Source organism: Rhodamnia argentea, chromosome 7, assembly GCF_020921035.1.
Source record: "Rhodamnia argentea isolate NSW1041297 chromosome 7, ASM2092103v1, whole genome shotgun sequence".
Classification (NCBI taxonomy): Eukaryota; Viridiplantae; Streptophyta; class Magnoliopsida; order Myrtales; family Myrtaceae; genus Rhodamnia; species Rhodamnia argentea.
This window is the reverse complement of record NC_063156.1, coordinates 12887949-12959490: the sequence shown is the minus strand read 5'-3', so window position 1 is coordinate 12959490 and position 71542 is coordinate 12887949. Positions and strand designations below refer to the sequence as shown.

Genomic DNA, 71542 nt, shown 5'->3' with positions numbered 1-71542 from the left:
TCATTAGGATTGGATTTGTGCTTGCATGGCTTTCGCTTCCATTTTTCTTGTTTTACTTTTAGGGCAATGACTTTGATGAGGAGTGTTATAATAATTTTTTCAGTTCCCATTCCCAACATAGGCACATGCACGTGCACACTTGACGGAACTCTTGGATTGGGGTAGATCATAGATGAATGTATGATCCTCCTCTTTCTTTCTTCTTTCTTTCTTGTTTTTTTTTTTGGACAAATTGATATTTTCTACCATGATTAGCTTCCTGTGACTTCTTGGTGTATTGTGCTAACTTCCTTTTAATTCGTTTTGCCTCTATGGTGAAGTCTTGTGTCTGTAATTGCATCTCTTCGCGCAAACATGTTTGTGACTTGCCAGTTTGTATAGATTTTGTCCAAGACAATGAGAATGCCAGTTCAGTTTGTGCGCAAGCTTGCTATTTAGAACACATCAAAGTTGAGTGTACCTGAGGGGGTGGTATTTATAGTTCATTGCCTTAATGTGGGGGGTAAATGGGCTGTTCAATTTGGTTCTGTACTTTGAATGAAGCTGAAGTTTTTCAGGTAGGGATTCAGCACTCGAAACCCTGAGCTAAACTATGTCGAGGACATACATGATGTTAGAAAGTCCTATTCGAAATTTTAATCTGCTAGGTGGAGAGAGATTACATGAATACGAGGCCCATTGAAACTCTGAAATCAACAGATGTGTGGTAACACTTTAGCACATGCAAGGTGGATTTATTACAGTTTGGAAGAATTGTGGAACTGGAGAATGGGAATCACAGACGCAAAATAGACCTGGGACATGAAGGATAATGTCGTGTTAGAAAGCTCCACCAAAAGCTTAGGTGAAGGAAGAGTACCCAGTGAAACACTGTTTTCAAGTGTTGTGATATAACGCTTTAACTAACAGAACTGATCGAACCAGTTCTGTCCTTTGGTTTGTGAGTTCTGACCAGTTCCCCCCTCTCTTTGCCTCTCCTTCCCATTTTCCTTTCCACTACTTTGTTCGATGAGAAATTTACTGTCTACTAGTAGGAGATAAACTCATATCTTTCCAACTTAACTAATGCTTTTCAACTAGTTTTGGGGACTGCCAGCAGGAACTCTTCTTTGTTTTTGGAAGCTGTCTTTTGTAGTTAGCCAGTCAACATAATGTCGTAGAGTGGAGATTAAGGATGAATAGCAGCTGCTAATGTGAAGAGGATGAAAAAGAAGACAAAGCCTGAATCGGCAAAGCAAAGAAAGGCAAGCGCTACAGAACCCTATTATGAGGATGAATGGAGAGAACTGAGCTGAAGTAGAAAAGAGAAGAAGAATGATAGGGTCTAGAAGATGGTGGCAATTATGGAAGAGGTGTGATGTGCCGTTGTGAGTTTTGAGTGTTTTTAGATTTGCTGATTAGTGTTTACATATGGTAGAACTGTGAAACTAAGGATCTTAAAGGGTCAATCTGTTCAGTTCTGGCAAAAGGGTTTATCAAACTGGCATTCTACAGTTTATAGGCCCAGAAACTAATCAGGTTGGGGGAAACTGACTTTTTGGGTTTCTGGGTTCAGTGCAAACTGTTCAGTTCGGGCTTTTGTGTTTTTTCAGGCATTTTGACATCCCTGCCTTTTTTATTGTGACTCCAGGTAGCATCTTTTGATATTCTCTTCAGAAAACTTGGTAGTGTGCTTGCTATCCATTCTCTTCTCTTCCATTCATGTTTTGGATAACAAGAGCTGGATGTCATTAGTTTTCTCTTTTAAGTGAAAGAAAGGTTTGATTAGTTGAACTGTCATGGAATGGTTAATGTTATAGAGAGAGTACAGGTTTCTTATTAAACTTTGTGCCCAGAGTAACATAGTTTATTTTGAGAACCATGGCAGAAGTTAAATAGTGCTCTTGCCTTGTTATATGAAGAAATGACGATGCGTAACGCGACCTTGTAGCTTCACTTGAATTACTAGTATTAGAAGCACTTGTTACTGGGATAGCATCATATATGATGATTAAATGGACGACATTATTTGCTCCCCTGGTCTTTTCATGCAATATAGCTTTGGTGCTATAGATTGCGTGATTTATTAGAGAAAATGCTGACGCGATCATTGAATCCCTTTATGTTGTAATTTCATGTTGATTTGTTCTTATGTTTTTAGTATCAATCAACAATTCCATTTGGCATCGCCTTCTTTTTGGTTGACTTGTAGAGTGATTAAAGCATCCTCTTGCAACTGTTGACACTTAGCTGTGAAGATGGGTTATTATTAATTTAATGTTTGACCGTGATTTTGAACTTTGTGACAGGTTATCCTCTCTCAAGAGAAAAACATTCAGAAACTCAATGAGATTGTCCAAACTCTCCGCCAACAGCTGCACCAGTGCAGGGGCGAAAATGATAGCAGTGGATCTTCTGGTCCTTTAACTGAAATACTGACAGAGCTTGATAGGCATCCGATCTTGGAGGACTAGTCATGTAACATTACTGAGCTTCATGATTGTAAGTAATTGAATTGTGTATTTCTATAGGAGCATTTTGCATGAGTGTGATTTACCATGCAAATCATCGGAGTTGACTGATGCATGCCTTTTTCGCTTCCACAAAATCTAACGAATGTTTACCACATTTCATTAATTTTCCGGTCCTCATCTTGCTAAGCAATCTTGAGGGTGAACTGTGGTTTGATACAGGTTAGTTTAGTTTGAGAGATCTATTTCTATTTTCAGTGAACAAGTTTGAGTCTATGTAGCACCGACACGACACGTGACTTATGAAAACGACACGACATGATACGCCGACACGTGATTTCTAAAAAAATAAAGAATTCCGACACGTTGGAACACGTATATTAAATATATAATTTTATGTATACATGATAATATCAAATATGTTATCATGTATATATAAAAATATCATCAATTATGTTTTTTTTTTTTTGGATTGGGTGGGTATATTAATTATGAAGTAGCTAGGTATATGATTTAAGTACATATGTTTTTGACAGATTTATATTTTGACCTCTAATTTATTGAAATGCTCAAAATTGACTCTTGTGTGTCGAAATGGTGTGTTGGGATGTTGGACTAGCGTATCGCTAGCGTATTTGGAGCGCAGATCACATGTCAATTACATGTCGAAAAGTGTCCGAGAGTGTTAGACACGATATGGAGGCCTCCCTAGAGTGTCCGTGCTACATGGGTTTGAGTGTCGCTTGTTTATAAACGATGTAAGATACTAGAGCTGCTCCATAAATTTCCATTTTGGCACTTACGGTGTCATCAACCGGTAGACATGTAACATCTCCTGTGGCAAAGTGTCATGCTAATTGAACTCATGAATTAGACACCATTTGACCCCCCCTCCCCCCCCACAAATAAAATAAAATAAAATAAAAAAAACTAGATACCATGCTCGAAATATTTGGTATGGGCCAAATCCGATTGAGGCATGGGCTTTATATTCGTTTGACAAAAGTATTCCCACATTTCAAATGATCCAAAGTTTGACCCCAAAAAAAAAAAAATGATCCAAAGACAATGTAGGGGGGGATTAATGGCGTTGACGGGTACGATAGACGCGTTAGCAAGGTGAAAATATGTTTTTCGTGAATAGAAAATGACATCATTCCGGAGTCTTTAAAATCAACAGTTTTTAGCGAAAAAGAGAGAGCGAAAAACGAGCAACAATAATTACCTTAAAAAAGAAGTCTTGAACTTATTGTACGTATGTTGGTTCATTTATAACTTTTTAATTTGGCGAATTTAGTCATAATTTTTTATAATTTGTCAATGTAGTACTTCCGATCAATTTTTTCTAGAAAGTGAACAATTTTTTGCAATATTTTAAAACTTGTCTCGCTACCAGTGAGGGATTGGTAACCCTCGCCAGCCAAGCTATTTGCTATTTCCTCTATGAATTATATGCACATTTTGCAAACTTTGTCAAGCGATTATTATTATTTTTTTTTTGGGTAAGGTTGTCAAGCGATTATTTAAGTATCATAATTTCTATAATAAAAAAAAAAAGCAAATCACTTAAGTTATATCGGTGATTAACTTGTTAGAAGATCCTACGTGGCATTAATTTTCGGTGAGCAACATCAGCAAGTTTAATATTAAATTAATGATTCCAAATACAGACAATCACCAATGTAAGTTAGAGTTATAGGTTTCTAAAAGTTACAACGCCCGAATGATTGCTTGAAAAGCTATGATATCAAAATGAACGTTATACGAAAATTATCATACTATTAACGTTTTAGTCTCCATTCACCTGTTATCTCACGTGAATAGTGTTATATATGGACGTCGGGGTCCTTAATGGGGAAAAAAAAAATGAGAGAATGGAATTTGAATGGAAAATTTTCCAAAGTTTCTATGAGAAGAGAAGGTAGAGTAAATGTAAAAGTTTTCTTTTCATTTTCTTCTCATCAAGAGTAAGAACAAATCCTCCAGTTTAGGAACAACATAAGACATGCTTTTGTCTAAGTTGACGGCACTAGACATTCATAACATGTTTGAATAGGAGCATAGAGCCTTATTATGTGTCACTCTATTAAGGACTCGGTTGTTATAAACGAATTAATTAGATTATCGTAATAAGATTAAATAAAGTGGAAGTGGATTATGAGAAATCAAAAAACTACTGTGTTTGATAACATAATTGGAATTGAAATGTATCTCTCTATAGCCTGAATTTATGGTTTCAAGTTGCTACATTTATGAGAAAACTAGCCGAGTGTCTCTACCATGTTAAATTCAGTTCCCTACAGTAGCTAATGATCCTTAATCCACGTATCTACTTGACCTTTCTTAATAACTTATCCTCGCTCCTCTTCATTCATTCCCACCTCCCCCATGTTAATGAAAAGCCAAACGATCGATTTCACGAAAGGGGACTAGACCTTTCCCGTTCCGCCGGATTCATTCCCGCTAACCAAACGAACATCAAGAATTTGCACTCCTTCCAACCCGTCGCCGATGGTGAACGACACAGTGATGGCTCCGGCATTCGATGTTTTCTCTCTCGAGAAAGTTCCCACTTTGGCGAAATTTTGCCAATTCGCGAATCTCGCAAGTGCAGCTCCTCTTCATTTGAAAGGTTGTATCGTAAATCGATTCAGAATGATCACACGGATAATAGAAGAAAATTAGACGACGCACGGTTTACCCGGATTCACCCCAGAAGAAGGCTACGTCCCGCAAAGAGATTTCACTATGATTTAGGTTTATAACCGCACAACTCGTTACAATAATCAACCAAAAAACGAGTAAATATATATGCCTTAAATGGGCAAAAAAACTAAACTTATCCGAAACCTCTTTAATCCCTCAATAAATGAGCCAACTTAAACAAAAACCCAAAAATGTTATTGTTTTGAGGGCGCTGCCCACGAACCCCTACTCGCTTAGCAACGAGCAAGGCAATCATCCTCTCATCGGGGAGCGGAACTACCGTCCGCTGATCGGGCAACGGCACACTTGTGTCGGGAGCGCTGCCCCCGAACTTTCGCATTCCGTGTGCATGGGTTACATGTCGTCGGATCTTATTTCAATTTTTCTAAGCTCACGTGAATGTGTCCGATATGAAAAATAATAATTCCCGAAATATTCGCCAACTTCATCATCAGTTAGTAACAATATGGGGATTCCCTGTCCTTACCTGCAAAAAAGAGACAACCAGAAACATCGATGCGTCGAGGGTCGGGTCATCTACCTCGTCAACTAGTGTCTTAAATGAAGTGGAGTCAGACAGGATCGGTTGGAGTAGTTTGGGACAGTGATGGGTGTGATTGAAACGAACTTGTTCAATCCCGTGCATGTTCAACCTCGATTTGTTCCGCTCATTTATTACTTCCTTTGAAAACATAACTAACCGAGGAAGACAAGTTGCAGTGTAGCCCTCTTTTTTGGGCATATTGCCCAAAGAACCCCAAGAGAGTCTACGTGAGACATTAATTCCTATAGCTACAAAAACTCTATTGAATCGAAAATGGTTTTGTTATGGAAAAGTACTAAAGAAGTCCTAAACATATTGCATTGATGCCAATTCACTCACAAACCTTTCAATGGTGCTAATTTAGTCCTAAATCTTTTACATTTGTGTCAATTAAGTCCATTCGGTCAATTTCGGCTAGAAATCATTGATGTGGACGCTGCTCATCTTACATGACGTGATTAGCACCGATATTGACATTTTTTATAATTCCTTTTTTAAAATGAAATTTTTGATTATTTTTTCTATCTTTTTCATTAGTTTTGGCCTGCGAGGGTCATGGCCCTTGCCGGATCCGGGCAAGGGCCGCCTCGTCTACGGAGGCCATTGTGGCCTCGTTGACCACGGGCAAGGCCACGAAGGCCCTTGCGGCCTCGTCGACCTCGTCTACCCGTTGGTTGCACAGAATATGAGAGCTTGCGAGCACTCGCTGGTCAAAATGAAAGAAAAAATGAAAAAAAAATTAAAATTCAATTTTGAAATATTTATAAAAAATGTCTAGAGGCGGGTTATGCCGCATAGGACAGCCAGTGTCCAAGTCGGTTATTTCAGATTAAAATTGTCCGGATGGACTCAAATGACACAAATACAAAGAGTTTAGGATTAAATTTGCAGAATTGAAAGGTTTATAATTGAGTTTGCACCAATATAATAAATTTATAACTTCTTTTTTTTTGTACTTTTCCCGGTTTCCTTACAAGCATTATCTACTTCTACTTCAAAACATCACACGATAGCCACAAGCTAGAGGTGCCTAGGACTCGTTGACTTTCTAATATTCTATTCAACGGATACGTTGATTGCACATGGCAAAAAGTCGATCTTGGTAGCTAATTACCGTCGAGAGAGATCCACAAATAAAGGGGTCAAACTATTTTGCAATGAAATGAGAGAAAGGTCAAAGATTTGATGAGAGAGATTTGCTATGACTAACCACACCGAGTTGAGCTCTAGGAGGTGAACGATACAGCTACTGATTTCGTTAACACATGGGAAGCTTGAAATTTAGTGAGATGGTTTTTTTTTTTTTTTATTGCCTACCATAGAGATCAAACTCGATATCTTTTATGCAACTCTATATAGTTTTTCTTTGGGTACTTCTCTTTTGTATTTTGATAAATTCTAAGGACATTGAATGCGGTCAGGTTGTTCGCGACGTAAACAAAAATAGTTAGGTGTCCCTATTTAATGTCCGTCGTCGTGAGTAAAGTCGATCATATCTTAGGAGAATTCATATCTTGAACGACCGCACCATTTTCTTCGTGTTAATGCTAGGGCTTAAGAAGAACCATCGGTCCTTATATTGTTCCTTATCTCTAGCATTATTTGAATATAATCATGTTAGAGAACGATTGTACATGCCATAACATATGGAAAAGAATTGTAGCTTGTTCTGTAAATGACCTTTGGAGATTTCAAAAGGATCCAACTTACTTTGCCACCAACGACCGCATTGTATTATTTTTAATATCCCAAGACCTACTAAAATAATGCTGAAGAAACTGTAATAATTAAGCAGCTTCGGTCTTTGGTGGCTGAACAAATCTACCGACGTAATTTCCTTAAACCGAAAGCAGTTGAAAATCTATACCTTGACAACACAGTCAACTACTTCATTAACTCGGAATTACTCAGTTCCGATGCGTATAACATGGGCAGTTTATCACGAGCCTTGAAGTCTCTCCAACGCAATTCTTCCCACGCCATCAACTCGCTCTTGCTTGATCGTGGTTGTAGTTCAAGGGAAGACATCGTCATTTTCCGCGACATATGTCCTCTTGACTTGAGAATTTCCGCGGAGAATACACCATTTTAGGAGTTAGGAGTTAGGGTTTTGTCTCAGAGGGTACTTGTAAGAAACCGAAGTGTCGAAGCACTTGCTTGCGAACTCTTAAATCGATAGAACTACATTTGTGTCATGCATGGCATCAAATGTTATCCAACTTTTTGTTAAGCGAATATGTGGTCTTTGTTCACAGGTTCGACGGGGCTGAATCTAAGATTGACAAACAAAGAAAAGCAAAGAAAAAAAAAGAGAAACTCCTCGATATCACTACGAAAGTCCAAATGGTGAGAAAACAATGTATACACTTAGTATGTGAATGAGGTGGTGAACAGAACCAATCACAGTACAAGTAATATATATTTATACTATTTTTGTGTGAGATCTAGCATGGGCTTTGCAAAAACTCGAAAAGCCATTAGCATAGGCTATCAAATACTTGCCGGGGAACTTCCGGTAACATCAAGATGAGACATAACACTAGAAATGTCGTTGTAGCCCTATATATAGATAGAGACAAATTTATTACAAGACCATATGCTATATGCACTCCATAGTAAATTCTCACAGAAAGATTCCAAGCATATACGTAATTCTGCTGGTGATGAACACATGATATTTCATCCAACATTGGGAAAGCTACCAAAAAATTCTGAATCTATTACAATTATGTCAATTCAGTCTTAAACTCTTTTTTTTTTTTTGTCAATTCACTCAAAAGTCTTTTATATTTGTGTCAATTTAGTCCATCCGGCTAATTTTGTCCGGTCGATGCTGACATAACTTTGTTGGCACTAAAGTCGCCATTTTTAATTATATTTAATATTTTTAAAAATTTTCTTGGCAAGGGCGTCCTGGCTGTAATAGTTGGGAGAAAAAACTAAAGAAAAGAAGAAAAAAGAGGAAAAAAATTATGAAAAAAATTAAAATATTATTAAAAAAAAAGTCTACGTCGGTGCTGGCGGTGCCACAGAAGCACCGGCCAGCTAAAATTGGTAGGATGGACTGAATGGACACAAATGTAAAAGATTTAGGACTGAATTGACAAAAAAAAAAATTTAGAATTGAATTGTCGCAATTACGATAGATTTAGGACTTTTTTTTACAATTCTTCCCCCGAACATTAGAATATAAATTGATCTGCTGATGACAAGGGAAAAAGAAAACCAACAAGGCAAAAGATAAGAGTCGGGCAGACTTAATTCGGAGATATGTATATTCGTTAAGGCTGTTACACTATTAAAAGTCTTTTGGTGTCTTGCATCGGAGTTTTAGGTGGTGTTTGGACTTTCACTATTAATGCTCAGTTGTGGAAGCCGTTGGCTTTGGTTCTCTTCTTTCTCTAGACCAACTCTCTCCCTCATCACTTCTCTTGTATAAAATGACCTTGAATATGTCCAGTTCTGCCACCAAAAGCACAGAGTCCCTGGTGTAATTTCGAGTGCAGGCAGTTTGTGTGGCGGCCTCGGCTTAACCGGCACCGTATAAGACCCTCACGTATCGCCCGCCATACCCTGCATGTTGAACTAGAAGAGCCATCTCCTCTCCCTCTAGGCTGGCAAAAGTTACTTGATCTAAAGGTACAGCACAACCCCCTTAGCCCATCACAAGCTGTTTCTTTGCTACTTCCTGTTCCGGGTTTCCCGTTAGGTCTAGTTTTATTGGAGAAAAATCTGTTACACCATCACCATTTGATCATGATATGTGTATTCATGGAGATTCAATTATCATATCTAGTCGATCCTCACATGCATGTGTTAAGAATTTCTCTCTTGACGGACGTAGACAGTACGTAAATCGTTACTTGATGAGCATCTTTGATACGCGGTGTCGATGGAGATTTCAGTTTTTCATGCATGTATTAGTAATCTCTGTACAAGATTGTGTTGGATATGCATTAGCCAATCGCTTTCTTGGGCTATGTACATGCAAGACAGGTGAGATTTGTCATACGAAGGCTGGAGAGAATATGAGCTGCTGTGCCCGCGGCGGCGGTGGATCCGAGCTCGACTTGAAGCTCAACCTTTCCCCTCCAACGGTAAACCAGGCCACAGAGTCTGCAACTGAATCCTTAACCTTGTCGCCGGCTTCGAGCTCATGCCTGTCGCTGGAGGCGAACTCGGACGAGTCGTCGTCATCGCTCACCTGCTCCAGCAGTGATGGCCCGGCGGTCACGCCGATGGTGCTAGTCGGGTGTCCGCAGTGCCTCATGTACGTGATGATCTCGCAGGAAGTGCACCCCAAATGCCCCAAGTGCAAGAGCACTGTTTTGCTCGATATCTTGCATGGTAAACCCAAGGTTGTGGATGACCCCAAGTTGGATGAAAAGGCTTCTTGAACGATCACTTGACTCTCAGGAGAGAACGGAAGAAGCAAATCATACAAAAGATGGTCTTCAAATTCTGTTCCGTAGTTACTTCTTAGCAGGAGTATGAACGGTCTTCATATTATTTTCCTATGGTGTTTTCTCTTCCCTTGGGACAAACAAACTGTAAACCCTGCGTCGATTGATCAAGAACAGCAGAGCAAATGGGAGCGTGTTTCCTCTAGAACAAACCATCTTGTGCGTGCGTGTGTATATATGTTGTTATTGTTAATGGTTCCGAGACAACTCCCGTCACGATTGATGTCGGTTTCGTCGGAATGATAAATCTATGATGCCCGGCTTGATTATTAGAGAACGAGCTTACGTGCGTCGATCACGCACATGTCAGTTGCAAGTTTGTCCCTGCCTCGTCAAGTGCCCGCAGCACATTCCTATGCATTGCACGACACGATGTACTTGAATCCTATGTCGCAAGAGATCCAAATCAAGCTGAGGAAAGAAACGATTGAAGAGAGAGAGAGAGAGAGAGAGAAGGTGATCATTTTGGGGGCGTGATCAAGAAGAGGTGGCTTGTGGGATGAAGCGTGAAAGTGGAATTGTAGGGGTGAGGGCCGTTTTCTCAATCATCACGGTCACGAGCAAATGATGTGAGCGGCCCACGGGAAGCCTGCCTCGTGCATTGGAGAGAATCATTGAGGCCTCTTTCTCTAACTGATGGGCCCATCTCTCTACTCATTCAATTGAAGAGAGAGAGAGAGAGAGAGAGAGGGAGGGATTGGCAGCCCGGGCATCCCTCGCCCACGGCCGGCGAGGGCGGCCCTCACCTGGGGCCAGCGGGGGAAAGGAAAAAAGAACATAGAAGAGGAAAAAAAAGAAAAGGAAAACATATGAAAATAAATAAAATAAAAAATAAAATAAAGGTTCGCAAAAATGTTAAAAGAATTATTAAAAATTCTTCACGTCATTGATCGTGTCTCGTAAGACCGCCAGCATGCACGTCGGCGATGTCCGGCTACAATTGATTAGATGGACTCAATTGATAAAAAGTGAAAAGGTTTATGACTCAATTGAAAAAATCAAAAAGTTTATAACTGAATTGGCTAAAGTGCAATAGGTTTAAAGCTTTTTGAATATTTTTCCCATTTTCACTCACTAAGTTAACTATGCCTATATCTCAACTCCACTAATTATGGAACATCCCACATGTGCTAATTTATGTCGGGAATCACCATCTCCCTCTAAATTGTTGCGGATAATTATCAAAAAAGTCCTAAACCTATTGTAATTATACAAATTCAATTATAAAACTTTTTTTTTTGTCAATTGAGTTCTAAACTTTTTATAATTGTGCCAATTTAGTCCATTTGGCCAACTGGTCCGATGTGGTAATTTTTTAATAATATTTTAATAATTTCTGAAGTTTTTAATTACAAGGCAAGGGTAGCGCATGCCCTCGGCCGGCCCTGTCAGCCCAAACCCTAAAAAAAAAGTAAAAGAAAGACAGAAAAAAAAGTCATTAAAAAAAATAAAAAATCGAAAATTATTAAAGTATTATTAAAAAAACTTTCATGTCGGCCCCGATCGATCAAATGGACTGAATTGGCACAATTGCAAAAGGTTTATAACTCAATTAACCAAAAAAATTGCTTATGACTAAATTGGCATAATTGCAACATATTTATAATTTTTTTGGTAATTTCCCCAAATTGTTGCTTCCCAACATCAGGGCTCGCTCATTGTCGCCTCCAGCTTTGTACTAACCTTTTGACCTAACTTTGTGCCCACGCACTCGATCTTGGGGGCGTTTGTGCTGTATGTGGTACCTCCGCGCTCTTTTTTCTCCTGACTAGTTACTGCGCTCGTAAAATATGCAAGCGCCGTCGCCACGAACAACCCCTAATGGATGTCGTCGCCGCCTCGATCGACCCGACGGTGGACGAAGGTGTCCGCTTTGACTTCAACATTATGGAATTGCTGCTGCAACATTGACGGAGGATGTGGAGGGAGCCTTAGCTCCGACGATGGTGCGGTGGCATGGGCGCTTCTTCGAAGAAATTATCTCAAGAGTTTCAAGCGTTCAATTGTGGAAGTCAAAGCGGACGAAAAACAAGAGAGGCAGACTAGAAACAGAGAATGAATAGTTCACAATAAGGTTTCTTAGCGTTACGTTAACACGTGGGGTAACATAAATATATATATCTTTTCTTTTGGTTGTTAAGTGATTTTTGGAATCCTTTGAATTTTCTAAATTATTCTAATTTCTGCTGAATTTCTTACTTATTAAGAGATTAATGAATGATGTAGATGACACATATGAAATGCTTTCTTAATTGCTTTAAAAAAATGATTCTTCTTCCGTCCTATGCTCTTGGATTGTACAAAAAGATCTCGCGAAGACGTTAGGACTAACCAAATAAACACAATGAAATAGAGAGTAAAAGCGACAAAGAAAAATCAAAACACAAGATTTATCCTAGTTCAAGGGTGAACTACGGCTACATCAAGCAGAAGATTCCACTATCATTAGTATCTCCTACCTTTTAATTACAACTCTCAATTATGAGAGAAAGAGAATATATATCAATGATTATTCAAGGATCCAAGTATAAATAATAAATAAACTATAGGCTCAAACTATGAAAGCTCTCTGGCATCTCGAGACCGTTGCCCTTGTGACTCTCCCCGAGATAGCCTCCCTGTTCATTCACGGGGGATTGAGATTCCGTGCTTTTCTATCGATATGGAGTACAAACTATATCCCAACAGAATATTTCAAATACGAATGTTTCTATGAAATAAGGCGGTGCTACCGAATCAACCAAATCATAAAAAAAAGAAAAATCTTCTAAGCTTGATTCTTTGATTTGGTCCCAGTCACGTTGTTAATTTCCTCGCCTCGTACACGTTAGAGAAAAGGTGAAAAATCAAGACGATGGCCGCGTGACCTAACGAAATAAACAGAAGGACGACTACAAGAAAAATTGACATATCCACGTCACATCGATCTATTTTTCGGAATCAAGTGGTTGAACGTGAAACCCAACTACCTAACTTTTTAATTTCGCTGTCTTGACTTATTCGGTGACGTCATTAATCTTGATTTTTGAATTGGTCTTCCTCAAATTCATCTTTTTGCCGTCTTATGGTTGACCGATGGCCATGGAGTACGGCAAACTTTGGAAGACCGAGGCAGGATGCCCAGTCTGACCTGTTTCAACTGGCAAACAATTTCTTTGAGTCGGGCACTTTTGATCCTCTAATAAACAACACGGATTGGATAGCTAAAACTCATAGGAAAAATGCATTTACGTCGCGATCGGATTTCTTTCCCTCCTTTTGCTCTTTGGGATTTACTCTGTATTGAAGCCCATACTTTTGGGCTCTTCCACTTCGAACTAGTTTGATGAAAAGTTCGTTATGACAAAAAAAAACACACACACACAGGTATTTCTCTCTTCCAAAAAGTGCAAAATCTAGAAAGTATAAGCCAGATTAGACCCATTAGACTTTGTAATTTTAGCTATAAAACTATTTTAAAGGTGATGACTAACATGCTGAAAAGATGGCTCCCTAAGAGTATTGATGAAATGGCTAGACCTAATACCTAGATGGGGTAAATAGGTGTTTGTAATCGAACTTAGATAAATAACGAGGAATTAAAACAATCGAGTTCGATAGGAGCAAAAACAATTAACAAAATCACGCAATGTTTTTACTAATAGCAAATAGAGGCGAGTAGAGAGTAAAAGACAATGCACAAGATATTATAGTGATTCGGCTTTTGATAAACCTACGTTCACTCTCCCACACTAACAACTTATTGGCTAGATTCCATTAAGTAATTAAATGAGAGATTACAGAAAGATGTGATTGCTTGAACACAAGCACTTCCAACAAAAGTGAACTCTGCCTCTACCAAGGCTATCTCACTCTATATACTTGACTCTGTATAACACCCTTCACAAGATTTCAAGTAAACGCTCAAGTAGACAAATCTATGAAATGAAGCTCTCTTTGAATAAGGATGGTGAATTCTTGATCTATCTCACTAGTCTTCAAACTTGGTGCTCTTTATAGTCCTCGTCTTCCAAGCTTATCGCTGGACGGAACCACTCAAAGGATCAATCTCCAAAAACTAGCTATTAGGTGAATAATAAAGATCACAAGTCATTGAAATGAGATCAATCAGAATCAAGACTCCTTGAATAGAAAGTATCAATAATATCTTTGTGATTGATTAGACCATTAATTTAACTTAGGAACGAAATCCTAACCAGATAATTGGCCGTTAGTGGGGAAATTAAATCTGCCAAATAATCAAGAATAAGATTGAATGAACAGTGACGAGTAATATGAAGATCGAAATATATCTCCCCTAGAATCTCATATGAGTCTGCCTCTGTCACAAATTATGCCTACTTCTATCAAGATAAAAGCATTAAACACATTAAGTATAAAAGACATAGAGATATATTTTTAGTAAATCCTCAAAGTATAAATCAAAGTCTTTTCAAGATAGTATGTCAGTTTTGTTTCCTTCAAAATCAAATATAATTTCCTAACAATTATTGTCATGGAACAAAGTGCATTTGTGAGTGGCAAGCAAATCCAAGACGATATTTTGATTGTTCAGGAGGTTTCACACCATCCGAGGATAAGAAAGAGGAAAAAGAAGTTTCAAGCCGTTTTGAAACTGGATATGCAGAAAGCTTATGATAGAGCTAAATGGAATTTTTTGATAGCGTGTTTGTTAAAAAAGGTGCTTTTGTGAGCAATGGGAATTTTTGATCTTGCATTTCGTCTCTACGGTCTCCTCTAGTGTGAAAGTAAATAGGAAACCTACGCAGTATTTTCAGCCTTCTCGAGGACTTAGACAAGGAGACCCACTCTCTCCCTATCTTTTCATAATGTTGGCATATGTGCTCTCTTGGCTGACATATAAAGCTTCCGAGGATGGGAGTATCAAAGCAATCAAACTTAATAGGTTTTGCCCTAATCCATCTCATTTAATGTTTGCTAATGACGCCATGTTTTTTTCTGGATGGGACATTTAGGGAATGCCAAATTTTGGCGGCCACATTGAATCAGTATTGTTTTGCGACGGGTCAGGCTATAATCTCAAACAAACCAGGCATTTATTTCTATAGTGGCTGCTCCTTAAATTTGAAGAGGAATATGACACAAGAGTTGCGGGTTCTAACTATTGAGAAAACAAGGAAATACGTGGGAATTCCCTTTGATTAGTGTCAATCCAAGAAAGCGATGTTCGCATGGATATTGGCAAGAGTAAACATGAAGTCAGAGGGCTAGAAGGAAAAGTTGTTATCCAAATCTGGTAAAGAAATTTTGATTAAAACTATAGTGCAGGCTTTATTCCAGTATGCAATGTCTATTTTCAAGATTCCCATATCATTTTGTAAAGCTATTGAACAAAGGATTGCTTCGCTCTGGTGGAAACAAAAAGAAACCAAAAGGGGAATGCATCGGAAGAAATGGGAGGTGTTGAAAACCAGAAAGGATGATGGGGGGCTTGGGTTCAAGGACTTGATTAACTTCAATAAAGCTATGCTAGGTAAGCAAGCCTGAAAACTCTCACAATCCCCTGCAGCCTCATGGGGTAGGGTCCTTAAAGAAATATACTTCGAAGGCTGGAAAAGGACACCGTCAGTCGTGGGGATGGCAAACTATTTTAATGGGCAGGGATGCTGTAGAATATGAGGTTAGATGGATGGCGGGAAAAGGTGCCCGCCTCAACGGACAACCCCTAATGGATGTCGTCGCCCCCTCGATCGGCCTGATGGCGGACAAAGGTATCCGCTTTGAATTCGAGATTATGGAGTAGCTTCTAATGACAGAGGATGTGGAGGGAGCCTTAGCTCCGACGATGGTGTGGTGGCAGGGGCGCTTCTTCGAAGAAATTATCTTAATAGTTTCGAGCCTTCAATTGTGGAACTCAATAGAAGAAGAAGAAGAAGAAGAAGAAGAAGCCGAGAATAAATGGTTCACACTAGGGTTTCTTTGGCTGCATGAATATACATGATTTAGTTTAGCTGGCTTTTGTTTTGGTTGATAAGTGACTTTTGGAATCCTTTGAATTTTCTAAATCATTCTAATTTCTGTCGAATTACTTAATTATTAAGGGAGTAATAACTGATGCGGACGATGCACATGAAATGTTCTCTTAATTGCTTTTTTAAAAGAGAAATTCTTCTTGTGTCCTATATTCTTGGATTACACAACCAGACCTCACGAAAATTACGAACACGAACATTCCTATGGAACTAGGCGGTGCTACCAAATTGCTCAAATCATGAGATTACCTTCTTCGGAGCTTGATCCTTTGATTTGGCCCAAGTCACGTTCCTAATGTCCTCGTCTCTTCTTCATTAGAAGGAAAAGGTGGAAAATCAAGAAAATGACTACATGACCTAACGAAATAGAAAAAAAAAAAATGGTACTGGCCCAAAAAAAAAAAAAATGACGACTACATGAATAATTGGCATCTCCACGTCACATCGACAAGGCGATCCCATGTCACCATATTTGTTCATCCTCATGGCAAACACCCTTTCGATGTTGATGAAGAAGGCAGTCGAGGAAGGAACAATCAGGGGAATTAGACTCAACAGATTCTGTCCTCCCCTATCACACCTTTTCTTCGCAGATGACTCAATTTTCTTCTTGGATGGTAAACTAGTCGAATGCCAAAATCTGGCCATGATTCTCAATCAATACTGTTATGCCTCGGGTCAAGAAATTAATCTGAATAAGTCAGGAATCTTTATGGGGCCATCTTGTCCACAACAGCTCCAACATAGCCTTGCCAGTGCTCTCAGAGTTCCAGTGATGACGAAGACAGGGAAGTATCTGGGCCTACCTTCGGATTGGGGGGAGACCAAAAAGCAGATGTTTTCCTGGATCAATGAACGAGTTGACACGAAGCTAGAGGGATGGAAGGAAAATTTGTTCTCAAAGGCGGGTAAGGAAACTCTTATAAAAGCAGTTGTTCAGGCTATCCCCCAATATGCCATGTCAATTTTTAAAATTCCAATCTCAATCTGTAAATCGATTGAAAGAAGGATTGCCAATTTTTGGTGGAAAAACAGCGAATCAAAAACTGGTTTGCATTGGAGAAAGTGGGAGCTACTAAAAACAAGAAAAGATAAAGGTGGGCTGGGATTCAGGGACATGGCAACTTTTAATAAGGCTTTACTCGGCAAGCAAGCCTGGAGGCTATTACAAAATCAAGATTCACTATGGCGCAGAATTATGAAAGGCTTATATTTCCCAAATAGGAGTTTTTTAAATGCCGAGAAAGGGTCGAGACCTTCCTGGGGTTGGCTTAGCATTCTACACGGCAGAGAAACTTTCGCACAGTCAGTGCGGTGGTCCATCGGAAAGGGAGATTCAGTAAATATCTGGGAAGATCGCTGGCTTAAGCGGGGGATCATCGGAGGTCCGGCAAATAAAGCGGATCCTATAAGAGTTTCAGAGTTAATCCTACAGGAGAGAGCTGAATGGGACGTCCAGAAAGTAGAACTCTTGTTCGACCAAGATATCGCAATGGAAGTCCTTGCCATACCTCTAAACATACCACCTCACGAGGACAAACTTAACTGGACTGGGAATGCAACTGGAGAGTACTCCGTGAAGAGCGCCTATAATTCTATAAGAGAAAGTGTTTCGAAACAGAATACGGATTTAGCCTCCTCGTCTTTCCAACCAACGAGCAAACTCTGGAATGTAATCTGGAAAGCCAATATTCCTCCCAAAGTTCGGATTTTTCTATGGAATTCTGCCCAGAATGCCCTGCCTACAAGAGATAACCTATTCAGGAGAAATATAATCCCCCACCCGCTATGCCCAATATGCAACCAAGACGCAGAAACCACGGAACACATGTTCCTATCTTGCCCATGGACTGAGCAGATCTGGGCGAAGCTAGGCGCAAAGAGGAGCTTCCCACTGTACCACCGTATGGACGCATGGCTCCAAGCCAAAACTGAAGACCGCAACGGCTCAGCCCCTTTTGACTTAACGGCAGTCATCCTCTGGTGTATCTGGAAATCAAGGAATGGTGTAGTGTTTCGGGGAGAGAAGCCCTGCGCAGATAATTTAATTGAGGAAGCGGAGACGATACTCGCAAGCTATAGCAAATGGAATCCCAAAGATCGTAGCTTTTCACAGGAATGCCCCCGATTACCTCTCTACTGGGTGGCTCCGGTAAATCAAGATCTGAAATTGAATGTTGATGCGTCAATGGGAGGTGCAGATCCGAGAGGTGCGATTGCAGGTCTCTTGCGCGACTCAAGCGGAGCGGTTCTTGACGGCTTTAAGGGGACGATCCACTCTTGTTCAGCTCTGGAAGCCGAAGCTCTTGCCTTGCTTGCGGGGTTGAAGATGCTTGCTGCGAGGAGAGAGATAAAAGACCAGAAGCTTCGTGCGGCTGTAGAATCTGACTCGCTAAATCTGGTTCGTGCGGTCAACGAGAAGGACAAAGTCTACTGGGAAGTTGCAGCAATTATAAGCCAAGCCCAACAGATACTAGCCCACTACCCAAATATTTCAGTGGGCCACTGCAAGAGAGAGGCTAATAGGGCCGCCGACTGGATCGCCAAGATGAGCCGCTCAAATCTTCTTCCGACAAACTGGGTTACTTCCCCACCTCAAATCCTTTGGGACTTAATTTGTGCTGATGCCCCTCTTTTGGGCCTTATTGTACGAAACTCAAATTATCAGTAATGCAATATCATCTTTCCGACCAAAAAAAAAACGTCACATCGATCCATTATATGGAATCGAGTGGTTGAACCTGAAACCCAACAACCTAAATTTATCAATTTCGGTGTCGTGACTTGTTCGGTGACGTCATTAATGTCGATCTTTGAATTGGTCTTTCTTAAATTCATCTTTTTGTTCGTCTCATGGTTGACCGATGACCACAGGGTCAGCTTTTCTCAATCGCCTCGTATTTTGTTCGAACGAACTCTGGAGGAACTTTCCGATGCGAATTAGTTTACGGGAAAATAAAAACCCCGTACGAAATATATATTTCTATCGGTTAGGTAACAATCAATTGGCGATTTGTTGATCAAATTGTTGGCCTAACTTAACCACTCCATCATGTTCGGTTTATAGCCAGAGATGTTGACCCGCGACGCTGCTATCATTGGGGGAATTGTCGAGCTTTAGTTTCATTTAGCCCTCGAAATCTTTTAATGTGAGCAAATTAGTAGTTATCGTCAATTTAGTCATGGTAAAAATAACTCGATTGAGCCCCATCAGCTAAATTTTAGAAATGGAAAAAAAAAATGGGGAGAGAGAGGGGGAGGCGGGAAAGGAAGGGAGCCGTGGTGGTAGCAAACGTTGGCCCAAGAACCCCATTGGGAACGGGTGGCGGGAGCCCGATACTTTCATCCGGGGAAATCGTCAAGAGAGAACCCAAATCCAAGTCGATCAATATATCTAGTTAGATCTACATTCACTAAAAAACTTGAGCTGGTACGTTATGAGCCAATTGAGATATATGTGATTTACATCACATCAATTCTCCGATGTGGGACATTTTAAGACAACTCACATGTGCATCTTAATAAAACCAAATTGAGTAGAATGACTAAATTGATTCAACCCAAGGGTATGGGAACCAAAACTTATATTAAAAATCAAACTTCAAAACCAAATTGAATATTGAGCAAGAGTGTGTGTGTGTATATATATATATTGGTATTACCCTGCTAAATTGCAATAAGTTAATGACTATGCGGCATGTAATCCGCTGTGATTAGTTTCTAACTTTCCCATCTTTCTTCTCCCTCTCGTTTTCCTTTTGTCAAATGTTCTTTTTATTGTTCCCCCTATTGAACGCATGTGTCAAAGATGTGATTTATTATTGGTCAATTCGAGACAGGAGGAAGCTTCTATAGATCTGACCAATTCCCATGGTCGTAGATGCAATGCTGCAAACAAATTGTACCAAGGCAATAAAAAAAGAACCGTGAAAAGTAAGAGGATGACCTCGTTGACCACTTAACAATCATCCAACCTATTCGAGCGACCCTAATGTTCTAATTCCTGTCATACCGTTAATTAAATACGCCGACCGGAGTTTGGGTAAATCTGATAAACTAATTTGCAAGATCGTGAAAACATATAACGAGAGGAATGAGATGAGTCAAATTGTCTCGCGGCAGTCAAACAACTCCTCTCTAAATCATGTTATCCTTGTGTAAAACTCATGGAAGATTCTTTCTTTTGGACTAAGAAAAGATGGGTGTCGCTCGAACCTTCATTCTCGTCTTAAATTCTCACACACCCAACCCCGATTGATGTATGACCGAAGCCCCGACCTAGGCAGGGTGGGCCCCTTGCGCGCCTGGACAAGAGGATCATACAACTAGATAAGCTCATAGTAACGATCTTTTGAAAGAGAAAATTCAATGATGACGTAATATTAATTTATCGAAATTTAGGCAATTTGAAGCCTCCTAGCTATTACTTAGACAATTAATTTTCTCTCGAGGACATACGAGAAAAAGTAAAAGACAAATACATAGAACCAAAAAGAAAGAGGGAAAAAAAAAAAAAACAACTCCAACCAAACCAAACCCATGAAGTTTCCCAGCCGCCGCCCAAATGCTCGCACGAAAATTAAAAGTCGGTGTCCCCAAAATGACGTATCGAGTCACGGCATACGCATGTCTTTCTTGTCCGTGAAGGCACGTTAAGGTAACAGCTTGTTAAATTGACTATAATGCCCTCATTGTACTTTAATAATTAAATTGTCACTTTCGCGGGTCCCACTCCAACCCAAAGCTAAAAGTCTCCAAAAAGAAAGTGAAAAAAAAAAGGCAATTAAAATAAAGATTAAAAAGAAAAAAAAAAAAAAACCACAAGGCAAAGCAATTGCCGCATTGCCTGCGCAGGACCCGGGCAATTTCTCTCAATTTCTTTTTTTGGACGAATTTTTTTCTCTCAATTAACTATGCCAATCATGTGATTAACTTAATGCCAATGATTATCACGTAGTTTTCAAAGTCGAATTGGACATCTTTACATTGTCCATTGATATCAACTGCCAATTATAAACTATATTACCTGGTTGAAAAGTAGAATTGGACATGTATGTTTACATTGTCCATTGATATCAACTGCCAATTATAAACTATATTGCCCCTGATAGGATCAATTGATCAAGAGCCGAGACTTAAATTTAGTTCCTAACCTCAATTCCTAGACTGCGACTTCAAGCGAAAAGGTTGTACTCTACCTTGTGCGCGATGCATGATAAAATGAACATTAACACGTGATAAGATTGTTTTTTTCCCAACTGTGGGCCGACAAAGTCGAAAGCCGGCTATTGCCGGCCTCAAGTGATGCTAGCAACCCTCACCTAGTTTGGATGAGGGCGTTGCGGTCCTCATCGGCTATAAGCTATGGCATCGAGCCCTTGCCCGGATCCGGGCGAGGGCTCCGACGCCCTTACCTTGATCCCTCACTTAAATTTGGATGAGGGCCCGACACCCTTGCCTGTGGTAGGCGATTAGATAGAATGGCCGGTAACCTCGCTTTTCCCAAAGTTGTAACAAAAAACAAAGAAAGAAAAGCAAAGCAAAGAGAAAAGAAAAATACTAAAAAGTTCATGAAGATATTAAAAAATTATAGAATTTCTTCATGTCAATGCTCGTCGTGCCACATAGGATGGATGACGTCTATGTCGACGATTTACGGCTAAAGTTGGCCGGATGAATTATATTGGCAAATCGTCAAAAAAAAAAATTCACCGAATTGACACAATTGAAAAATGTCGATAATATTTTAATATTCTTTCGAATTACCAAAAAAGTCTTAAATCTATTGTAATTATGCCAATTTGAACCTTTTTTTCCAATTTAGTGATAAACTTTTTCAAGTTTTGTTAATTGAGTCATCCCGGATAATTTTTGGCAGAAATCACTAACGTGAACGTCGGTCATTCTACGTGGTACAAACGTGCTCACCAACCCTAAGTCATAGGAAAAAAGAGAAGTAAAAAAAGAAAAAGAAAAAAGAAAAAGAATTATAAGAAAATTTAAAATGTTATTAAAATTCATCAATGTAGCGCCAACTATGTCACGTAGGAAAAACGGCATTCCCATTAGAGATTTTAGGCCAAAATTGGCCTCAAGAACTCAATTGACAAAAATTAAAAATGTATAGGACTGAATCAACATAATTGTAATAGGTTGAAGACCTTTTTTTTTTTTATTTATAATTTCTCTAATCTTTTTTTACATTTCCCTTAATTTAGGAGTCAGCAAGCAAGTTTACTACCTCTGCATGTTCTAGTCATACGTTTTGAATTGAGGCTTGAGAGTGTGCCCGACCGGCGTAGTAAAGGGAGGAGGGGTATTATATCCATGGGTCCATCGAATCTCGTGAATTCATTTTGAGATCGTTGAATTTGTGTCACGTGACGGCCCGGTACGAATCGAGTGAAGAATTCTCCCTCTTTCTCTCTCCACCAACCTATATGTATGCATGAGAAATTAGAAGACGCGTATGCATAATGGCAAAATGATACACGACCTACACAACAAAGGTGGTGATAATACGGCATAGTCTGTAATTAATGTCGTTTGCTTTTCATAAGGAGCCTAAGCATAGTTCGTCATTATGGTCAGACACAGACTTTTTTTTGTTCCTTTGTTCCTAAGACACAGGTTGAAGCACGCAGGCAAATGGCATCATGGCGAAGTGACGAGAATGCCCCTGCTTGGACCGAAACCGCCCAACTGCTCTCGGCTCTGTCTTCTTCTTCTTCCTCTTCCCCTGTTGGAAAAGCAAGTATCCCAAGAAATGCCTTTTCTCTCTCTCTCTACTCGTTGAATTGCGTGTTGAACTATAACCGAAGCGTCCTTGCCAAGAAAGCTCGACCCCTCCTTCCATTTTTTTGGCCCTTTATTCAGTGTCTTGACTCTCTCTCCCTCTCTCTGTTTATATATATAGAGATATAGATGTCAATGAAGTTGAGCAAAAGACTAGTCTTCCTGCAGAATAAACAAACCATCCCCCCCCGGTTGACGAGCTCCTCCTCAGTTTCCGTGACTCGGTCCACATTCTCCTCCTCTGCATTTCCAATCTCTTCCGTATAGAAGAGAGGTTCTTCCTTCAAAGCCTCAAACTCTGTTTGCGTCCGGAGGCACCCCAATCCGACTCTTCATCATCATCGTCGTCGTCAAGTCGGCTTCTTTTTTTGCAAGCAAAGCGAAAACAAGTTCTTGAACACAACCCCCCCGCTTGAATCTGCCGTGCGACTTCTTCCTTCTCCTCTTTTGTAGAAGCGGAAGAAATTGGAGTATCTGGTAATTGTTTCTTCCTTGTTCGCGTACTCTGCTCTCTAGGCAAGTTTAGCGTAGTTCTTGACGGAGGCGGAGATCGGTGTTTCTCGGGAATTCCATTCGCTCTGTACAAAGCAATGGTGACACGAAAATGAGAATCTTTCTTGACTTCCTTTTGACAGTAGCGATAAAGAAAAAGATTTCGACGGAAGGGTCTCTGTTCTGACCGAAGAAGATGGTGGAAGATTTCATCACGAGATCCCTCCTGTAAGTCGTGAATTCTTCTTTTCGAATGCCCAGTTATCTTTTTCTCTTATGTGGAGAGATCACAGCCTTTGATGCGAAGATTGCAAATTCAATCACTCTCTCTGAATCCGTTCTGTTGGGGTCGGCAGGATGATTCTCGGGTACGCTTACCCAGCATTTCAGTGCTTCAAGACGATGGAGAAAAGCAGAGCCCACAACGACGAACTCCGCTTCTGGTGTCAATACTGGTAAATCCCACAAAACTCCTCTTTGTGCTCCACGTGATGTGGCTATGGCGGATTGGATCGGATTGGATCATCTTGATCCTATTAAGGAAGTCAGTTTCTTTTCTTTCGAATTCGGTCGACGACGGCCTAATTTTTGGCAATCCTACTTCCGTGTTTCCCCTTTCCCTTTGTTTGGCCATCTATAGTCAATTAGCTCAACCTACCTATTACTTTTGTTGCTAATACAGGCTTTAGATCTGTTGGAGTTATTTCTCTGTATGATAATCGTACACGGCCTGTCTAAACAATTTTCTGCTATTGGGGTTAGGGGGTGTAGCTAACTAGACTTTCAAACGTCAATTCGGTTTTAGTCGACTGTTGATCGTGTTTTGCGGCGTACGCAGGATAATTATGGCGATTCTGACGATATTGGAGAGAATCGCCGATGCGGTAGTCTCCTGGTAAGCAAATTCTGCGATTGCTTTGAATTCTCTCTGTTCTAGGATGCAACGATTCTGTTCCTTAATTGTCTATGTGATTAATCCCTTAGGGTGCCGATGTACGGCGAGCTCAAGCTGGCATTTATCATCTACTTGTGGTATCCGAAGACTAAGGTAATCAAACTGAACGGAAATTGACGAGGTCTTGTTTGCAATCCGGCATGGGGTTTGTAATTTACATGGCAAACTATTTTTCCAGGGAAGCGGCTACATCTACGACAGGCTGCTGCGCCCATTCGTGACGGACCATGAGACGGACTTTGAGACGAAGTTGACGGAGTGGCGAGCAAGAGCCTGGGATTTGGCCATCTTCTATTGGCAGAACTGTACAGATTTGGGTCAGAAGTCACTCTTCCAAGTCCTTGAGTACATGTCTAGCCAGTCCAGCAAAAAAACACAATCCATCACCAAGGTAAAGATTTTTCCTTACTCTTCCTCCTTTTCCTGTTGTCTGCTCTTAAAGCTTTAACTGTCCATGAATCATGCCAGTATTAGATTTGGTGCAATGGCATCAACAAATTAATCATAAACAAAACAACAAGAATGCATTCATATTCCTCTTAAATGTGCCACAGTTTCGAATCTCCTCTGGATAAGTTATGCAGCTACAAGAGCAAGATTAAGATCACAGCGATGACCGCTAACTGCATTCTTGATGGCCTGTTGTGTGCTACACTTGATCCAGATTGCCTAACATGTCTTAAACTCAAAACCTTTTTGCAGAAGAATAACAGGAACCCGCCGCCGCCGCCGCCAAATGACACCCCCACTTTCTACAGGCCAGGGAAGACCAAGAAGAACGCATACGAGGCACCCAGATCAAATACTGTTCAAGTGCAGCTCGACGACAGAACAGAGTACATGCACGTTATCGACGACAACATGCCAGAAGAACCGGGATCTCATCGCGGCAGCAAGCTCCACTTGCCTCACCTTCATCTTAGGCGCTCAGAGCCACACCATTGAAGAATACAAATCACTGTAAAAAAACCACAATCTGAAACACCTTTTTCTTGTGTTCCATAGTGTAAAACTCTTGGATGTTGTTCCTTCATTAGTGTGAGATAAAAGAATATTTCAATGCTTGTATCAAGTGAAAATACTACAGTTTGAAGTTTTAGTCGCCAAGATAGCTTTTACAGACTTGGGATTAGATCAATGAGACATTCTGGGCTACTTGAAGCAACCTAGTTTGCTCAACTTATATTTTCAACCGTAAACTTCAAGCTTGAAGTTGAGCCCATACCCTTTATTATACATAAAATGGTGACTCAATACACAAACTGGGACATGAATTCAAGATTGCCATACTGCAAAAAAGATCTACACTAACGTGAGGCATCATCACATCCTTTTTAATCGTATCCACCAGAGAAATCATACATTTCTCCTCCAAAACGAGATCAGATAGTCTAAGCACTTCAGCATATAAATAATTTCAAGAGCAAATACTATAGAGCAATAAAGTTCCTATTGTGTAAACCAGGAGAATTAAAGCCGTAGCTATTTGCTAAACCAATTTCAGGTTCTTTCAGAAAAATGACACCTGAACTAAAAATTTCTGTAATGACCATAAGCAAGAATAAAAAGACAAACGACTGGGAACAATGCGGAATAATCACATACTTCTCAACAGAAATGATCTGACAAAGCTGTACCTTTAAAGAACAACTACTGTACGAGTAATGCTGGAAGGCCAATTAATAAATGTGCACAAAATCAAATGGCACTACGGTGAAAGATTGACTCTAAGTTGTCTGTACTGTACTTACTACTTCCTCCAGCCCACAAATAGGCTCAACGGGAAGAGGGAGAGAGACTTTGGCATGAAATAATTCAGATTTATCCTAAATAACGAGTTCCAATAGACTGACGATCAGTTCAATTACAAGAATTGCTAAGATGTTTCTGACTTGAATAAGATGCCAATCAATCAAGCATAGAACTTCAGCAGCTACTTGGATGTGAATTAAGATCAGAGAACAAACTCCAAGAACCCTGCCAAAGATGGGGGAGTACTAGCTGATCATTACATGGCGAATAAAGACGCCACCAAAACATGTAAACTTTGACTTTTGTCACTCTCTCGTGAAAAATCTCTCATGGCTAATGGCTATAGCTAGTCACTGAGACAATTTCCATCCATAATCAACAGTTCAAAACAGGCTTTAAAGTCGAATGACACATGTTCTGAGCTCAGTGACTAAGCACCATTTACCATTCACATGTTGGGCCGCAGGAAAGCCTCTGCCACTTTCATTCAGTTTCTCTCAGTCACCAGAGTCAGAACCAATCAACTCCTAACTTAGAAATCACTATGAAAATGAAGATACGCAAACATAACAAAACAGCAAGCACCTTTATACACCCAGCTCAAATGCATGCGCTACTCACATTTCAAGAATGCCGTCATTATTAGCACACCCTAAAGCAAATCAATTCAGCTCTTCGATTTTTCTCAGCATGTTGAACCAAAACAGAATCACGGCAACATGATTTGAAGGAAATTTCGGCTGCAAGATTCGCAATGTCCTCTGTATATTCAATCAAATTTCACAATCTGTACACCACAAGGGAGATGAGGACAGGGGCATCGATGAGTTACAACAAATGTCCAGCCTTTTTTGAAACTGTTCTTCGCTGGTCTTTAACAATGTCGGGAGAGGGAAACAAACCCCCTTCTCGACACAGCATCGGTGCCGAGGCTTGATCCTATTCTCTAAGCTAAACGAGAAATAATGCGGGAACTCCTTCAACTCCTTCAAGTTCCTGCCCATCTCCATCACGAAGTAATTGAACTTAGGCTCCAAATTCTCCTTTATACTGTAACAGAACAACTGCGGGAACCGCCTAAACATCACGATCGCGTCCCGATGCGAGAACCCGACATTTTTCAAGTACTCAATCCTCGGGACAAACTTATCCTCGACGCTGCAGGATAGCAGAGAAGTGTACTTGTTTACCTCGGCGATGCCAATGCTCTGGAGGAAATAGAGGGTGGGGCGGAGCCGGTGCTTGACGCTGCAGACAAGCAGCCGCGGCCGCCGGTTGACGATCCTCCGGAGGTCGGAGCAGTCCACTTTCGCCTCGCGGAGGAGGAAGGTGAGGACGGGGAGGACGTCGGAGACCCGGGAGGTGAGGACCTCGGGGCACATGCCCACGATGCGGCGGAGCTCGGCGGCGGTGAAGCCCATGGAGGAGAGGAAGTGGACGGTGGACTTGAGGTCGGGGAGAGGGGCGGCGGCGACCGCGGGGTGGCGGCCGATGAGGGAGAAGAAGTCGATGCCGAGGGAGTCGAGGAAGAGCATCTTCTCCTCGAATTCGGCGTGGGAGGGGAGTGGGGGAGGAGGAGGAGGAGGAGGAGGAGGGGACGGGATTACGTTGGTCTTGGGGGGTTTGGGAGGGAGGGAGATGGTGGCGGCGGCGGCGGCGGCTGACGAGGAGGAGGACTTGGAGGAGACGGCGGCGGGGAGGCGGAGGATTGTTGATGGGTGGAGAGACGGCGAGGGGAAATCATGGGGAGGGAAAGGGAAGTGATGGGGTGGATTGAAATGGAGAGGGAGTGCGTCTTGCATGATGCTACATGGCTTGGGAGGAGGAATGAGGAGCGACAGAGCGAGCTTCGACACTTCTGGCTTTTGTTTCTGGTTGGCTGTGAGGATAAGAAGAGGATGAACAAATTTCCAGATTGTGCAGATTGCCTCCTGGGACACCTTGAAATGATGGGATAATCCAATGAGGAGGAGGAGGAGGAGGAGGAGGAGGTGGTGGTGGTATTGGGCCGGCCCAATTTCCATGGGCCTTCCAAAAGGAATGTGTCAAAAGCGGTACCCTTCACAAGTGGAAAAGTTAAGGAAAATGAAGCATATACCCTTCGTGTAGAAGGGTCGAAACGTTAGCATTATGCCATAACTGCTCAGCACCGTCCACGACCCGAACGGCCCGAGGTTGGCGGACTCGTTGCCGTGGCCTCACTAAGGTACTGGTAGTCGGTAAATTTCTCCGCGTGAATATGCAGTGGACAAGCAAAGCAGCACAAGCTGGTGAAGATTCCCCTGCAATGGGTATATTTGGTTCGACTTTTGATTTGACTTTCGAGGAAAGTCCTTGGAAAAATATAAAGGACTTTAGGTTAAGCGGGCTTTTCAAAATGCAGGTAGTGCAACTTATAATTAAAATGTGCATTGAGAAGCAATTTTGGCTTAAATTGTATTTTAAAAAAAATCACACTTTGTAAAGGACTTTTGCTATTTCAACCAAAAAAAAAAGAAGAAGAACTTTTGCTATCTTTCTTGATTTAAAAAAACCATCATACAAGGAAAAAAAAAAGAACCCCTCAAAATCGGTGAAGGGCTTGGCTGCCGACGGGCCACCGGAATAAGTAGAGACAAACGAGCTAGAGTTGGGCTGACCAGAAGCCCAATAAGACCAAGCCCCTAAAACCATGGGAGTGGATTTCTGCACTAAAAGCATTTTTAGAGCAAAAATTCGTTTGGTAATTTAACTTATGAAGCAGAAATTTATTTGGTAAAAATGTTTACTTTTGAAAGAAATTTCTACTTCCGAAGTGAATTTTCACTTATGAAGTTATTTTTTCCCCAATTTGAGAAGTTAAAAAAAAGTTACTTCTCAACTCAAAAAGTACTTCTAGCCTTATCTTCTTTTCATTACGCCCTCATCCTTTTCTCAACCCCGCCCGCCTCTGCCGCCACCCGCCATTAACCACCGCCCATCACCACTTGCGACCACCGTCGACCATTGCTCGTCGCCGCCCCCGGACAACCCCTATTGCTAACTACCATTGACTATCGTCGACCGTTAACCGCCGCCTGTGACCACCGCTGCCAACCGACGACTACCGCCCGCTATTGACTACCGCCCGCTATCAACCACCGCCGGCCACCACCGCCGCCGCTCATCGCCTACCACAGCCCACCGTCGCCCCCCCCCAAATCGATTCACGATCTCGACCACCAAAGTAAAAAATAAGTAATGTTTTTTTTTATTTTTAAAAAGTAAATAATATTTTTAAAAAATAAAATTTATCTTTTAAAAAATTTAAAAAGTTTGAAAATGAAGTTTTAGGAATTTTTTTGACCATCGATAATAATTTTTTATAAATAACTTCAAAAGTAAAATTTTTTAATCAAATAAATTTTTCTAGTCAGAAATTAATTGCCTGGCTCAAGGACGCGAAAAAGGAGAAGACTTTACCTAGATTTCTGCCCCGAGAGCGTGGAGCCGCAACGCTCGGTCTCGCAAGATCACTCCACCCTCACCAACCCAGAAAGCCCAGGCCAGAGAACCCTTCTTCACTTTATCTTCTCCCCCTCTCTGTCCCCCACCATTTCTCCACCTTAGATTTCACACCCACTACTCGACTCAGAGCCAGAGGGAGACACGCACACTCGCTCCCTCAGCAAGAACGATGGCCTGCTTAGCTGCTTCGACCGCCCTTATCTCCTCCAACCCCTCCTCCTCCTTGCCCAACAAGTCCATGTCCCCTGTGATGCTCTCCTCGTCCCGGACCGTCGCTTTCCCCAACTCCATCCCCGCTCTCACCAACCCCTTCCTCTCTTCTCGCATCCCCAGATCGATCGCTCCCTCCCGCGCCTCCAATTCCAGGCGCCGCAGCTTCTCCGTTAGGGCCTCCGTACGTATTTTCCGAGGACTTAAATTCATTTTTTTTTTTTGGCTCCTGGTGGTGGATGGTTGTGTGAACTAACTGGTAGAGTTACGACTGTACTGTTGTGGGTGATCGAGTCCACTTGGGTTGTCAAAATGGAAGTTTCTGGGAATTGTTTTTATGGGATTGCTGTAAATTGCTGGTTGTCGTTCTAAAATCAGAGCATTTGGAAGACAGAGAGAGAAAAAAAATGGTTTGACGTTTTCTTTGTTGTTAGTGGTTTATGGTGTGATCAGCCTTGTGCGCTGTGTGTGTGTGTTCTTTTCGGGTTGTAATTTTATCACCATTTCGGACTTATTTGGGATGAGGTTAATGCCATTTGCGCACTACTCGGGTCTCTGTCTGCTGAACTGGTCTGCTGTGATGTAGAGTCCTAGTGTGAGCCTGTACAGCGTAGTTGAGTAATCATGTTAAGCTTCAAATGCGGACATTGTTGGCTAATTGGGCCCGGCCAATTCCTACCAGAGTTCCTAATTTGTGCCGACATTACCATGGCGCCAAAGGTTATCTTTTACAGAAATGATGAGGTCCATGGTTCTGTATTCTTGATCATTTGAAGCACATTTCTGTCTGCCTGCCTGTAAATCTCAGTTGGAGCTCACAGGCTGAGTGTAGAACTCGTTGAGTTTGCCAGAATCTCCTAAATTTATTCGCATGTGATTGCTTTTCCATGAACCTTGTTATTGACTGAATCAGATTTCCAAAACTCGAAATGAACTTCCAATCTTCACAGTTGATTGTGCTCCTGTTTACTTTTTGATACTTACTGACCATATCATTGGTTTTCACTATTTACTTTCAATTTGCAATCAAACTGAATATATGATCTCACATCTTTGTTCAGAGCGAGCTTCCCCTTGTTGGAAATTCAGCACCAAATTTTGAGGCAGAGGCTGTCTTTGATCAGGAGTTCATCAATGTAGGTTACTCAAATCAAGACTTTGTGGAGTCCTCAAGCATTCTTATTGGTTTTTTACGGTCACAACTGTGACATTTAACAGATTGATTCCTGGAGAATCAATTATGCAGCATCTCATGAAAGCTCTTCTTCTTATTTTGCATATGTATTCTGCATTTCAGGTTAAGCTGTCAGATTACATTGGGAAGAAGTATGTGATTCTTTTCTTCTACCCATTGGACTTCACTTTTGTCTGCCCAACAGGTTAGATGCTGAAGCACAGAAGTGCTTCTTAATCTCTGCAATATATTTAGTTTAGTTTACTTTGGTTTGTTTGGCCGTAACATGATGTTTACCAATTAATTTGGTTTTTCTCTTCTTCTTGTAGAGATCACTGCATTTAGTGACCGACATGGGGAGTTTGAAAAGTTGAACACAGAAGTACTGGGTGTTTCTGTTGACAGTGTGGTAAGTTCTTTCTCCGAACTACGTTGAATCTTTAAATGGCTGGCATGCACATGAAGGTACAAGGTGAAGTTCCCGTATTGCTCAAATTGCTGAGCGCTGGTAGAAGTTTTCACTTGTAGCACAAGTAGGTGTGGTCATATGCAATCTTTTGAACCGTTGAAAATACCCTTGTAATTACCTGAAAACCATTATAATATTTTGTGTCTCCTTCTACCCTGAGACTGAGATGTCAATATGATTATAATTTATGAAATGCTGTCACTCTGCAAAAGTGATGCCGATCAGCAAAATTTCCGTCTTGATGCATCTGGATGCTTTGTTACTATTTTGATGGTTTCTACTGGATACCATTTATATCGTGTCGTGAGTTGTGTTAATGGCTGAAACTTCTTGCTATGGCAGCTTCTGAAGTGATTAAAATCCAGGTGATGTCAGGGCAAAGGTACTGTTTTGTGCTAATGATCGAATCTTGTACTCCCTGCAGTTTTCCCACCTTGCATGGATTCAAACAGATAGAAAGTCAGGGGGTCTTGGTGATCTCAAGTATCCACTTATCTCTGATGTCACCAAATCCATTTCAAAGTCATATGGTGTACTTATACCCGATCAGGTATTGTGATATCAATTTGGATACTCAAGTGGCATCTGTTTTCATGCTTTGCTTTGCATCGTTAATCGGTCTCAACTCTGGACTAAATAAATGTTTCTTTCTGCAGTGTGTGTTCTAGTCTTGCCATTTCTATATTTAGACAAGAAATATCCTTGCATTGAGTGCTTGATTAATTCATAACTTCCAAACATGCACCCTATCTTTTTTCCCCACACTGCTGTCATTTTCTTGATGCTGCTCCGGAATAGATGATAAATCTCATCTGAATAGATTCTTAATTATTGTTCTACTTGTGGAATTATATATGTCCGACAAGGTTCTTCTCACTGTATAGGGAATTGCATTGAGAGGACTGTTTATCATCGACAAGGAAGGAATTATTCAGCATTCCACCATCAATAATCTTGCCATCGGCCGAAGCGTCGATGAAACATTGAGGACATTGCAGGTAACTTAATTATGGTGGCCCTGCATCCTGCCAAGTTCAGCTCTATTACGATATGCTAGTTAGTGTCACTCTTACATAATAGGCTGAAAATATATCATCCTCACCATTGTGGATTTTCGTTGCTGCAGGCCTTGCAGTACGTGCAGGATAACCCCGACGAGGTTTGCCCAGCCGGGTGGAAGCCTGGGGAGAAGTCCATGAAGCCAGACCCTAAGCTCAGCAAGGAGTACTTTGCGGCCATATAGGCGCAGAACCTCGATTTGCCTAGTTCGGAGATGTGAAAAAGTTTGTATCATCTTTGCCGTTCCGTCTTTTTGTTGTGTCTTTTTTCGGTCGAAATGTGTTTCAAGCTGCATTTGCCAGGGAATGAATGCAATCGGAGTAGACGTTTTCCATCTTGTCTGTACTAAAATTTATTAGAGTCAAACCCCTGAATCGGCCAAATTTATTAGAGTCAAACCCCTGATCAATGTAGCCAAGCTTTTTGGCTCTTGCCCTATATGCCTTGAAATGGTTCTGTTTCCTGTGCAAAGTCACGTGGTTGTCTTTTGCACAGAATAACACTGGTTAGCTCATGGTTTTGTCTCTAAAGTATGAATGTTCATTTGCATGTGGTGTAAATTTGAGGATAGCTCGTGTGAATGCTATGAACACATAGGGACCAAATGTCAGGAAGATGTCGCAATTTCACTTGCCGAATGGCGTGGCAATTTACTGTGCGTGTTTGAAGATAGAGAATAAATTTAATTCGCGGGTCTCACTTGTTTCGATACTCTATTGAAATCTGTCGCGTCGCTTGACTAAACGAGTGTAGTTATATTTCTTAATCCATCCAGCATTGTCCATGTCGGCACCGACTGGATAGGAAAAGGAATGAATGCCTTGAAGGGAGGGGGATGCGACTACAGACATGGTGAACTAGCTTTGTGTTTCTTGTCCTTTTTGACCAAGAACAGGAGGAAATCACAGATGAGATGAGAGGCAGCTTGAAACTCTGGTGCAAAGAGGGCTGACCGATTCCAATTTCCAAGTGGCGGCTTTCCTTCTTTTCCCATGGGAAAAGTGAATGAAGCAAAAAGATTGATCAACTAGAAAAGTTCGTTTGAATTGACCGCAAGAGGTGCAGATATTTGTAGTGCTGCTTCTTCCGAAGCATTCCCATAATCCAGTTTCGCTTTCGGATGGCCTACCTTAAAAAAAAAAAAAATCACTTTTCCGGGTAAAATTTGAAGATCATTCTTTCAAGTAATAAAATTCTTAATTAGGAAGATAAATTTATTTTTTCGTGTCGTGTGATAATATAAGTTCTTAGAATAACAAGGAAAAGTCCAACTACATGCCAGCAATCAGCGTGTCTATAGTGTGATTTTCAGGCTCAAATTTCTTGCCAAATCGAAGTCGGATCGAGCTTGGAGAACCGAGTGAAGTCGCACTCGTGCTTAGGGGACATCAGGGTTGGAGGTAAAAAGGGGATTAGGAACCCGAGCCAAAGGCGCGGGTGTTCACCCAGATCAGCCTAGTAGCTTGTTTCTACTGGGAGTCGGCCGAGCACCGGGGCAACTGCTTCAGAAAGCCAGTTCGATGTTGGGCACCCGGGTGTGGCAAGGAAGCATGTGTTTTTTGAAGTCTTATTATAACCTAATTTGAGTTGCAACGTGATCGTAGCCGATCTCATTGTTTTCTCAGCAAAACTTGGTAGAAAAGCACAAGAGCTTATGAGGATTTGTGTACTGGGGATTGTGAGACACATGATCGATTGAGCGATTGATTATGAGTTTGTAACTCTATTTTTTTTTTTTTTGTTGGATCGAATTGGCTAGTGGGTTCTTTGCGACTAGCTTAACTCATAGACTCGTGTAACGAGATTCGGATTATAATCTCGTGTCGTCCTTGTTTTTCGTTGATTTCTTTGATGATTATTCCATCTTATCAAGTTTGTTATTGATTACACCGTCCATTGGCTTCCGCTTTCGCAACGCACATAGTAAACTTTTTCGCATGCAGAGAAGCTCGGCAAGAAAAAAAAAAAAAAACCGTCTAATTGAAGAGAGGAAATGGAGGTAACCAGAGGCTCTCGGCTTAATTAAGAGGAATTTGAATCTAACTATAGTATAGTGTTCTGAGCATCAAAGTGGTTTGTCTTTGATCAACAGGAAGAGCTGATCGGATGCTTTTTTGGATAAATATTGGACAAAAAACTAAACATGAACAAATAATTGTGTTTATCTCGCAAAAATGATTGATTTGACAAAATATATTCCTATAAATAATATCTTGTGTCGCTTGAAATAATTAGTTGATGAAGAATATTTTTATTATTGAGAATAATTTATGTCTAAGTATTTTCCTAAACAATAATTTTTTTATTAATTTATTCATTTCTGTAAGCAATGCAAGCAATTATTTTAAAAAAAAAATATTTTTAAAATCATTTATTTTTCGATAAACAAACAGAGCATTTCTACGTATTCGGTATTGTTTTCTATTTTATTTTCCGTATTCTTTTATTTACCTTAAACGAATCAATGATTTCACTTTTCACTTTTTGGCTTTTTTTTAAAAAAATTTTCCTTCCACTCTAATCAAAGAAATTTTCAATTTTTTTACTATTTCGTATTATTGCCAATTTTAAAGCATAGAACTATAATTCTTCCTTTGATGTGTCCTCGTGATTCATTCATTTGTCATTTGACTTATAGGTCGATACTTCTTTTATTCACTTCGATCTTTTTTACGTGACTAATCCTTTATTAATATTTAAAATACCATCTAAATACATTATTGCATTTTCTCCATTTTAATTGCCATATGAAAATCAATCTTTGAACAAAAAAAGATTCCCTGATATATTGTGAAATGCTATAGTAGGTTTACAAATTCTATTTTCTTTGACTTACAATTACAATATAATTACATTTATTTCGCGAAAAATGAATGATTTGAAAAACATCTTCCATAAATAATCGCTAGTATCGCTTACACAAATAAATGAACTAAAAATATTTAAATATAAATTATCTTTCAAATCATTATTTTACGTGAAACAAACGGACCCTAATATGAAGTTATTTTCTTTTGTATCACATGTGAATGTCGTATTTGTTCGTGTGCATGTGTGCTACATGGTTGACTGTAGATTTGAGGTTTTGTAAGTAAGTGTCTATGTGCGCACGAACGTATCTCTATATGTATGTATAGCTACCTAAGTAGGACTAGGATTCACTTTTTTCAGGTAATCTTTCCCCCTTTTTCTAATTTTTTTTTTGTCACGTTATTTCCACCCCTTATATAACTAAATACACCCCATTGTTGACTGAAAGGACAAAATTACCATCAATCATTCAATTACAATTTAAAGTGGTATCCCCAAATTTATTTACTTTCATTCTTGTTTATTCTTTTTTTTATTTAAAATCTAGTTATCTTAATTAAACTTTTCTTTTATTTTGTGTTTGTTTAATGTGGTTATCTCGTGTATATTAAAGGAATTGCTTTTTATTTGTACTTTACATTTTACTTACATAAAGTAAGTTTTGTCGAAAAGAACAATTCCAAGTATAATTCCTTTTTGAAAATTATGGGTTCGTTGTCAAGTAGAATCTAGAGATTAACATACACAATCTTCTAATGCAATCTTATATTCATAAACTTCTACTTTTTTTTTTTATGCATAACACCATCAAACCGTTTCTTATCTTGATATATTTTTGAAAACACTTCATGGATGATATCAATTTTTGTCATTTCAAAGTGACGAGATTTCATTGGCATTGGGAAAAACATTTCTTATTGTATGAATGATGTGATTTAATTAAATTTCAACTTTCAAAGTTTCACATTAAAGAATATGGCTATGCTTTTACATTAGGAATTTCATATAGAATTTTTTTTCATCAATTGTCCTATTATATTTAGGATTACTATCACGAAAAACCCTAAACTGGTACACCTGTGACAAATTTACTTCAAACTATTTTTTAACCATAAAAAATCATAAACTGGTACACTTGTGACTTGTGACAACTTTACCCTAAACTGGTGCACTTGTGATAAGTTTACCCTTCGTTAGTTTTCGTTAAATCTAACCGTCAAATTGTTGAGTTGGGTGACACGTGACGGTCGACGGGTGTACCAATTTGGAGTTTTTATCCTCTGTTTGTAACAAATGTATCAATTTCGGATTTTTCATGATATTAATCCAATTTAACGCCATACTTACCTTACCAAAAAAAAAAAATCCAATTTAACGAATGGTAAATTTGTAATAGGTATACCAATTTGAAGTTTTTCGTGATCAAAAAAATTAGTTTAAGATAAATTTGTTACGGATGTATCGGTTTGAGGTTTTTGGTGGTCAAAAAAATCATTTGGGGTAAATTTATCACGGATGTACCAGTTTAGGATTTTTCGTGGTATTAACCCTTACATTTATATGTGTTTGAAAGATACCTTATAAGAAAAAGTTTGATGGTGATACACACAACAAATGTGAAAATTTATAAACAAGTGATTGCATTAAAAAAGTGCTTATGTTAAAAACTTTCTAGATTCTACTTGTCAATAAATCCACAAATTTGTTAGACAACGGTGAATAGAATAAGATTTGTTAAAAATTTCTCTTTTTCGACAAACTAATTTATATAAGTAATATCTAACAATAAATAGATATTACTTATATAAATTAGTTTGTAGATATTACTAATACCTGCAAGGATAAAAACATATAAAGCATGTGAAATCATACTTATGGCAACTAGACCCTACACAGAAATATAAATACTAAAAAACCGAGTAAAGTAAATAAGTTTGGGCCACCACTTTAAATTGTGACCGAATGATTTATGGCAATTTTGTCTTTTTGGTGAAAATTAGTGGATTTAGCTATAAAATGAGTGGAAATAGCGTTGCCCTTTTTTTGTTGTATTTTCTCCGTAGCAAGTTTTGTGGCCAAAACATGAGTTTTCATTTCTAGACGTCATTTATTTTATTTCAATTATTTGATGGACAAATTTTCATTTATGTTATTTCAAAATCTATCATTTTATTATGATATTCATTTTATCTTTTTATCAATCGACGAAAATATATGAGTTTGTAAATGTCTTTTCACCTAATTAGTACTAGCACAGATACCGACACGTGACATGCGACACGACACGACACGACACATCATTTCTCAAATAATAGAGAATTTCAACATGTTATATATTAAATATATATTTTTATATATACATGATAAAGGGCGACACTATTTCCACCCGCTTTATGAATAAATCCACCCATTTTCACCAAAAAGACAAAATCAGCCTCAATCATTCTATTGCAAATTAAAGCAGTAGTCCGAAATTTATTTACTTTCCTTCCTTTTTAGTTATTCAATTTCTATGTAGGATCTAATAGCCACAATTAAGAGTTTTACATATTTTTGTTTTGTTGATTGTAGGCACTATGTTTTCATTTTACCAATAGAGTTTACTTTTCCTAGAATTAGCCGTGTCAAAAGGAAGAATTTAAAAAAAATTAATTTTTTCTACGTTGAAAGAAAATTAAATGAAGATCGCTGAGATTCTCCACAAACCGATCATGGCCAATTGACGGCTATGCAAAGGATTTACCGAGTCGCTATGACTTACTCGACCGATCTCATGCTTTCCTCTCTACTGAAGGCCATGATTCTATGGTTCTACTGTACAAGAATGACGCATATCCCTCCCGCTTGAGGCTGTTAAAGTTTGAGGGTTATACTAATCGATGCTTAATGCTGCTCTGGATCTCCTCATTTCACGCCGTGATACTCTACAGGATTCCCTATTGATGCTGCTGCTAAATGCTTCCACTAGATGGAGTCTTATTGCAGCGGTTTTGGTGCTCAATGCTATATTTTTGCGTTTGGTTTATGTTGCCCGGTGCTTTGTCCCCTGCTGTGCTTCCTACCCCTGTTCATGTCCCCGGCTTCTGGGGACTACATTCCTACCGATGCTGGGCTCCTCTGGAACTTTGGATTCGACATGCTGCTGGATCTACCGGTGTATTCTTCATGCTACATCATTCGAAGGCCTTGCCACTGCTCTCCTCTAATGCTGTCTCTTTTGGACTTTATTGCTGTTGCATTCCTCTCCATTCTTGGATGATATCTCGTGCTGCTGATGTTGGTTTTTTGGGCTACAAGCTACCATCATATCTTCCTGCTGGTCGACCCCACCTTCCACTATTGGAGGCTCATTTTTGCTGATGCTCGACACATCATTCACCATCGCATCATGTTCCTAGGTGTCTTGAGCTCTTTTGTACCTCAACACTTTGTTCCATTATTCCGTGGTTTCTCCTATGTTTGGGCTACATGTTTAGCCTCCTCCTTTCTTATTTTTGTTGCTTGCTTTGGGCTAATGCGGCCTTCTTGTTCATATGTATTTTGCAACCAGTTCACCCTTGAACCATCTCTGGCACTCATGGTGTCACCCATGGTTCTTGGTTTTTTGTGTCTGGTTTTCTCTCTTGTACCTAGCCCTTTGAAAAGTCCAATACACACTTACCTTACCAAAAAAAAGAAAAAAGAAAATTAAATGAACAATTATCATGTACTATTTAGAAAAATTTTGACATATGCTTTTTTATAAAACAATCACTTGCTTATAAACTTTCGCTTTTGTGGTGCATATCACCGTAATACTTTTTCTTATTTGATGTCTTTTATACAAATATAGATATAATTGGATGATATGATGAAACAAAAAAAAAATTATTTGTTGCATTCGCCAATATAAAAATTTAAACGATGCAACTTAATTAAATCAAAATATTGCATAAAAAAGAATTTCTTTTTCAAAAATGCCAATGAGATCTCATCATTTTAGATGGACAAAAATTACCACCATCCGATAAATGTTTACAAAAAAAATAGCAATATGCTTCATTTTGCACAACTTTTTCACATCGATTTTCATTTAGTGCATTTTTCGGTACTTTTATAACGTCCTACATGCTATGTGTAGAAATATTTCGACAATAGTAATGAAAAGAGACAAATTCTTTGCTGTTAATTAAGGGAGTTGATATATATTTCCTTGAATTTTTTTTAAAAAACTTATTTCTATAGAAGCACAATCTGAAAAAAAAAAAAAAACAGTGTCTTTTCATGTGTGGGTACCCACAATATAAAAAAGTAAAACATGTGAAATGTAGCATTTCAATTATGGCAACTAGATCCTTAGAAATATTAATAAATAAATAAAAGAATGAATGGGGCCACTGCCATAAATTGTAACTAAATGATTAGGGTATTTTTGTCTTTTTATTAAAGGATGGGGTGGATTAGTCATATAGAGGGTGAAATAGCGCCGCCCATAATAAATTATCATATATACATAACAATATCATAGGTGACTTTTTCCCTTTTCTTCTTCTATAACGGATTCATGATGAGTTTCTTCTTCTTCTCTTCTTCTTCTTTTAAGAATTCACAATTAGTTGTTGTTGTTGTCTATATATATTAATTTGGAGTGGCTAAATATATGATTTAATTATATATATTTTTGATAAATTTAAATTTTGACCCATCATTTATTCAAAATGCTTAAAATTGATCTTCTACATGTCAAAATGACTTATCGGGATGCTGAACTCACATTTTGCTGGCATGTCTAGAGCGTTGATCATGTACCGATCACATATCGGAGAGTGACAGACATGAGACGAAAGCCTCCTAAAAGTGTTGGTGTTTCCTAGCATTTTACTCCCATTTTGTCTTCATAGCGACATGTTGTCACCACATATCACAGAAAAGTTATTTTTTCAAAATATGTAATGTTATAGTTGGACATATGCGATTTTGGTCTTCAATGTGAGTAAAATTGATGGTATGAGAAAAGATATATTGCTTTTAACTTTGATATGATAAATATCTTTTTCGGTAGGAACAAAAATCAAGACAAAGATGCAAACCCCACGCATGTAAAACAAGTAGATCTAAAAGTGAATCAACTTGATACAATTTGCATAGACTGGCCCATTGCACAAAAAGGGATCTGTCATTGCATCAAAGCTCGTACAACGATCAATCATCAAATCTCTCATAATCATTAGTGATGAGTATATGTCGAGAAATTTCTTAACTATGGTTTTGCTAAAAGGCGATCCGGCTTCCCAGCACCATCACTGTATAAAGATCACAACAACCTCAATAGGTTGAAAGCACATAGAAAGCGCCTTGTAAATCACATATTCATCTCCGGATCGGGATAGAAGGATATCCAAATCTAGATAGAGCTCTAGATCAAGAGAGAATGGCTCCAAAAGACATATTAGTTGATCACAAAATCACTTTCATATCCGATTGTGAAGACAACAACAAAATGTACCTGGAAGCTTTGTGGAGCGGTCGACCATCCGGAGCAAGTACTCGAAGCGAGAATTGGATCAAGCGATCAGATTCGAAAGGGCATATTCTTTTGAGGCTCTCGCCCTTCAATCATGTGAAGAATATCGATCGCATCGTCCACGAAATCGATGAAGAAGCCTAAAAGATAGAGAAATAAAGAAACAAAGAGGAAAGAAGAGATGGGAAGGGAGGGAGGGCGAGAGATATATCCCCGCTCTCTCCCTAAGGAGCGTATGCTTCAGTAAAAGAAAAGATTGGGCGGCGGCAGAGAGAAACCCTGATATGATAACTATCTTAATAAGGACATTTTCGATATATACAAAATGAATTAATCTTTTTGTTAAACCGTGCTATATAAAAAAAATAAAACATCGCGGCGTAGGGTCGACTAGTATAAGTAATTTTCCATGAAAGAAAACAAAGTAATAGACTTCCCAACACTTCCTCTACTTTCATTTTCCTACTCTTGCCAAACACACGTACGAAATTAATATCTTCACCTTATTTTTTCTTCACTTTCATTTACCTCATCCACTTTTAAACTCTTCCGAACATCGGCTAATAAGGGGCAAGGAAACATACACAAGTTATCACATTCGTCGAGCACGACGTAACTGTATGCCGCCATCTTCAAGTCACAATGTATTTTGATCTTGCAAAATTGTCATGGAGTACATAGCTTTTTCGCCAAGATTTCGAAATGAGTACGTCCGTTTTACGAGTAACGATTAGCTGAAGTTTGTTTGAGGGTGGGTATGAACCTAAATTATGTGTAATACGCTGTATTAGGAAGAATTTAAGGGGCGTGCACCTAGTTCTAGCATTCATATACATTTGAAACCCTCGCATTCTTCGATTAGTGTAGTGCTCCTTCCTCCTATACTTTGTGTGCAAAAGTGACCTTGAAGTGCTGCTCTCTCGAACGAGTGCATGAGATCCTCTGCGCAGACTTCATTGCACTACGTAAAAGCGAAACACAAAAGGAAAGGGGACGGGGGAAAATGGGCGAGAGAGCGAACGACACGACCGGAAGATTGTATCACCACATGAACCGAGCGTTATGTTCGCGATAAGCCGCTATCCGTCCCTTCCTCTTGCTTACTGAACATTCACGGACAACCCAGTTTCGGATGCTGCAACATCTCCCACAACCCAGAAACAGAAAAGCACGCAAGACGAAAGGGAGCAGACAGAAGAAAGAAGAAAGCCCGAAACAGATGATCCATTCCTTCGACATTAAACAAAAAAGACAGGCAAAAATTACGATATTTCTTTCTTCAAACCCTGTATTGTTCAAGACAAAGAGTCGCTGCTTCAAACTCCCAAAAAAGAACAAAAACGCAAACTGTCCTGTGCTCTGATGATTTTGTACTTACCCCCCAACTTTGCCAAACTTTATATTATATTTACTTCTTCGGAGTAAACAATAGTTAGCACTTGTCTCGTCACGTGGTGACGCTCGATTCAGGCACGTAACTCAGCCTGTCCACCTCATCCCACACGAGATTGGACGTCACGTCTTCGCATTGCGGGACGTATACCTGAAACCAGCCACTCCACATTCAAAATCTCTTTTCCCCTATGATTGTGTCAATGTTTTCGACACTTTCGGATGGAGAATACGTTAAGGTAATCGACGTTTAATGTCCTCATTTACTGTTTAATTAAGTTGCAAATGGTGGTCCTTAAGATGGTTAATTACCTCGAGCAGCCTGACCAATTCTTTCGCGTTCGGAGCGGACACAATGATGCGACGCGCGCTGGGCGAGATGAAGCCTTCGTCAACGGCCTTGTCCATGAAAGACAACAGAGAATTGTAGTACCCATCCACATTCAAAAGACCCACCTGCAAATATTAATTAAATCACGTGTAAAGTAAGCGACTATGTATCATTATCCAAAGTCCATGCACAAAAATATCGAAACGCATCTCTAGACCAACCCCCATCAAAAAGTTAGACGAAACAAGAGTTGGCTAGAGAAGAAAAATATATAATAATGATTTTGAAAAACAAAAAGGGCACAGCCTTCTTTTGACCAACAAATCTACTTTAATCAATGGATAATTAGACTATAGTTTCCCATTCATACAGAGGTGCTTCCAATCAAGCTCCTCCTAGTAATCATACATCGCGCGACCGCGACTCAGATATGAAGAAATCTTGTGCCATCTTTCCATGTGAACCAAATGAAACTACACATGCTTTTATTCTCCTTCATTTTCCCATGACAACATGATAAGATCTATTGACCAGTGTGTATCCTCGCTCTATCTTCCCTTCCAAGGATATGGAAATCTTGATCTGCTTAATAAATTAAATCAGTACGCGCTGTAAGATCCGCAAGAACAAAAGAACTAAAGATTGTTGCAAAAAAGAAACCCTACAATGCGCATGAACATGCAAACGACAAGTTGCCCGGCAACTTATAATCTATAATGATTTAACTAATGCTTAAGATACAGCTGTTCCCTGTGGATACTGTGATCTTGTTCATGACCATAGGATTCAAGAGGAAAAATTGACTTATCTATCATGACACGATTCTGTCCAACATTGAGGGAATAATAACAAAAATGGATTCAGTATCTATTTTCAGTTATAAATGATAATGTTGAAATGACTCACGGGCTTGCGGTGAATGCCGAGCTGAGCCCAGGTAATGACTTCAAGCAACTCCTCAAGGGTCCCGTAGCCACCTGATGACATCAATCGTGCATAATTAGTTATGAAACAATCATAGGATCAGAAGAATAATCGAAATCTCATTTCGTCCGCGAGATCTGATGTTCGTCCAAACAACCGAGAGTACGGCGGCACCTGGAAGGGCGATGAATGCATCGGCTTGACGGGCCATTTCGGCTTTCCTTTGGTGCATGTCGGACACAGTCCTTAATTCCCCAACAGTATCACCAGCTATCTGCAAAAAGGACTCAAATCTTTAACCAAAACGTAACCTTCGATTGCTAAAATCTTCAGTTCTATTTTGTCAAAAGGGCATTGTATTTCCTTTACTCTGCTACTTTTAAAAGGGCTTATGGGGTTTCTTTTTCTCTTTTGTTGGTGGGTTTGTGACAGCAATGGAGGATCAACTTTTGGAAAAGGAAGAGGAATGAACCGGGACAGCTAGAGCCATTTGCCATAAGCGTCCCATCACATAATGCCCGGTTCAGTTTGATTTGCCCTTCTTGACTAGATGTCTCATCATTACGGCTAAAACACTTCACGCAACAGCCACAAGCAAAAAAAAAAAAAAAAACCGAAAGAAAGAAACCAGAAAACCAGGAAAATATTTAAAATAAACCAACATGTATATTCATACATACCTCTCTTGGCATAAGAGTCCTCGGAATTACCCTGCAAAATAAACAAATAATAAGATCAATAAGTACGAAGCCCAAACCAGATAAAAAGTGGTAGTTCTTCTCTGGTGTGAACAGCCTCAGCTGCTTATGGAGGCCACAAAGCGGCAGCTTTCTGAAAAATCTTTGCTTAGAAAACTTTTGAAGTTACAATTCCACTGAGTGATGTAACCTTTGGCCTCGAACTCAAGCAAAATGTCAAGCCTATTGAATTTATTCATCCTTTCCACTCGTAATTATGGAACGCAGAGACTATGTGGCTCGATCTTGTCTTGCCCTTTTCACGTAAAATTCTGTCAAACGAAATCAATGGCTTTTCGACAGGGCTAGTCCCCCAAGTTATATCCTGGAAAAAAGTTCAAATCATTCTCACTAAGTCCTTTCAACTCCCTCCTTTTTGAGAGGAGGCCTCTCGAGTGTTTGTAGTGTGTACTGCTGACATTTTCAAGGACCGAAATGGATTCACTTTTTGATCAAAGCCTGCTCCAGAAAGCCAACCATATCTCAGTAAAAAGAGAGAGAAAACCTTTTTCTCTACTCTATCAGATGGAATGTGACTGTAGCCCAGATGAAGTTTTTAGCTCATCCAACAGCAGTTGGAAAGAAAAGTTGCACTGAAAGAATAAAGATCCAGTCTCATATATTTCTCAAAAGTTAATTTCTGTTCATTTTTGTCAGCCCAGCATTCGATCCCATGATGTTTTGGCTTTGCGCCTGGAATAAGACCCACTTGAAAAGAAGTTCATAACTTGCATGGACCGAGAAGTTTTTGTCTTTAAAAAAGAAAACAACATCAATAGATGGTGAATGATGCATGTCTCTCGAGACCCGCATATGCTCATGTTCTTCTTCGATGTCTGTGTGTGCCTGTGTAGAGAGAGAGAGAGAGAGAGAGAGAGAGAAAGCAAACCCTAGAACATGGCGCCCACCATCATGAACAGCCTGAGAAACAAGACCCATCAATCCCACGCTCCCACCTCCATACACCAAATCAATCCTTCTCTCCACCTTCATTTCCTCATCGATCAACACAAAACCCACAAAAGAGAGAGAGAGAGAGAGAGAGAGAGAGAGAGAGAGAGAAACATCAATACACGTGTCAGAGAGAGCCCATCACCATCATCGGGACAAAAGAAAATCACGTTTTTTCTTTCTCCAAGAGACAAACACCATGACAGCGATTAAACTAAACAATCAAACACTGAGCTTGGAATGGTGTCGTTGTGTGTGTGTGGTTGTGTTAAGAAGGGATATGAATATTTTATGGAACCCCATGAATTCTTTTTTAAGAATGGAAGAATTTATGTTAGAAAAACAAAAAATTCATGGGGTTTTGGTTTGGTGGAGAGGTGATTGGTCCAAGATAGGAGCCACCACGCTCACAAGACTCATGATACAAAAGAGAGCACGTTTGGTTCCCCAGCCAAAGGCATAGGTGAAGAAAAATTTAAAAGAACATTTTTAACAGCTATTAGATTTAATTTTGGCTGAGGAAATGGCAAAAAAGAAAAGGAAAGAGGAAAAGAAAAATTTACAGGGAGCGGAGAGAGAGAGATCATGCAAGAAAGCTGCTCAACTGACAGGCAGGCTCCAGCTAGCATTCCCCCCTCATGCCCACAACCTCAAAACCTAATCAATCCTTCCCGTGTAATTCCCACCATTACAATCATCAGCCCCACGTTTGAGAGGTGTAAAAATCTTTCGACACGAAGACATAAAGTTGAATTTTTTTGGTCATTTCTAAAGGTAACGAACGAGCCGAAACAAAAGAAAAAAATTTATAAGCACGAGATGAACGAAGACAAAAAGGGTGTTGGTAAAACAAAACAAAACCTCAAAGAAGCTTAGGAATTGCAGATGTGATGAGCGCGAAAAAGGAACGATTTTGACGTCAACAGGACATTTGATTTCAACTTGAAAGCCTCGTGAAACATCGGTGGTGGAGTCGGAACGCCGCCTTGCGTTTGGTTGATGGGAGGAAGCTCCCACCACAACGAACGATCCAAAATGAGAAAACAGAACAAAAAAACAGAAAATGGGAGATTTCACATTGCGTTTCAGAGGAAAACGAGAAGACCCAGAAGATGAAAGAGAGGGAAATCAAGGGGCGAGGGGAGATGTTCTTCTCGAGCAATAAAAAGAGAAATCGATAGGTGGATGGGTTCGATGAGAGGAAAAATACCAGTTCTTGTCCCAGTTGGATAGCGGCTTCCTGATAGCTGGATTTCTTCCCTGAGCTGCTTCCGCAGAACACGCAGATCCTCCTGAACCTCGATGAGAACGACGGCAACGACGGCGTCTCTGCCATTCTCTCTCTCTCTCTCTCTCTCTCTCTCTCTCTCTCTCTCTCTCTCTCTCTCTCTCCGCGAAACGAAAGGAAAGGAGGGAGGGTTGGGAATGGGAACGGAGTGTGCGTGCCTATTGTCCGATTATATAGTATTTGGAGGAAAGGTGGAACCATAATAATAATAATAGTAGGCAAGTATGGTATAAAATATCTACAAAAATAGGAAAATTTTTTATGATATTTCGTTTTATGGGATGTAGAAAAAAAGGAAAAAGGAAAGACACATTCGATAAGTATTTTCAATTACTATTCTATTTAATAAGAAATAATAATAATGATAATAATATAGAGAAAAATAAATATAATTCCATATAGAAAAAAGAAGAAGAAAACAATTTAAAAGATATTTAAGTAAGCATAAATGAAAAAGGATATAAACTTTCACTTTTAAATTAATGAAGTACAAATATTAGATGAAACCCGACTTCACACATTGCGAAATAACTTTAAACTAACGTGAATCGATATGTTTTCATCTATATTTTCACCAACAATCACTTTGTAATAACATTAAGACATTTTTATAATGATGCGGGATAACATGAATAAGAAGACATGACTAATATAGGAAAATATAAACAGCTTCGTATGCATAAGATTGTATATATTTCTTGCCTTTTGCATAATTAATACTTTGAAAGTCAAAATATCGTCTCATAAAATTTTATCAAATGGTGCTCCTCAACACTCGACTTGTATTATGCAGCAAATCGAAAGTGTTTTCACCTTCAATCCGATGAATTTCATTAAAGCCCATGTAAATTAGCATTTTAGCCAAAATAACAAAGCACACTCAACTTTTTTGCATGTACCGTTCTTCTATTTTTCGAAATACAAGGTTGGACAAAAAAAAAAAAAACTACAATTGGACCACCAATTTTGCTAAATTGTGCCCGTAAATTTAACGTCATTCTAAATTTTCTTTTGAAAAATATCCCCCGTTTCCTTTGTACCCACGACCTTAATCTTCGAATTCCTACCCGTAGCCCTCGCTCAAACCACCATAGCACCTCACACCTGCTGCTCGCCACCGCAGCCTCGAAGCAACATCACCGCCGTTCCAAGTTCACATTGCAAAGGCCACGAAAACCTCGGACGGTGTCGGCATCACGAACTCGCAACTTGGCCCGAGGTCGCAGTGGTTAGAGGTGGCAGTGGACTTATATCAAGGTTAGGTTTATGGTGTCTCTTCGGTTGGAGCTTACGGTGCCTTTGAGTTTTTGGTTCATTGAGAGTAAGTTATCATTAGGCAATGCATCTTCGCATAATATAATTGAATGTACAAAGTTGTGTTTTCAAAAATAGATGATACTAATTGGTATTGAAACAAAAATTCGGCATAGATTTTCAATTTTCTCTATCATTGTAATATTGTTAAGATAAGATGAATCAAAGCTATATAAAATTAGATCAAATGATGAAATGGTAATTCAAAAGTAGTTAAGATAACAATAAGGTGATCCATTAAATTCTACCACTTTCAAAGTTTAAAATCAAATATTTCTTATTTTATAATGTACAAATAAACGAAATTTTCAAATATTTACTTTTCTCTTAACGAATTTATGTATTTTACTTTGTCTTCAAACGTAATCGGAACGACCAACAGACATTTTGACTGCCAAAAGAGAACAAAAAATTTCAATACCATAAAAGTCCGACTTCATATGTCCGTTTAATACATTTAAAAATATTCCAAAACTGTAAAAGTTCGACTTTATATCCCCGTTTAATACATTTATCGTTAATTTGGTTTTGAAATAAGGCTAACAATAGCGGAATGAATAATCTTGGTTTAATCTTCTTCTTTTTTTGGGTCAATCTCGGTTTAATCTACAAAGTAACTTTTTTTATAAAACAAATTACTAAGGCTTTATTATTTTCACGGAGTATGGATGATTTAAAAAATATTTTTCTAAAATTGATCACTTGTATTATTTGAAATAATTATAAAATGAAAAATATTTTCATTATCAACAATAATTTATGTCTAAATATCTTCATGGACGATGAAAAAATTTCGTCAATACATTTTTGTAAACAATACAAGTGATCATTTAAAAAAATATTTTTCGAATCATTCATCTTATATGAAGCAAACAAAGAGTAAACTCTTCTCTTCTACATTATATTTGATATTAACATTAATTGATAGATCTCTTCGTTCTAATCTTGATTAAAAAAGAAGAAGAAGATGAAACTCACGGGCTAAAGCTTTACGGTGTTTGTTTGGGAAAATTAACAAAAAAGCTCTAAACTTATTGCAATTATGTCAATTCAGCCCCAAACATTTTTCTTACCAATTGAGTTATAAATCTTTTGCATTTGTGCTAATTCAATCCATCCGACCAACTTTGACACATCGGCACTAGCGTGGCAATTTGTAATAATATTTTAATATTTTTAATTTCTTTATTTTTTTATGTAGTCTTTTCTATCGGCGACGGACTAGAGGAAGAAGGAGAAAGAAAAAAAATAAGAAAAAAAAGGCAGAAAGGAAAAAAAAGAAATTATTTTAAAAAATATTAAAATATTATTTAACATTGCCACGTACCATCCACAGCCCAAAGTTGATCGAATGGACTGATTTAGAACAAATGCAAAAATGTTTAAGACTCATTAGCAAAACAAAAATGATATTTAGGACTGAGTTGGCACAATTGCAATATATTTAGAATTTTTGGTACTTTTACCATGTTTGTTTTCTATTTTCTATTAATCTTGTTCTAAATTGGTTTTTATCATGTACACCTATTGTGCAAACGACAGTTGACTGGACTTGTCAAATGGATGGGTTGGATTGATGGACTGAATTGACACGAATGCAAAATGGTTTAAGGGTCATTGGCAAAAAAAGAAGAAGATAATTAGGACTAAGTTGGCACAATTGCAATATGTTTAGAATTATTGATATTTTTCCCGTGTTTGTTTTGCATTTTCTATTAATCTTGTTCTAAATTGGTTTTGATAATGTACAACTATTGTGCAAATGACAGTTGACTATACCTATCAAATGGGTGGATCGAATCGAAAATGGTTCGACCTATATTGACCTATTCCTATGCAAGACATATCTAATGACCTGTACCCAACTCGATCCATATTGCTAAAACACTTCAATATTAACTTCTACGACCAACAACCAGACTTTTAATTTGTTATGTAAAAGAAACAAGAAAAAAGCAAATTTAAAAATTATAAATTTAAAAAAAATCATAAATTAAAAAATCAGAGGCACATGAATGAGTTGACTCAACTAATAACCTTTATAAACTAAATAGGTTATAAATGAGTTCAAATATGAGTTTGTCTTTAAACCCATTTACTACCCAATATAATCAAGTTTACAACTCAAACCTGTTAATAACACATTTACTTAAAACTTTGACTAACCCATATTTGACCCATCTCAATGAATACGAGTTAAAATATGAATTTTCAATCCATTTTGATACCTCTACAATTGACAAGTCCATCATTGGATGATTGACTTATGAGAGGTGTCGAGTTGCATGACTAAGCTCTATCACTCATTCGGTCCATCCAACGATCAGAATCTTATAAAAGAACATGGACCATGATAATATGAGTTGGTGTCGACGATTTGAAACCAAATTTACTAATAAAGAAAAAAAAAACATCGGTTTGTAAATCATGTTGGTCTTGAGATTTTTTTTTTTGAATAAAACGATTAGTTTGATTTCAACAAAATAAAACGAAAATCCAAATAATGAATATCTAGGCCATGTTTATCTACCGACGATGGTAAGAGTCGAGTGGGACCTCATTTCTGTTCATTGTAGTGTTTGGTAACTTGGAAGAATAAGGAGTAAAAATTGATATCGGGGAAAAAAAAGGCTCCATTACCACGTTTTCATTAATGGAGGGAAAGGTGAGAATGAATATGAAGTAATGATCACGACTCAACTAGAAAAAGGAAATTTCATGTAGAATATTTACCACAAACGAATATTAATTTTATTCATAAATAGATGTGTCAAATGGATGGGTCGGGTCGAACATGGTCCGACCCATATTGACCCATATAATCCATTTAGACCCATTTTCATGCAATACAAATTCAACAACCTATACTCGACCCAACATATCCCCGACCCGACTCATATTGTTGAAACAATTCAATAGTTAATCAGAGATCAGCAAAATTCACAAACAGCGGTGTCACGACCCTCTCGAGCGAGGGTTAATGGGTCGCCTTTACGGCCCGGTTGCATGTAGACCTTCGGACGCGGGCCCCTCCCAAGGCCATTACCCAAATCGCAGCAGAGGATAATGTAGTCGACCTTCGGTGCCGTCTAGTGACATGTGTTACGTATGCATGCGAAGGAGTCGCTGCCAATCGTTTTATAAAGCCCTATCGATTAGTCGGGAGCTTCTATTCTATTCCGCAAGAATCGGAGAAGTGGGATTGGGGACTTAGTTACGCCAATTACCTTAATGACGCCATTTCGGTACCTAAGTTGACTTAATTTTCTAATCTCAAAATTTCATGCGGATGAGTAGGGTACGAATCCTAAATCTCGGAGTTCATGCGGATGGGAATAGCTACCCTAGCAAACACAATCAATAAAGAAAGTGCGTAAATCAAGGAATCGGATCATGCAGATAAATCTCATCAAATTAGCATGGAATTCCTAGTAGAGCCTACGGCTTAGAGAACATCCAATCACGATTCGGAGGGTAAACAGGAATTATTTGAATATGACTTGCCCATGAGGGGCAAAATCGTAATTTTAAGAAAAATCTAGGGACAATTGGCTAAAAAGGGCAAAATTGTCATTTCGGACGAGATTCGGAGTGAAAAGCGTCGAAAATAGGATTAGCCACCTAAACCGTGACATCCTAAAAATTTGACGTCTATAAGATAAATGAATTCGATGAATTTTAATCACGAATTTTAGTTTGATCGATAATATTGGATTTTCGAGGATTAAGGGACAATCGTTGGACGTTGATTTATCGAACCGAGAAGGGTATTGGATAACCTTAAGGCATTGGACAAGGGAAATCAAGCCGGGATAATTGAGTTGTTGAATCGAAGCTCCGAGACAATTCGCGTCTAAGCCTAATCCTAGCCGAACCTTAGAAGTGAATTTACCATTTTGCCCTTAAAGGTAAATTTACTATTTTGCCATTTTGCCTTGAAATGACCATTCTATCCCTTTGTAAAATTACCATCTTACTCTTGATGTTAAATTACCAAAGTACTCTCAATCATTTGTACCAAATGACTAACTTACTCTTGCTTGTGAAATGACTAAAATACCATTCTTGCTTTATGAAGAAAGGCCAAGAAACCATCATGAGAGAAGCCTTTTGTGGCATAATCTTGGTGGAGGGGTTCTTATCATGAAGATAGGCTTGTTCAAGAAGTCATTTGAAGATAGTCTTTCTCTCTCCTTCTCTTTTTTCTCTCCCTCACCATTCAGCCACCTCTCTCTCTCTCTCTCTCTCTCTCTCTCTCTCTCTCTCTCTCGATTTTCTGCGCGCGCCCGAGAAGAAATCGCTCGTTTGAGCTTGTTCAAAGGGCGAATTGAGCTCTATTTTCTCCTTCGAGACCGTAAGATCAAGGGTAACTCATATCCGAAGGCTGTTTGTCGAAGAAACTGTTGGATTTTCGTGGATCCGAGCCGGATAGAGGCTGGTCGGTGGAGACCCATTTGTTCAACCATCCGACGTTGTTCCGTGTTGATTTTAGACCAAACCACGCATAGCCCTCGCCGCCGCCGACGTGCCGGTGTTCTCGATTTTGCAATTGGGTGAGTTATCTCCCTAATCCCTTGATTAATATGTTAAACTTGATTAGGATGAATTTATATTAGTCTAAATATGCTTAGTACTAATCTAATTGACCATGGTTGGGTTAGTTAATCATAGTTGGGTTAGTTGACCATGGTTGAGTTAGTTGACCTTGGTTAGGTTAATTAACCGTAGTTACTTTTGTTAATCATGGTTGGGTTAATTAACCTTGGTTGATAAGCTATCGTGATAAGTGATAAGTGGACTTAATAAGTTATCGAAAATGTGATAAGCTATCACCTATTTTATGACAAGCTATCACGTAGTTTAATGATAAGCTATCGCCTATTTTACGATAAGCTATCGCCTATTTTATAATAAGCTATCGCCTATTTTACGGTAATCTATCGCCTATTTTATAATAAGCTATCGCCTATTTTACGATAAGCTATCGCCTATTTTATAATAAGCTATTGATATTTTAAGATAAGTTTTCATTATTTTATGATAAGTTAACGCTATTTTTATGATAAGCTATTAGATTATTTGAGAATTATTATTCTCTAATTAAGTAAATTAATTTTCGGTAGTTAGATGTTATATTTATTAATGTGCTCTTGTGTAGTATCCAATATTAAACTATGATGTCGATGTTGGGAACAGACATATAAATTGGCTTATGTAATAAATTGATTGGCAATGTACAAGGATGGTGATTGAATTGCGTGTATTTGGTCAAGTGCAATTTATTTGTTAAGTATTTAGTCACGTGTAATTTATTTACTAAGTATTTGGTCACATGCAATTTATTTACTAAGTATGTGGTCATGTGCAATTTATTTGTTAAGTATTTAGTCAAGTGCAATTTATTTACTAAGTATGTGGTCACGTGCAATGAATTTGCTAAGTATTTAGTCATGTGCAATTTATTTACCGCATACATGACGTGAGAGTTGTGTTAATATGATATATTCCCGGATAAGCCGGAAGACCCCCATAGAAAAACGAGCGTGCCCTAGATCGGCCGTAATTAATCGAAAGGATATATTCCCGAGTGAGTCAGAAGACCATCGTAGAAAGAAGGGTGCCCTCGATCGGCCGTAATTGATCGAAAGGATAAATACCCGAATGAGTCGGAAGACCCCTGTATGAAGACAGGCATGCCCTCGATCGACCGTAATTGATCGACTGAAAGCATTCCCGGATAAGCCGGAAAACCCCCATAGAAAGACGAGCGTGCCCTCAATCGGCCATAATTGATCGATTGGATAAATCCCGTGGAAAACCCCCGTAGAAAAACGGGCATGCCCTCGATCGATCATAATTGATCGAATGAATAAATGACGGGAGAACTGAAAAACCTCCATGTGAGAACAGACGTGCCATAAGTAGCCGTAATGATGAGAGTATGCTTGAGCGCATCGTGCACGAGAAAGTGACATATGTTCTGATCATGCATTTATTTATTACAATACATTGCTTGCAATGAGTTGTAACATGCAAGGCGTGTGCCAAAGCAAGTAAGGTTGCCTATGATTGTGTGGTAGTATACTCGTACATATATACAGTGTTGCATTGCAAGTTTTAATCGCATCCGAGCTAAATTAACCTCCTAATCGAGGTTTAAGCCGTTAACTTGCTGAGATTTTATATCTCACCCATTGTTGTTAACCATTTTTCGGGCCTTTAGCTTGGGAGAGCAGTCTAGCTTTGAGAAAAACGTGGATCTCTTTTGGAGTAGCTGAAAATAGTGTTAATCTAACCATGATCCAAGATTTCCGAGGGTTGTAGGAAGTAGCCTTGAAGTGGGGCTTATATGTGTAAACGTGCTTCCTAGGGTTAATGAGATAAATAAACAAAATTATCTTTTGCTATTGTTGATTGTTGGTTGCCCTGCGACTGTTCCTACTGCTTTTAATAGTGTTTGGGGAAGTAACACATTCCGCATGTGCTCAATTAAAAGATGGAGCGGTGAGATGTCCTACTGTCTATCCCTATTGTTATGTTGTTTGGGGAAGTGAATAGCTTCCTCGTGCGTTTAATGGAAAATAGAAAATTTTAAATGGGTCGGTGACGCATCCTAGGACGTCACAACTTAACGACTACATATGGATGTTGACGTGCCCGCTGGGTGCGGGGCGTGAGATAAACCGACCAATTTCCTAATTTTCGATATTTTTTAGAATTTTCTGGACTTTTTGGGGACAATTTACCCTTGAGAGGTAAAATCATCATCATTTTTTTTTAAGGAGAATGAGATGTGAAAATCCCAGACGGAAGGATTGGCCACCCACCCGACCCAAACCCTAATTCAGAGCAATTTCCACAACTCATTGGAATATCAAAAGTGATTTACTCTTTGAGGGGTAAAATCGTCATTTTGAGAAAAGACGAGACTTAAAAACTCAAACAGAAGGATTAGTCACCTAACCCGACCCAAACCCTAATTTTGGCATTTTCGCAAATCTCCGAAATTTTTGGAGACAACATACCCCTAAAAGGTATAATCGTCATTTTGGAAAAGATCGAAAAAGAAAAATCCAAAAAATAGAATTGGCCAGTTCACTGTGGTCATTCCTCAATTTTTGATAAATTTTAGAATTTTCTAGGAGTTTTCGACAAGTTTTCCCTATTTTTCTGGATTTTTAAAACTATTTTTAGAATTTTTGAAAATTCTTTTATTTTTCTTTTTTTTTTTAAGGAAATTGGTCCGAGTTGAATTGGTCAATGGACTGGTCAACACCGTCCGATTCGGGGTTAGATCGCGAGAACTCCAACCCTCAAAACGATGCCGCATCGGCCTTTGATCTCACGGCTCCTATTAAACCACGTGGCTGAGTCTCGACCCTCGGCTCCCCTCTCTAAAACCAACAGTCTAGATCAAAATGAGGTTTAATCCCCACTGTTCGATATGATTACCAAGATCGACGGTTCAAATCAAACGACACGACTAATTGTGATTGTTTGCTATATATATATATATATATACCACGATCAACGGCTCAAGTTGAAAGGCGTGATTAATCTTCAACCGTTCGATCTAAAATTATATATTTTCTAAAAAATGATTTTTTCTTTATTATTTGAATTTCAAAAAAATTATCCGACGATCAGAGTGGTGACACATGGCCAAACCTGAGCCACGCGATCACAAAAAAGATTTTTTTTATTTTTTGAAAATCAGAATATTTCGAAAAATCAATTTATTTTTCGAAAAAGTTAAGATTGCAACACGTGGCACACGCATGACCATTGGATTGCCTAACGGATGTGAAACTATTCTAATGGCCTTGCTGATGTGTGTGCCATGTGTCAAGCCACGTGTTGACACGTGGCGACACGTCAAGACCAGCTAGGATGTTGACTGGTGAAAATAGCCACATCGAGTTCATCTTCTTTCTCTAGAAGACAACTAATGGACGGCCGAGGTTTCTTCGCCACCGATTGATGGCGAAACCTCAGCCAAATGACACAAGACCACCACCGTTCGATTCGTCTCAACTTCTAGTTTAACATATCTAAAAATAACGTGAGATTATCCACAGAATCAAGCACAAGCAAGCTCGAATCGGTATAGCTATGGCGACTTCAATCGTGCAAAAACGAGTATATCAATACAATCAAAGCTCGGGATAGCATTGCGTAGAGTTCAAGAACCTTACCTACAGGTTCGATTAACCTGGTTTAGGCTAGCTTGAGCTAGGGAGTTCGTGACAAGTCCGGCTATGGCGGGATCACGAGCTTGTGAGAGCTTTTCTCTCTTTCTCTCACCCTTTCTCTAGTCCGTTAGCCTCTGCCAAAATAGAATGAACCTCATTTGCTCTAAAACGCGTGAGATGCCTTATACCCATTTTCAAATCTTTGGCACGCTCGGGCGAGCTTCATCGACTCACTCCCACGTGCGATTACACGTGCCAAATGGCACTAACGGTACTAGAGGGACTTGGGAATTCCGTTCAGCTCTTTTGCAAGTCCGGTGAGCACATGTGGACGTCCAATTTGCTCTATTAGTATCAAAGTTGACTTTCATAAGGCCGAGAGCTTGACTAGGCTGCTCCGTTTTGCTCTGGCGGTCATTGGCCATGCCGTCGGTCTCAATCGATAGGGTATGAGGCGAGGAACAAAACACCCACCATATCACATCTAATTATGATCGATTGAGGTGTCAATTTCATGGTTGAACTCTGCCTGCAAATGGTCAAATTTGCACGGGAATTGGCTGAAGAAGACGACATTGTTCATTCGGGGATTAATTTCACTTTGAATAGGATCCAAAGACTAAATTGCACTAAAAGTATGCAATTTTGCCTGATTCGTGCAATCATGCAATTTTAGCAAATAATTGGACTAAATTGCAATATAGGGCAACCATATTGAATATCAAAACTCTAAAAATGCAAAGATTGCAAATTAAAAAACTCAAATGATATTTTTTTTAGGCAAATTCAACTCTATGTGTAATGAAGGAACACATCAAATTGAATTGGATTTTTGAATTTTTATGAGGTCAAAATGAAAAGGAAATTAAAAAAAAAATATAGACTATTTTTTCACATTTTTGTGACCTCAAAAACCATTTTTCTTGATTTTTCAACTATTTTTTCTATTTTAAAAAATATTAAAAAATGCAAAAAATATGAAAAATTATTTTTTGGTCAAAAATGGTTCCTTAGGCTTTGCTAAGGCTACCGAAGTTGATTTTGTAATTTTTTTTTTCACTTTTTTATGAATTTTTCAAAAATAAAAAAAATATGCTGATTAAAAATCGAGTGTCAACATGCAGCACCGCTCCTGTTTAGATTACAAATTATGCTACTTTGAAAGGTTTGAGAAATCTTCTCTATACATTCAAATCACACTATTATTGAAGATATATCAAATGTTTTGAATGACTTGAGCAAGCTCACAAGTTTCATAAGAAAGGATGAGTAGTTTCTTGATTAAAATGCTTAAAATGCTTACGATTCTACTCTATCTATTCAAAAGCAAGGGCACATGATATTTGACTTGGGATATTATGTTATTAACATCATATGCGCAAGAATTTGCTGAGCCTATACAAATTGAAATCGAGACAAGCTTGAATGTGAAATTCAAATCTCCTTTTCAAACTTCAAAGAGCAAACAATGATGAGAATGATGCTATTACAATGAAAATAGAAGTGGAACATCCCATTCAACACTTTAAAGCTGTGATATTAGCACCGAAGGGGAAACATCAATAGAAAGATCATGTCAACATCAATTAAAGATGAAACAGGAGTTGACACAGAAGATGTTTCTAATCGTAAAAATTTCCGAACACCGATGAAAGCTATTTGTAAGAATTATCATGATGATAGAGGGAGAAAAATAAAAGGGGAAGAGCAACAAGAGGAAAAACGCAAAAGAAAAGGAAAAATCCTCATATCAAGAACATCACATGAAGAAAGAACAAAGATCAAGTATGGGCAAATCTTGATAAACTTGAGCTGATTTCGGTTCGACTCTTGATTATCATTTTGAGGATGAAAAAAAAGGTGACTACATGGGAAGAACTTGCTAAGTTCTACATAGTATGGTTAGTATGCCTTCCATATCTCTTACTCTTTATAACTTTGAAGTAAGATAATTTTTCATGATATGTGTGAACAACGATGATATTCTCTGCATGTGAATGATGATTGTATGCGGATGATGATCTTAAGAGGTGATAGCATTAAGTTAGGGGGAGTAATAATCGTTGTTGAATATTTAAAACATTATCTCCCATTGATTGTCTTTTGATAATCTTTATATCATGAGAATTATTCCTTCTTGCATATGTATGAACTCTCTCATGTTTCAACAAAGAAAGCAACCGCATCAACTTTAAAATGCCTTTTATTAGTTGCGGCTGTCCGCTTGTCTTTTAACTGAAGATGTTTACTACTTATGATCATGTTTAGGCTTAATGACATAATCTTTTGCATACTGCTAGTATTCTTCTTGTTAGTGATAAAAGAGGGAGAGTGACCGGATGTGATAAATTTGACTATAAAAAGTTATGATATTTGGTGAAAGCACCTAGACAGGGGGAGCAATAATGTTCTTGTTAATGTTTACATCAATTAAATATGTTGTCTCATAATGTTTGTGTTTAGATAGAAATTCATGATAAATGCTTTTATCCGGCATCTCTTTTGTGATTATCATGAATTCCGATTGTCTCTATTATTCCTTGATGAATATCATGTTGAGACGTTGATATTTGCTATTGCAAATTGTTGAAATTATCTGAAATTGTTTGAGCATATCTTTATATTCCCTTTGCAATATCATGCTTTCTAATATGACAAAAAGGGAGACGATTCATGTGATTGTATGCATATGTTCCTTGGCTTATATATTGATGCATGTGATGTTTTATCTACCAAACACGAGCTTCATTTCACATCTTTTTTGTCTGCTCGAGCATGTCAAATAGGGGAAATGTAAGCTTGTGTGAAAATGAGCTGAGTTGCATATATCTTATGAGCATCTTTTTGATGATGACAAAAAGACAGAGAGATTTGATGAATATGCATATATGTTTGAAAGAGTATTAGTTCACATGATGTTATTCATTCCTATTTGAAATTCATGTAACTAAATGACTTATGTAGAAACATGAGCTGTGATTATTTCTATGATTTGCTCAAAATGTTTCTACTTGTTATCTCCTATTTATTTATTGAATATCTTGATATTTGGAGATTGCGTTATGTGTTTACATTGCCCTGAACTGAATTCATATTTTTAGCAAGATAAGCAAATTGATTTACTTTTCACGTACTCAAATTCAATATCCTTTATTGCGTGTTAAAACATCTGTATATTCGGAAGACTGTTTTGTCATCATAAAAAAAGGGAAGATTGTTGGGAATATCACCAATGTGGTGATTGTTAGAAAATCTCTTATCTTATTTTGATGATAATAAAAACAATCAAAGGCTACTAATGTGTGTATTGGTTGAGTTATACCAGGTGATAAATGCACAAGCCGATATACGGATGATGAACCGGATGCTTTTGAGATAAAGACTTGCTCTGCCAATGTTTAGAATGCTCTGTTGATTTTTGGGGTTGGCAGCCGATCTCCAAGGTGAATAAGATATTGGGCGATGAAGATGTCTACAAGCTAAAGGGTCTTTAGACAAGGTGAACATTTAGAAGGACCTTGATCAAGATGAACAAGTTGAGAAGAACAGAGATGTTCGTGATGGCTTAGAGGTACAAAGATCAAGTGAACAATGAATGGACCTTGGTATTGGTGAATAAGCAGTGAATGGACCTTGGTATTGGTGAACAAGCCTAGAACAAAGATGTTTGGAAAAGCTTAGAAAGACCATGGAGATAAATAGTTTGGTGAAGTTGAAATTGCCAATATGCTGGGAAGGATTAGGAGAAAGATCAAGTGCTCCGAATTGTTATCGGAACAGCAAATCTTTGGTAAAGAGCATCCGCCTTATAAAGATCCGGTGGAAGATTGAGACAGTACCGATGATCCTTGTGAATCACCGAAGAGAATGAATTAGTGGGGATGCTGATGTCCTTGAAAATCGTTATATGCTGAAGAAGCCAAGAGCATCATTGGTTGATTGATTGCAAGTTGATCACAAGGTTTTTCATTGAACAACATCAACAGATTACTAAAGATCCGGATGTCCTGATTACGGGTAAGGGATCGTGCGGATGTTTGGTTTTAGAAGGTGTTGCTGACTTGATCATCCGACCGCATCTTTGGTCTTGAAGAATATAGCCGCTACAAATATTGTGGTGATATCAATAACCCGAGTTCAGCGAAGATTAGGTACAAGTGTGAAGATCTTGATAAGGAGGAGAACAAGTCAAAGATGACGTGTTGTTCATAATGACTTGGAGGTACCATAGTCGATCTATCATCAATGTGACGTCTTTGGAAGCTGGAATACTCAAGAGGATCATTGGATAATTGGTCACAAATCGTTTTCACGATTTTTCTATAAACAGCGCCAAATGACCAAAAGATTAAGTGAGACAATGTTTATGTCGATATCGGGTATTGGTATGTTTGAATAGCAAGCATGCTTGAATGTTTATTGGGAAAAATATAACCGTTGGCAGGCAAAAGACCTGCAAAGAAAGATCAAGAAGTCTATCCGGTAGAATATAGTCGTTGGCATCCGTTAACTTTTTCAGAATAGCGTCAAAACAGCATATGTTTCAAAGCAATGTCAAAAACAGCAATTGTAACAGTTCCAACGGATCTCTAACGACTAGTTGGACTTTGCAAGCCCCTCAAATGGGAAGAATGAAGTTGTGTATATAATGGAAGACCATCTAGGCCAAATGTTAGAGAGAGCACAATGTAAAAATGCATAATTGCTATGAGCTAGGTTTCTCTTGCTATTTCTTGGATCTCCCAAAAAATCTTCTATGGCAATCTTTCTGTGCTGTAATATTGTGAGAGATCATGTGTACAAGAATAAGAGCAATAGCTGAGTCCCGATAGTGTAATTTATTAAGTGAAAGGATCAGTGCTTATCAATTATAACTTGTTGAGCAGATTACTAATAAATTCCAGCTCGAGTTGTGGTTGTTAGTCTTGAGAGTGGACGTAGGATTGGAGATAAAGCCGAACCACTATATATCTTGTGTGTTTGCATTTTATTTGATCTTGTACTTAGTCTTGCACACGTTTAGATATTATTTTGTGAAACATTTGCTCACCACTTCTTTTTATATCACCTACTGTTTTGTATGTTCTTATTTCTCGGGATTATCATCACTTCAGCACACAATCTTTTCACGGTATTTTCAAACCTCTGTTGACCTGATAGATGTTTGATCCGGTGTTGAAATTAAACTTGTTTAATTCCATAAATATTTTTTAAAGTTCTCAAACAACCTATTCACCCCCCCTCTAGGTTGTATTATTAGCCTCCACAATTTTGAAGAGATTATTAACGTGAATATTCAAGAGGTCGATATGGTAAATAAAGCTCTTGCAAAAGTTGCTGGCAAAGGCACAGTGATTTTACACATTACTTATGGAACGAAAGTTGCCCTTTTTAATATATTGTTTGTACACAAAATTCGGAGGAACTTAATTTATGTTGATTTACTTTTGTCGCGGCCTACCTTTCCCTCGTCGAGGGGTTCCGCAGGTTTAGGGATATTGCTATTATCCATGGCGTGGACTCTTCCAAGTCCTACCTCGTGTTACATTGGATTTCGTTTTCTTGATTAGCAACCTTAACAATTACTAGGAGTCGATACTAGTCTATTGGGAATGGCTAGAAATAAGTAGAGACACAAGAGTGTTATCTCGATTGTCGCGCAATCAGAAAAATCTAAGATTGAGGACTTGTTTTCGTTAATTTTCTAACTAGAGCCCTTTCGGTTCTAAGCGGTAAATGTTTCCTAAGGTGATCATGCATTCTGATTATCATTCAAAGCCTACAGTAGCCGAGTGCTAGATGATCATGCATTCGGTTTTTTGCTATTTTCGTGTGAATTCAAGCTTAATATTATCCTTGCTCTAGGAAAATAATTTAACAAAATGCAATCCTGTAAATAAACACTCATGTATTGAAAGCAGCTAACTACTAACTAAAATAGAAACACACGAGCCGATCAATATTAGTTACAATTCCCATATATCAAAACCCAAGATATGGTCGAGTATACAAAAATAAAATCGGACTAGACATTGGTCAACCGTTATCATCAAATAGGAGCCTAAAAATACTAATTAGGCTAAAAAGAAATACAAAAAAAATCATTTTCCCATTTTTTTCAAAATTTTCTCATTTTTTTGGAATTTTTCTGATTTTTAAAATAATTTTCAGATTTTTTTTAAATGCAAAATGGTGGCGTTCAAAGGAAGCCAAAACAACGCCTCGTCTATTGCCCGCCAAACGACACTGTTTGCCATTCCGGTACCATTAGCCAAAATGATGTCATCGCCTAAGGTTTGCTCATGAGCCAAAACAATGACGTGCTTGGTCCATGCTCAAATGATGTCGCACGGCCCGCTCGCAAGAACCTAAAACGGCGCCGCTTCATCTTGTACACACGAACGTAGAATGACGATGTCTCATGCTCCTCACCCGGTTCCAGCATTGATCTAACTCCACGTCCAACTCGGCTCTACCCTCCAAACGATGTCATCTTTCGCTCGGGCCAACTCCAACTCCAAACGACACCATCCCGCTTCGTGAACCCAATTCGATTGCTGCCTGGTTGAACCGACCTTCCATTCAAATGAGACATTTGCTCGTGAGCTCGCCGTCCCTCAATCAACTTACCCAAGCCTTCCACCTGCTCTAGCTCCTCAAGGCGACACTCAAGGAACCAATGGCAACCTGCTAGAGGCTTTGCTACCCCCCGAGGACCTTTATTTATTGCTACTCAAGTAGTTTACCACTATTGTGTTCTCAATTCACACGAGATTGGCGGAACGTCCCATACCGAACCACTTGCGACTAAAGGCCTACGTTATCCGCTTTAATCTTTCCTTAATCGTAGTAACTGGTGCATGCGAAAGCTCTAAAAATTAGAAAATCAAGCGGGGCGACCATACGGGGCACAAGTACATGTTAAACAAAACATTCAAACAGTAGGTACGCCTAATGTAGCATCCTAAAAATTTGCCTCCTTAAGTTAACGTTATTTAGAATGTAAATAGCGGCCTAGTAGGTTGTAATTGGGTACAGATACAACCCCTTAAATAAATGTCCTTTTGAGACATATTACCCGATATTATTGTGAAGGTTCTATATAGAGAGGAGGGGGTTTGCCCTCCCATATGAAGGTCATTTTGGGTATTATTGCGATTCACAATAAGTTATAAAAAGTTCAGTCGGCTGGAAAGTGTGCAACTAACATTTTGTAGGACGATCGATTTATTGAGAATTCTGCCTTAAAAATTTTGTCCACATTAAATTCAAGATCTACGATTAAGATCTCAAATGTGTGTCATGTGACTAAGGATTATAAAAAGGGGTTAAATTTATATAAACTTTGAAGGGAAGGACAATAAATGAAGGGGTGGCCGTGCGTGGACTATAGGAGGGGTGCCGTGCGCAAGGTGCCCTCATGATGATTGATGTGAAGGGGTGTTGAACACTTGGCATTTTGCTTCTAATAATAACTAAAAGTCCCATCATCATAAGCTATGGAAATTGGAGCTCCTTCCCTCGCTTCTCTTCGTGCAATCTGCCCACCACAAGAAAGAACTCCCGAATACCTCTTGCTCTCTCTTATGAAGCTCTCGGTGAAGTTCACGTCACCGCCATTAACCACTTGTTTCCATTGGAGACCAAGCCGCCGCACCCCTTCCATTGTTGACGAGCAAGGCGAGTCAAATTCTTTCTCTCACCCTCACCCGTTTCATGATATGTTTCTGCCATGGTTAAGTAGTTTGAATCGATGATAAAGAAATGAAGTTCTTGAGCTCAATTGGCGAGGTACAGTATGAATGGCTACTTGTGGACAGTGAGAAGTGGTTAATTGTATATATTACTTGGCCCCGGTAGGTTATCAAGGAATGTAGTTTTACTTGTTTCATACAGCGTGAACCCAAGTTTGATAATTGCTCTTGACGATGAGGGAATTGGTAATGAATCTAATTAGGTTATCGGTCGTAGGTCGAACTTAGAACTGTGAACCAAGATTGATAATGACTTCGCACGGGGGTAGTGCTAGCCTCGATGGATTGTATAGTTTGATATCGTGTACATAATGGTTGTCTAACTCGGAACTCTGCTGTTAGTTGTGAGAAGTTTACTATCAAAAGTATTGTATTTTGAAGTGGCGATAAAAGAAATGAGTGACCGAGGATTCTAATAGCTTGTGGGAATAATTTGCGACCATCGTTAGTCTTATTCGATTCTATGTAGCCACATTGACAGAGGATTAATTGACATGTAGTTAAGAATTGGGTGTGTAGTTTCCGAATGGTTGAACGTCTAAGGACACACATAGACATAAGTACATTGGCCATGTGGTGATTACCAAGGAATGACTAAAATAAGATGTGCATGACCGAATTGTGATGCTTTCTTAGTATGCTGGTTGTGAAATTGGCTTGCATTGCGAGACACATATCATCGCATTAGTGTATCCTCTTCATGTCATTTGGTGACCGGAGTTACGGAATGGGGCTATGGAAAGGTATGTGATTAATTCCCCGAGGGAGACGGGATGCCCTGTCTGATGCCACCAAGTTGCCGCATGATTGTAACACGTTGCCTCGGAGGGAGAAGCTCATGGCGAGGAGTTGCCATTAGAATCGATGGTTTGGCAAAGAATGGTGTCAATTCTATGAATCGGAAATTGATTGGGAAATGGAGGTGGTAAGCATTACACATAGGAGACTTGCATTCATTCAATTGCATTCTGCATACTCATGTGACATGATATACATATATGTCAATCCTAATGTGTGAAGTGTGATCTATGATGATTACGATTCGAACGGTGGAGCAAAGGGTGGTGGGTCGCCCGCGGCTACAACCTAAGCGGGGAATCGGAATAGCGGAGTGATACGTTTGGAAGATCGCATTTGTGGAGTTGGTGATCGCGGCATTTTAAGTTATGGATGGTTAGGAGATGGGTTGATTTGTATATAATTTGAACTAGATAACCCATGTGATCCCAGGTTTAACATATCCATGTTGATATATCGGCTAATGTAACCAAGACGAACCGTATATGTAAATATTGGTAAAGGCATAGTGGTTTGTGGCTTGTATTTTTATTTTGTTAATTATGACTTATAATGTGAATATGGAATCTTCCGTTGCGTGAAAATAAATACTGGATTAGCCTTAAGTAATAGACGTGGCGACCCGAGACGCCTCGGCTCCGTTGGTAGTACTCGGAGTGGGGTGCTACACCTAAACAAATGATACGGTCTTTCATGGTTTCACTAACCGGATAACACACATCTCAAACAATAGCAGCAGCCTTTCATTTATATGTTTCAATTTGTTTTTTTACAAAAGTTCAAAGATAATGAGAGCATCACAAAATGCGATAACTACTCTGGCCTAACGTTACCCTCACAAGCGGACTTCATAATTGACCACCAACATCCGTAAGTTGCTTCTTGCCGCCAACATCACTAATTAGCTACGCTAACCTGAAAATAATTATTCCACGAGGGCTAAGCTCAACAGCTCTATGAATAAACGTCTAACCCAATAGTATGGAAGCATTGAAATCAGAATGCCACATCAACAATCCATAAATCCAAATGCACGCGTTTCGGGTGATTCAAGTATAAGATTTCTTTCCCAAAAACTCATGAATTTGTATGCAATGCAACACTAGGTCCTTCGCAAAAAAACCTCATGCCGTCCTTGGGGATAGACTCATCTGGTATCTCTCTCTAGAGGCATCTCAAGCTCATAAAGAGACAGAGGCATTCCAACCATCAGAAAGCGTCGAAGACATTCGGAATTCCATCGGGCTCCCACGAGGCAATATCGGCTCCTCATGGATAAGTGTTTTTCACTGATGTACCGTCCTCGGGAATAGATTCACTCGGCATCTCACTCTAGAGGCATCTCATCAAGCTCGTAGAGACGGAGGCATTCCCGATCTAAGATCGGAAGACATCCCGAATTCCATTCGACTCCCACAAGGCATCACCAAATGAACCTTATAGCGCTATAACGTCGGTTAAACCTCACAACGAGTGTTTCACTTATTTCATCATGAAATGTCATGCCATGCATACACAATGCAATCTTACTATCATTAGCGTCCGTAAGTCCCATGAGATAAATGAATCATACGTTTCCATGCCCATATTCTTTTCGGAAAATCAATCAATGCAGGAATTAAGCATATCAAGCGAGAATTGAAGAACACAATCAGGATTTCAAACTATCGACGAGCAGTTCTAAAGTCAATCCAAATAAACCATAAAATTTAAAAGTCCATTCGCTTAGATTAAAAAATTCCAATTTCCGAAGACGACCAACTAATGACGGATGATCGGCCAAGGTGGCGAATTGGTGAAGCCGATCGGCTAAGGGCGACGGTCGAGTAGGGTAACGATAGAGGTTTCCAACAAGAGTTGATAGAAACAACTGACCATGGTTTCTATTTATAATTGTCCAGTCAACTTAGGCCAATCAGCTTGTCGGCAGCTTGCAGTAGAGTCGCCTTATGACGTGTTGTACTTACGGTCGGCAGCTTGCGGTGGAGTCGGCTCATGACGCGTCATACTTACGATCAACAGCTTGCAGCTGCTTGTAGTGGAGTCGGCTTGTGATGTGTTGTGCTTGACAAATTTTATCGTGCTTACATTGGCCGAATTTCAATTTTCGTACCAAATGAACATAAACTATCAACAACTGACTTGCTCCTATTTTAAGGAGGTGAAAGTTCATGTCATCACGTCTTTGTTCTTCCTTAAATGCTTGAGGGTTGTCGGACGACCAAATGGCCAAATTGGCCAACAATAGCATATAATACAGCAAGGGAAATAACACAATAGCTAAACCCAACAACAAGTGTAAACAAAGCACTAAAATGGACAAAAATTCCTCAGCCTCAAACCAAGGCATCTTGACGACCAAAAATAGGGGAGTGGGAACCGAGGTTTGGCTGATGCAAATCACACCAACACATACCACAATTAGCACTCAACTAGGCTCCACAGCAAGCAATATATCACAGGAATTATGGCTGGAGCTCGCCGGATTGAAGAACTTAGGTCTCGGCCTGGCGAGACTTCACGGTAAAAAGCAGACCACTCAAGCTCCGATGAAAGACTAACTTGCTCAAGAGGTCAAATGGCGGCAAATGACAACTAATCAACGACGGACAACATATCAACTCCCTTCATCCGGCGCAACTAGAATCCACCATTCCCTCTCTAATTTCCCTCTTAGTTCTCTCTCTCTCTCTCTCTCTCTCTCTCTCTCTCTCTCTCTCTCTCTCCCTTGGCTTCTCAAGCAAGCCATCATTTTACCATCTTTGTCTCTCCTCTAGCTCCTACTTATAAAGATACTCTCCCTTAAAAGGAGGTGATCCAGTCACACTAGTTTACTAGGGCCCCCTTCTTATCTTCATTGCTGGGTAGAGTAGCTTGGTAGCTCGTAAAACTCATACTCTTGATGTCCCGGGTTCAAATTCTATCTCCGCAACGTTGTTGTGATAAAAAAAAATGGGTTTGGCTCTATTAACTATTAAATAGTAATTATATTAATGATCACTTTTTATTATTACCGCCTTTTTTAGGGGGATAGAACCATATAATATCAGTAAATGGTAATTCACCGAAGTTCCATTCTTGTTGGATTGTCGATATTGTACTCGGGATGTTTTTCAAGTATACCGAATTAGTATAGCTATCCTTATTTTGACACAACAACACAATTTTAATCAGTATAGAAATGAAGTACTAGATAAGTCTTTTATTATTTTCTTGTTGCTTGTCAATATAAAATCATGCATGTACTACTCAATATCTAATTTCTCCAATTTCCATAAGGTTTCATGAAAACGAAGTTTTCCAATCATTGCTCGACTCTCCATTTTTTTCCACAATTGAATCTGATGCAAAATTGAAAAATCTCGCTTTTCATAATTATAAGCTTAAACTGTAGAAATTTTTTTTGTTAGAATCTTTTTTTTTTTCATTTTAACCGAAATATCTCTAACAAGTTCTCTCATTTGCTCGTTGCTTCGCGTGGCTAGAAATAGTCCACTCTGATCAACGGCAAGCTCGGTTCTATTGCTTTGTGCGCGAAGAGAAGAGGAAGAAGGAGAGAGGTCGGGCTTGGGCTTCACGAGCTGAGGGGAGAAGAGAGGAGAGGAGATGGGCTTGTGCAGCACAAGCCTACCTCACGGGGGAAGCAGAACACGTGCTAGGTCCGCCCCCGAGGTCAACCTGGATCCGATTCCTAGTTTTAATTTTTTTTTCTTTTTCTATTTTCCATTTCACAACAAAAATAAAAAAGGAAAATTCCTATTTAGGCCTTTTTCTATTTTAAAACTATAGAAAATAGATTAAATCTAATCGGGATCGACAAAATTAGATGCCAATATCTTTGTAAAAGGGGCCTTCGGATTTTGTATTAATCCGACAAGGTTGTCCTGTCGACGAATGAGCTTTTTGTGGGAAAAGATTATGCCAATGATGGCATCTATTAACCGAGAATTACTAATAAAAACGTATCTTCGGCTTACATTGTTGATTCTCCTAATTTATGACATAGCATATTATCGCATCTACATTTTCGCTACTTATAGAATATATAAATTTAGAGTTGATAAACTTTAATGGTGAATTTCATAAATGTGAAATCTGTGCTATGTCCAAATTGACAAAGAAGTCGGTTCCTAGTGTTAAGAGAGATTTGAATTTATTAGATTTGGTATATAGTGACATATGCAAATTCAATAGTATGTTAACACGTGGCGGTAAAAAGGTATTTCATTACCTTTGTGGATGATTGCAGTAGGTATTTATATGTATATCTCCTAAGATCAAAAGAAGAAGCGTTTACTATGTTTAAGAAATGTAGAGCTAAAGTGAAAAATCAATTATAAAGTAAAATTAAAGTTCTAAGTTCAAATAGAGGTGTAGAATGTTTCCTAAATGATTTTTCAGCATTTTTTTTATGAACACGGTATTATTATTCAAGTTTCAGCACCATATGCTTCATGAGAAAATGGTTGGCTGAAAGTAAAAATGGGTCTTTAGAAGAAATGGTTAATTGCATGCTCTATAATTTGAAGCTACCAATTAATCTTTGGGAAGACGCATTGCTTATTGCATGTTACATTCATAATAGAATACCATCCACGAGAAATAACATCGCCTTTTATTAATTATGGAAAGGTAGAAAATCAAACCCGTCATACCTTAAAGTATAGGGGTGTTTGGCATATTATAGAGTATCCAACCCTAAGAGGACGAAACTTGATCCTAGAGCAAAAAAATGCTTTTACTAGATATACTGAATATAGTAAAGCTAATAGGCTTCTTGATTAGAGTTAAAAGCTATTGTAGAATCAAGAAATGTTGAATTCTTTGATAACAAATGTTCTATAGATTTTGAAATTATTGAGAATGATGTTCAAGTACTAGATACAAGTAATTTCAAATCTATAGAAACACACATAGATTCTCATGAGAAAGGATCAAATGATTCTAAAGACATGACTAGACCTAGGAGAAGTACTAGAGCAGGAAAATTGAAAGATTAAGATCTAGATTTTATTGCTCATGTTTTCCTTGTTAAAGGAGACAGAAATAATAACGTGGTAAATAAATATCCTTAATTAATAAATTTAAAAGATGATCTTAAAAGTTTTAGTGATGTTATGTCTTCTAGATTTGCTTCCCTTTTGAAAGAAGCTACAAATGATCAAATAGACTCAATTATGTTTAATAATACTAGGGTATTAGCAGGCTTATCAAAAGGATCTACATCTATTGGGTGCAAATAGATTTTTAGGAGACAATGCAATTTTGATGATTCTACCAAGCTTTTAAAGGCTAGATTAGTATATTTTGAGAAAATACATCTATGTGTCTAAATTATTTAGACACATATGCTCCAATAGCATGTATATCATCTATTCATTTTTTTTTTCCTTTAGCATCTATTTATGATCTTTGCATTCATCAAATCGATGTCAAATATGCTTTCTCAAATGAAGATTTAAATGAGAAAATTTACATGGAGCAATCAGAGAATATTTTAAATTTACTAAAGAATATGGTACTTTAGTTTGCTTATATGTTGATGATATTCTTATTTTTGGAACCAATATGACTAGAACGTTGAGACTAAGAAGTATTTAACTTTCATATTTAAAATGAAAGATTTGGGTGAGATAGATACTATGTTGGGAATTATCGTTAAAAAATATATTGGGGGTTATTATTTGAAACAAAGTGATTACACTAAAAGGATGTTAAATAAAGTTTGACATCTTAATTTCAAAGAAATGAGTACTCCATTTGATACTAGTATTAAATTAAATTATAATACTAGTGAGCAATAGCACAACTTGAATCTGCGAGTGCTATAGGATCTTTAATGTATGCAATGCATTGTACTAAACTTGATATTGCATTTTACATGTGTAAGTTCAGTAGATAAACTAGTAATCTAAGTATAGAACATTGCAATGTTGTCACAAGAATTTTTGTTATCTTAAGAGAACTAAAAATTTGGGATTGTTCTATAATAATTTTCCGGCTGTATTAGAAGAATACACCGATGCTAGTTGGATTACAAGTGTCGAAGATGAATATTCCATTTCTAGATAGATCTTCATGTTCGATGGATATGTTGTATCTTAGGCAAGTAAGAAACAAATATGTATAACTCACTCAACAATGGAATTTGAATTTATTACTTTAGCAGCTATCCGGAAAGAGGCCGAATTGATAAGAAATTTATTATTGGACATCAAATTATGGGCTCGCCCTATGCCTCCTATTTCTATTCACTATTACAGTAAGGCTGCTTTGCCAATGGCTTATAGTAGCACTTATAATGGTAAGACTAGACTTATCAGTCTAAGACACGAGTACCCGAAACAATTGATTCAAGGTGGTTGAGCAAGAATTTGGCTGATCCCTTTGCAAAGGCTCTACCAAAAGATGTAGTAAAGATGATATCAAAAGAAATGAGGCTGAAAGTCTTTGACTAAAATCAGCAGTAATGGTATCACGACCTAATGTTAGCATATCACTAGTCATAATGTTTAACGGTAGAAAAAGTTACTAAAAGTTGTCGTTTGATATTGACACTGGCTTAAACATAAGAACAATAACTTTTGTTAAATCACACTCTTAATGAAGCATAACAAAATTTAGTATTGTGTTTATTAGTAACAAAAAAATGTGGTAAATACTTCACCTATATGGGCTTAGTAGTAGTGGCACTTCTTACGAAAGTTAGGGTTACTTTCTAGAGAGCTCGAGGAAATAGAAACAAGCACAATCCCATAATAGTGCTGAGTATATTATGAACTTCTTGTTGAAATAAAATGTTAGTATAGCTGTGGTATATCCGATCCTATTATTTTTAATATAACAAGTTTAAAGCTACAACTACTTGTAAATTTAATAGAATTTTGATATACTTGCACTAAATAAAATTTTAACTCGAAAGAGACCCTTGTATATGTATATATATTAATCTAATGAAAATTTTGGTTGTATTTTATTTTTAAATATTTTTTTGCTCTC

General features: G+C 38.6%; 5 protein-coding genes across 12 annotated transcripts in view; 3 read left to right on the top strand and 2 right to left on the bottom strand.

Moving 5' to 3' along the window:
* Positions 1–2544, top strand: part of LOC115741927 — a 4397-nt gene extending 1853 nt beyond the window's left edge. For all 3 annotated transcript variants that reach the window (XM_030675964.2, XM_030675963.2, XM_030675962.2), the window contains exon 3: positions 2289–2544. In XM_030675964.2, coding sequence (XP_030531824.1) covers positions 2289–2453 — 165 coding nt within the window. In that variant the 3' untranslated portion in view covers positions 2454–2544. The remainder of the gene's footprint in view (positions 1–2288) is intronic.
* A 20431-nt stretch (positions 2545–22975) lies between these two features.
* LOC115741903 (putative HVA22-like protein g) lies at positions 22976–25590 on the top strand. 5 transcript variants are annotated; one of them, XM_030675924.2, is made up of 7 exons: positions 22976–23340; positions 23587–23671; positions 23800–23898; positions 24282–24338; positions 24428–24491; positions 24577–24789; positions 25101–25590. In XM_030675924.2, the coding sequence occupies exons 2-7, from the start codon at positions 23640–23642 to the stop codon at positions 25341–25343; spliced, it is 708 nt and encodes a 235-aa protein (XP_030531784.1). In that variant the 5' UTR covers positions 22976–23340; positions 23587–23639; the 3' UTR covers positions 25344–25590. The 5 variants fall into 5 exon arrangements, with proteins under 5 accessions (XP_030531784.1, XP_030531783.1, XP_048138744.1 ...); XM_030675923.2 differs by having other exon boundaries at positions 23468–23671; XM_048282787.1 differs by having other exon boundaries at positions 22976–23428; positions 23590–23671.
* A 125-nt stretch (positions 25591–25715) lies between these two features.
* On the bottom strand, positions 25716–28174 carry LOC115741872. The gene is made up of 3 exons (XM_030675888.2): positions 27341–28174; positions 26563–26644; positions 25716–26268 (listed from the first exon to the last, which is right to left on the bottom strand). Exons 1-3 carry the CDS (start codon positions 28172–28174, stop codon positions 26225–26227), a joined length of 960 nt encoding a protein of 319 aa, XP_030531748.2. The 3' UTR covers positions 25716–26224.
* Positions 28175–29636: 1462 nt separating this feature from the next.
* Positions 29637–32986, top strand: LOC115741928 (2-Cys peroxiredoxin BAS1, chloroplastic). Its single transcript, XM_030675965.2, has 7 exons — positions 29637–30030; positions 30908–30982; positions 31144–31225; positions 31350–31429; positions 31914–32039; positions 32374–32487; positions 32616–32986. Exons 1-7 carry the CDS (start codon positions 29806–29808, stop codon positions 32730–32732), a joined length of 819 nt encoding a protein of 272 aa, XP_030531825.1. The 5' UTR covers positions 29637–29805; the 3' UTR covers positions 32733–32986.
* Positions 32987–42266: 9280 nt separating this feature from the next.
* On the bottom strand, positions 42267–52193 carry LOC115741871 (cytokinin riboside 5'-monophosphate phosphoribohydrolase LOG7). Of its 2 annotated transcripts, XM_030675887.2 has the most exons (8): positions 52027–52193; positions 46408–46586; positions 45136–45233; positions 44190–44220; positions 43684–43783; positions 43492–43562; positions 42567–42710; positions 42267–42405 (listed from the first exon to the last, which is right to left on the bottom strand). In XM_030675887.2, the coding sequence occupies exons 2-8, from the start codon at positions 46531–46533 to the stop codon at positions 42310–42312; spliced, it is 666 nt and encodes a 221-aa protein (XP_030531747.2). In that variant the 5' UTR covers positions 46534–46586; positions 52027–52193; the 3' UTR covers positions 42267–42309. The 2 variants fall into 2 exon arrangements, with proteins under 2 accessions (XP_030531747.2, XP_048138348.1); XM_048282391.1 differs by lacking the exons at positions 46408–46586; positions 52027–52193 and adding an exon at positions 45761–46014.
* Between the last annotated feature and the right edge of the window lie 19349 nt (positions 52194–71542).

Excerpts from the sequence above, each read along its gene's own strand:
- LOC115741903 (XM_030675924.2), top strand. The coding sequence starts at position 23,640 with ATGGTGGAAGATTTCATCACGAGATCCCTCCT. Across the intron at positions 23,672-23,799 it reads TTCATCACGAGATCCCTCCT|GATGATTCTCGGGTACGCTT; the intron begins GTAAGTCGTGAA and ends TGGGGTCGGCAG. Across the intron at positions 24,790-25,100 it reads AAACACAATCCATCACCAAG|AAGAATAACAGGAACCCGCC; the intron begins GTAAAGATTTTT and ends ACCTTTTTGCAG.
- LOC115741872 (XM_030675888.2), bottom strand. The coding sequence starts at position 28,174 with ATGGAAATTGGGCCGGCCCAATACCACCACCACCTCCTCCTCCTCCTC. Across the intron at positions 26,645-27,340 it reads AGAGCATTGGCATCGCCGAG|AAACTGAATGAAAGTGGCAG; the intron begins GTAAACAAGTAC and ends GGTGACTGAGAG. Across the intron at positions 26,269-26,562 it reads AGTCACTGAGCTCAGAACAT|TTGTAATTGAACTGATCGTC; the intron begins GTGTCATTCGAC and ends TCTTAGCAATTC.
- LOC115741928 (XM_030675965.2), top strand. The coding sequence starts at position 29,806 with ATGGCCTGCTTAGCTGCTTCGACCGCCCTTATCTCCTCCAACCCCTCC. Across the intron at positions 31,430-31,913 it reads GTGTTTCTGTTGACAGTGTG|TTTTCCCACCTTGCATGGAT; the intron begins GTAAGTTCTTTC and ends TACTCCCTGCAG. Across the intron at positions 32,488-32,615 it reads AAACATTGAGGACATTGCAG|GCCTTGCAGTACGTGCAGGA; the intron begins GTAACTTAATTA and ends TCGTTGCTGCAG.
- LOC115741871 (XM_030675887.2), bottom strand. The coding sequence starts at position 46,533 with ATGGCAGAGACGCCGTCGTTGCCGTCGTTCTCATCGAGGTTCAGGAGG. Across the intron at positions 43,784-44,189 it reads GGACTCTTATGCCAAGAGAG|ATAGCTGGTGATACTGTTGG; the intron begins GTATGTATGAAT and ends TCCTTTTTGCAG. Across the intron at positions 42,711-43,491 it reads TCGGCATTCACCGCAAGCCC|GTGGGTCTTTTGAATGTGGA; the intron begins GTGAGTCATTTC and ends TAATATTTGCAG.